The sequence below is a fragment of the Mytilus californianus genome, unplaced genomic scaffold, assembly GCF_021869535.1.
Source record: "Mytilus californianus isolate M0D057914Y unplaced genomic scaffold, xbMytCali1.0.p SCAF_16, whole genome shotgun sequence".
Taxonomy (NCBI): domain Eukaryota; kingdom Metazoa; phylum Mollusca; class Bivalvia; order Mytilida; family Mytilidae; genus Mytilus; species Mytilus californianus.
Window position 1 is genome coordinate 1826113 of NW_026262648.1, and position 70176 is coordinate 1896288.

Here is a 70176-nt window from a genome sequence, read left to right on the forward strand (position 1 = left end):
AATTTTAAATATGGATTTATGATTATGCAACTACAGCATATTGACATAGAAATCTTGTGGAAGTGTAGACAAACTATATTCATTGTAATTCCTTTAAATAATAACAGTTCTGCTTTTTTTGTAAGGACTGCAATCGAGACTCGTTGACTTTTAAGTATATAAAAGGGCTCAAAGTATAACTCTTTCAATAACGCAACAAAATAGGCGATATTTGAAGATCTAGTAGTTTTCTCTCCTCTCAGGCACTGACCTGTGTGTTATTAAAAATAATTTGTTTTTGATTAAAGTCGATGAAAATTGTTTTTCCCCGAGAGAAAAAAAAACTTGCAGCCCCTCCAAAGATGAATATTTGGTGCATAAGAAAAGATTTGAGGCGTGAAGTAGTAAAGGAAAGTATCTTATAAACTTATAACAAGATAAACATTTATTTCAGTTATTTAAAAGTAATCTCGATATTTTCAGTCCTGAATATGCATTGCGATAGGCATTATTCGGAAAACACGATTTTTCCCACAACAAATACACCAAAGAAGACATTATCAAAACGTTGGACTTTTTTATCGACAACATATTTGTTGAGTGTTATGGATTGACATTTCAGCCGACAGTCGGTATTCCAATGGGTACTGTGTGTGCACCAATACTGGACGATTTGTTGTTGTACTCATATGAAGTAGAATCCATACAGATTCTTTTCAAAGACAAAAAGAAAAGGCCTCTTCCAAAGTTCTTCAATTTCACTTTCAGATACATTGATGATGTATAATCACTCAATACCCCACCCCACATTTCAATGAATACTTACATCTCATTTATTCCTGTGAACTTTAATACTTAGGATACTACCGAAAGTAGAAGGTCTGCTTCATATCTTGATCTTTTCCTCGATATTGCCACAGTTGGACGACATCAAACTAGAATCTTTAGCAAACCTTTTGATTTCAACTTTCAAACTGTCAACTTTTTTGTCCCTATTTCTCAGCAGTAAGATATCCGTCGTATAGCGCTTTCATATATCTCAGTAAATACGTTACACTTGTGCATTTTCACAGGAGCTTGCTTCTTACACAAAAACTTCTCCAACAGATATATGAGGAAGAACGTTTGAAATTGACACTACCAAAGACCATCTGGAGTTTAACATAAAGTATTCAACAATAAACAGGTGTATTAAATACACTTTTCAATCGGAATCAGATTTCAGTATTTCATGTATTTGATTTAATTCTACTTATATTATCCTGAAAGATTTTTATCACATATTGTATGATATTCACGAGAATTGGATAGAATGTCACTGGTATATATATTTTTATGAATGGATGATTATGCCTTTCATAAAACAACAAAAATCCTTAATTTCCATTGGTTTCATTATGTTAATTCCTAATACAGATCAGCAACACATAGAACTACCTCCATTTTCATTGTTACATGTAACAAAAAAAGTTTTGCCACTTAAACGGTAAGTTTAAAGTGGTTGTAAATAGATTAGCTCTTAATTACTGTATGTTTTTTTTTTATAAAACTTCATCTGTTATATATTTTATTCAACCTATGGCAACATTTTTTTCATTCGCTATTAAACCTAAATTTCAAAAGTTTGCCATAGGTTGAATAATCCGTATCTAGAGCGAAATATATGTTTTTTTACTCAATGAAACAATGGCCAGCGAATACTAACAAGCAGCAAAGCCGATTTTATAGATGCAATATACAATTCTTGTTTAAACGATTTAGAGGATATCAATTCACTTTTGATGTGGACATTTAGATTTTTTTTAATTTATAATTTGCGAAAACTTTATTTCAATACAAAATGTATTTATCCCGTAACAATTTTCAATATTAAGCTGTCATAAAACCTTTATTTTTAAGGTTTCCAGTATGGACATATCAGAAGCAGTGTCCATGAAATGTAACTTATTTCAAAGACTTTGATTGGACTCTAAAAACTCTAAAACGCTTCTTATCGTTAGATTTATAACTCGGGGGTCTTACAATTTTTAACCGTGCACATCCAATATGTCAATTAATGTGGTAATTGTGACACCATTCAGCTAACAAGACATAATCAAGTTTGGGAAATGTAATTTTGCATAAAAACCCGTATGTTTTGCACACATATTTGAAGAAAGATTGAAATTGCTACGTTTATTTATTGAATATATAGATATGGATACATGTTTCAAGTAAAAAGAAAAAACAATACTTGAAGTCTTATCAAATATATGTCTTCATAATGTCTTTGGAACAAGAATTTTCGGAAATTGTCCTATTTATCTCATTTTGTTTTTTAATCATGTATCTTCTCTCTTCTGTTGTCATATTGAGTAATTGACATTCGTCTTGGTCTGAGTCTTACAAATATTGAACCTATTATCACCTCTGCTACTCCTTGTTCTTTAATATCAGCAACTTGTGTGTTATGTCTTTTGCACTAGCATCAGAAGTTGTTTAATTATCAAGGCCACTGTTTTCGTTATATCTTGTTCTCATTTTTGTAAAAAAAAACAACCCAGTAATTCACTGACATGCCGGTATTTTAAAGCAAGTACACTAAGATCATTTCATTAGGGAATGACCACTTAGCGAAAAATGACTAGTGTAAAACCATTCAAACGGGAAAACCAACGGTCTAATCTATATAAAGAACGAGAAACGAGAAACACTTATGAACCACATCAACAAACGACAACTACTGAACATCAGATTCCTGACTTAGGGCAGGTGCAAACAAATGCAGTGGGTTTAAAAGTTTTAATAGGTACCCAACCTTCACCCTTATCTGAAACAATAGTGTAACATCACAACATAGAAAAACACACTATAAAATATCAATTGAAATGGTATGGAAAGCCTCAGCTGTCATATATTAGAGATTTACAAAACGTTATGCTGAAGCTTAAAATGTAAAGTTAAGACAGCGTGATGTTGAATTGAGTCATCAAAATGCTAACTCTAAATTACAATATGCTAAGTTGAATCTGTGCAATGTTGACTTGCAATGACAAGTGCTTTAGTTGTGATAGTATAATGATAAGTCACGATGTTGTGATGATATGCCAAACACACGTAACGTTGGGTTTAAAGTACATGATGTGAAGTTGACGTTGCATGATGTTAGCTTGCAGATGGATACTGCTCAGTCATCAACATCGACAGCTATGATAACAAATAAAATGAAAAGCTAAAATGTATGGTGCTGACTTGTTATTAATAAATGTTGAGCTGAGAATGTACGATGTTATATCATTGTGATATAACGATTGGTCTATCATGCAATCTGTTGATTTAAACACCATGATGCACAGTTGAAAGTACATGATGTTAAGTTAAGATAACACGATGCTACACCACTATATTGAAACGAAAGGCTTACCATACAATTTGTTGACTTAAAACAACACGATGCAACGTGTTGAGCTAAGATGCTCACTTGAAACTACACGACGTACAGTTGAATTTTGTAGTGTTAAGCTACGATAGCACGATGTTATGTCATTATAATGTCACAATAGGCTTATTATACAATTTGCTCATTTAAAACTACACAACGTACAGTTGAAAGTACGTGATGTTAAGCTAAGATAGCACGTTGTTATATCATTATGACGTCACGAGAGGCTTATCATACAATGTGTTGACTTGAAACTACACGATGTAAATTTGAAGTAGTTTGGTCTTGACTTGAAACAGTAAAATGTTAAGTTATAAAAACAGAACGTAAAGTCAAAATAAAACAATGATAGGATGACATATACTTATGCAGAATTGAAGATTTTTGGTGTTGACTTCGAATATAGTACAAATATTAGATCGTTTTATGTTAAATTGAAAGACAATAACGATGCGTAAAACATTACAGAATTATGTGAATTGAAACAGCAATTCAATGGAAAAAAATGAGGGAAAAATCCCCAGGATTTTTTCTTCTTCATTTGCAAGTTGATGAATATTAATGAAATTTAACTACGGAGTCAAAATGATATACAAAGAAAGTTTAATTTCCATAAATTCATAAAGCAAAAGAAATACCCATCGCTCTATATTACACTTGAATACAGTTTTGCCGTATATTTTACATGTTTTGTTTGGATTTTTTTTTTATGATTAAAAACCAGACTTTTTTTATGAACAATATTAAGAGAAAATATTCATCTATGTTGTGTGTTAATATATACAACATAATATTGTGCTTATAAGACTTATGACTGTGAGGGTCAAATTGTACTCATATAAAATCACATCTATGTTAGAGTTATCGGAGAATTTGTATTTACCACTCCCGTTTTCCACGAAATAGAACATAAGAATCTGGAGTCTTAATCTTAAAAAACAAAGATCAACTGATATGACAAATAATACGCTTAGCGTAGGACTGAGAGGGTCAGAGCTATATCAGAATGTGACCCCCTCCCCCGGGTCTTGTTAGAGGTATCTGAAAATTTGAATTTTCTTTTCCACGAAATAAAACAAAAAGAATTAATAGGTGGAACAATCCTACTGCATGGGGCCAAAAAATCTGGACTCAATCAAAACCGATGCTATTTGGATTTCCATAGATTGTCAGAGACGGTTTGTCAACTAGTTTGTAACAAATTCGGCTAAGCAAGCAAAATATGTCTTGTACAGAGCCAAGATTTATTCATATTCATATCACACTTACATATTCTCGTCCTTATATGCATGTAATATTTGCCACTGTACACTAAATGCAAATACATTTTCATCAATTCTTTTTTATGAAAAGGAGCCTATTTTAAGCACGTTCATCGATTTGACACCCTGTAATTCATGTTTTTGGGAGTTCTTCGAAATTATAACACATTCCTTCTTTATTTGCAAAATTGCCAAGTGATGGGTGCCACATATGAAACAGGATCTGCTTACCCTTCATGAGCACCATGTTTGTGTATTTTTTTTTTCGATTATCCCTCCCTCCCCTTGAACAGTATAATAGATAGATGAATGAATGAAAACAGAAACTCTTTTCAACAAAAGGAGATCTACAAGTAACTCGACGTGACCGTAATTGTAAATTTCTTCCTCATTAGATATATTGCCCTTATGGTAGATCGGGTGTCTTTCGCCATCTTAGGGAGCTACCATTTGATTTTTATTGGGGGGCTAGGATGAAATTTGAAAAAAAGGCAGGACAGGAGTTTTGAGTAAAAAAAAGGCAGGATGAGCAACTTGGCAAATAAAAAAAGGCAGGAAACCAATTTATGTAAAAAAAGTTAGAAAAAAACTAATAAAAAAAATGCAGGACCGAATAGAGTGTAAAAATAAAAAGGCAGGACAGAGATTACAACTAACCCCCCCCCCCCCCCTTCCCCTCCCAAATACAAATCACATGGCAACTCCCTTAGATTCTCATATAGCACAACACAATCGGTCTAGATCTAAAAAAATATACACATTTTGAGAGAGGAATGTTATCCATATGTAGTACTTTTCATCTTGATGAAGAAAATTATGTGATTTATCTGATTAAAACGACTATTTGTTTTTGAATACAGAACGTTTTTTGCATATGTTTTTCAACTTTTCCATATAGGGGAGATAACTCGGATAACATTATTTTTTTGTCGTTTTTTATTTTTTTTTATTTTTTGCCATTGCATTGTCAGTTTTCGACTGATGAGTTTGAAATCCCTTTGGCATATTTCGTCTCTAATGATGGAATGTGTAGGGACTTTATCTTTTTTGTTTTGTAGACAGAAAACGAGTCTCGTGATCCCAATTTTTATTTTTATTTTCTAACATTGAGTTTTCCATGTATAGTTTATACAAAATCTGACAATACTGCATAACCTGTAGCTTGCAAAATGCTCTGTGGCCCAAACTTTTTATTATGTTTTTCAAAAAAGAATAAACTACATTTTGGAAAATGATTAAAAAAAATCTACCGATTTTAATTTAGACCACACTCATGAAAACTATAAGAGAGAGAGAGAAACTGTTGACATCAAAAAAACATATCTACAAATTAATCAAAGCAATACCAAAATAATTCATGGACTTTAACAATTTTTACAGATTTTTTATTTTTTTATTTTTCTTTGAAAACACATATAGATAGAGAGAAGCTGCAAAGAACCAAGAAAATCACTATGGACAAGAGAATAAGTGACGGAAATCATTAAATGGCTTCTTATTATAAGTTATAGGGGTCATTGTCCATTAATGACTTTACCAATTTAAAAAAATAATATATTCTCCGAATGGATATATATATAAACCTGGGCACTATCTTACTTGGTGCTGGAAAAATGGTTGACACTGCAGTAAATGATGTATTTGTTTTTTTGAAAGTTGACAATTTAGACTGGAGGCTCTAGGTCAAATTTCATTAGGTTTCATATAGACTTCATGTATGAGCGAAAAGTATACAACAGAATCTACCATACTTTATGTTTGGGTTGGCCCCATGCAGTAGGATTCTTCCACCTATCAATTCTTTTTGTTTTATTTCGTGGAAAAGAAAATTCAAATTTTCAAATACCTCTAACAAGGCCGAGAGGGGGGGGGGGGGGGGTCACATTCTGCAATAGCTCTGACCCTCTCAGTCCTACGCTTTAGCGTATTATTTGTCATATCAGTTGATCTTTGTTTTTTAAGATTCCAAATTCGTTTTATTTCGGGGAAAACGAGAGTGGTAAATACAAATTCTCCGTTAACTCTTACATAGATGTGATTTTACATGAGTAAAATTTGACCCTCACATTCATAAGTCTTATAAGCACAATATTATGTTGTATAAATTAACACACAACACAGATAAATATTTTCTTAAATATTGTTCATTAAAAAAAGTCTGGTTTTTAATCATAAAAAAAAAATCCAAACAAAACATGTAAAATATACGGCTAAACTGTATTCAAGTGTAATATAGAGCGATGGGTAATTCTTTTGCTTTATGAATTTATGGAAAACTTTCTTTGTATATCATTTTGCCTCCGAACTTGCAAATGAAGAAGAAAAAATCCTGGGAATTTGTCCCTCATTCTTTTCCATAGAATTGCTGTTTCAATTCACAAAATTCTGTAATGTTTTACGCATCGTTATTGTCTTTCAATTTAACATAAAACGATCTAATATTTGTACTATATTCGAAGTCAACACCAAAAATCTTCAATTCTGCACAAGTATATGTCATCCTATCATTGTTTTATTTTGACTTTACGTTCTGTTTTTATAACTTATTTACTCCCTCGTTTCACTCCTCCGAAAATAAAATTTTTCTGAACTAGATATCGTAGAAAAAACCAAACACAGTATAGGGTTGTGCGTTCGCTACAAGATCGCATTTAATTGAACGTGTTCAACATAAATATATACAATCAGCCATACATAATGAATCAATTTTTACTATACACAAGTGGATAAGAAACGATAAGGTTACATATAATATGCGTAAATGGGGTGGGAGGGTGAGGAATAGTATACCAAACTAACATAGTCCTTACTATCTTGTAACGAGCGTCGCATTGGTCAAACACACCTCAAATCTTCCTTATATATATATGCTGACTGCCGAAATCATCCGTGCAGAAAGGAATTCAATTGGTATTACCCTATCTCATTTAAATATAGAAAGACCGTTATATGTAAAACATAGGACCGTAAAGAAATGTATTTAACATTTTACTGTTTCAAGTCAAGACTAAACTACTTCAAATTTACATCGTGTAGTTTCAAGTCAAAACATTGTATGATAAGCCTCTCGTGACGTCATAATGATATAACATCGTGCTATCTTAGCTCAACAACACGTACTTTCAACTGTACGTCGTGTAGTTTTGAATGAGCATATTGTATGGCAAGCCTATCGTGATATTATTATGATATAACATCGTGCTATCATAGCTCAACATCACATACTTTCAACTGTACGTTGTGTAGTTCTAAATGAGCATATTGTATGGTAAGCCTATCGTGACATTCAAATGATATCACAACATGCTATCTTAGCTTAAAGACCAAACAGCCTATTGTTGATGCGCATCAACTAACGCAACTTGGTAGTGACATAAAAGCTCTATGACGTTGTTTCTAGCCATGAAAAAAAACGTCAAATTATAACGTCCTATTTCGCGTTTTTCACGGATTCCAACATGGTGTACGCTTAAAACTACGTCTTCCAAGAAAAGTGGAATTAAGCGTCGCACTGATACCTAGTGGAAATTAAACACAAATGGACACAAAAGATACTACACTATCTGTAACCTCCGTTCAAAAAAAAATAATAGTAAAAATATAAATTTTGAACTCGGCTTTTTGCATTTGCGCCGATCTGCATTTCACTTTTTTTCTTTCACTTACGCCGATTTTGTCTTTCATTTGCGCCGATTGTGTACAGGTATAATATAGGTGAAAGTTATTTTTTTATTTATCATATAAACCTCTTCCGTTAGCCAGTTGTACATATGTTATGAATTGTCAATTATAACATGTATATAACTGTTGTCCCCTGCTCACAAAGGGGAGGTGGGAGTAGAATTTCGAGCAGGATAAGTCAATTTAAAAGATATTTGTGCACTCTGTTTACATCCACTAAAATCACGGAGTAAAATTCTATTTACAGCATTTCAAAGCACCACAATAAAATCCATAAAAATGTAATACTAGTACAATGAATTATTATCTTGCCGAGAATTTATATGCCACACATCTGATATATAATTCTTTCTTGTCATTCTATCTTTTCTATACTTGTTGTACTTGCCAATAACGAAATCCATCTTTTCTTTCTCGTGTCAAAACGAAGTTCTCGAACAGTATGACCAAAATTATCTTAAACATAAGGGAACACTATTTATATCCATATATTACCATGCAATATACATTCTAGGTTTACTACATGTACATGTATTTACTCGTATAGCAAATAAAGTATCGGGGCTAGTGATAAAAAAAATAAAATAGGCGCTAATGAAAGAATCAAATCGGCGCAAATTAAAGATCGGAATTAACTTAAAACGTGATTTTCAAAACTGAGTTTTCATAAGGTTAGGCCGATAAACAGTACTTTCTAGAAGTTTCGATATACTGGCAACGTATGCATGATGAGATTAACTTATTTCTTTAAGATTCTCGTAAATTAATGGTGATCTTGCAATGAAGTTAAATTTTATCTATACTGCTTAATTGACAAAATCTTATAGTAAAAATAAAAATGATAAAGGTACATTGTATTTTGTCTTTTGTTTCATTTCAAATTGTCTCAAGAAGAAATGATAAAAATATAAGAAATTAATATACCGAGTGAATGTGAATTAAAATAAATATTTACGGTTTTTAAAACTAAACTTGTTGTAAATTTAACTTATGCCAAAAACAATTGCTTCAGGAATAAGATCCAACATAAAATTTCTCACTTTCAAAAAGCTACAATGACCGGAAAGATTGAAAATAAATTTCGATTTTCAATGCCGGCAATCCGGCTATACATACAACCTTGTCTTTGTTTTAATTTCCAAAGTGAGCTATTTAGATTCATAATATGTCATCCTGTTTTGAGAAATACTTTATAGTTTTCAACGGAAAATTATTTCTTAGATTCTAAATCAATTTTTGAATTAAAAACTTATTTGTATTTTATATTTACTGTCTCGTTTATTCAAAACACATGAGGTAGTAATAACGGGATCGTATTTTATGATAGGTTAAATGGATGTAAAACGTTTTAGAATCAAAAACTTTAATTCATATATTATACCTATAATTTTAATTTTCTGATATTTTAAATATTTGAAGAAATAATGAATCCACAAACTAGATCGAATAATTTGTATACGCTCGTCTTTGTCGGGACACATAATGGTATAAAGAAGTCCGTCCGTGCTGATGTCTGTCCGTCTGTCAATAGTAGCGAAAGTGTGCGCTAGGGCGAAGTTCTGAAATTGACGCGACAAAAAAACCCACACATCTAGTCTAATATAGTCAAATAGTCTGTAAGTAATCATCTTTCATTTCTCTTTTTATTTTCAATGATTTTGCTAATGAGATGGAGAGGACAAACACAGACTTTCCTTTCTAAAGCGTCGTAAAAGGTTATTTCGAACAATTTTTCATTCCGACGGATGGTGTTTCTGAAGGTTAATTTTGTGCGGCAACAACATCATGAGATCTGATACTGATACATACATGTGATCGCTTGTATTACCGGATAATAAAGTAGGTGAATATAGTTGTTATTCTTGATTCTTGAAAATTTAAATGTGGGTTTCAAACGTCCAATTTGCAATTTTTTTTCAAACCGTGCGACAAGGAAAACTTGTACTATGACGTCAGATTCAATGTTCTGAAGAACGACAACTCTTTTCTTCAAAACGAACGAGAAAAAAACATGAAAATTAATCATAACTTTTTTGAAAGGTCGGTGACATATACAATTTTTTGCTTAATTTTGAAGAGTACACATGGCACTTTCTTTCTTGAAATTTTTATGAAAAAATCACTGGTAGATATTTTTTAATACTTGAAACGTTTTTCATTCTTGCGTTTTATTTTTGGCGGGAATGAAATAAATCATATTTTTTAAGATCAAAACAATAAGAGTCTTAAAGTCTTGAACCTGTATTTGATAACACAAATCTAATGTTTAACATGAAACAAGAATTATGCTTGTAGGTTTGATATAAAGGTATTTTTTGAGAGTTTAAATAACAAGCAAATATCATGTTAATATTCGGGAAAACAAGAAACTGAGGTTGCTATAGTGACAAAACTAAGTCGGTGACCCCCAATTTTTTTTATCATATTTTGTTCCTCAAAACATGAAATACCTTCACACAAAATTTTAAGGAAAAATCACTGGTAGAACTGAATAGGCTTTTTGGTCTTTAACATCACCTAGTTTCAACTGAAAGTCATGTAGTTTTAAATGAGCATATCGTGTGGTAAACCTATCGTGACATTCTAATGATATAACAACGTGCTATCTTGGCTTAACATCGCGTACTTTCAGCTGTACGTGGTGTAATTCTAAATGAGCAAATTGTATAATAAGCCTATCGTGACATTATAATGATATACCATCGTGCTGTCTTAGCTGAACAACACGTACTTTCAACTGTACGTCGTGTAGTTTTAAATGAGCAAATTGTATAATAAGCCTATCGTGACATTATAATGATATAACATCGTGCTGTCTTAGCTGAACAACACGTACTTTCAACTGTACTTCGTGTAGTTTTAAATGAGCAAATTGTATAATAAGCCTATCGTGACATTATAATGATATAACATAATGCTGTCTTAGCTGAACAACACGTACTTTCAACTGTACGTCGTGTAGTTTCAAGTGAGCATCTTAGCTCAACACGTTGCATCGTGTTGTTTTAAGTTAACAAATTGTATAGTAAGCCTTTCGTTTCAATATAGTGGTGTAGCATCGTGTTATCTTAACTTAACATCATGTACTTTCAACTGTGCATCATGGTGTTTTAAATCAACAGATTGCATGATAGACCTATCGTAATATCACAATGATATAACATCGTACATTCTCAGCTCAACATTTATTAATAACAAGTCAGCACCATACATTTCAGCTTTTCATTTTATTTGTTATCATAGCTATCGAAGTGGATGACTGAGCAGTATCCATCTGCAAGCTAACATCATGCAACGTCAACTTCACATCATGTACTTTAAACCCAACGTTACGTGTGTTTGGCATATCATCACAACATCGTGACTTATCATTATACTATCACGACTAAAGCACTTGTCATTGCAAGTCAACATTGCACAGATTCAACTTAGCATATTGTAATTTAGAGTTAGCATTTTGATGACTCAATTCAACATCACGCTGTCTTAACTTTACATTTTAAGCTTCAGCATAACGATTTGTAAATCTCTAATATATGACAGCTGAGGCTTTCCATAAAATGGCTTAACTCACTCAAAAGACATATTAACACATCTATTGTTTTTCTTTTTTATTCTGAAAGATTTTTCGTAACACGCAAGCGTCAAATTATTTATTTTTTTGTTGGGCTTCAATTTTGTCAAATTTAATGTCAAATACTCTCAATCAGAAATTTGATTACTGTCTCCTTGATCAAAATACCTTTTCTTCAAATTTTCGGGAATCGGAATATATTTAAAAAAAAACATAAAAGTTAAATGATCGTCCACTTACTCGCAAGAAAAAATGTTATTACTCAGACAGGATTATCAAATGAGTAAACTATATTTGTCATGCATCTTATTTTTCAGAATGTACAAACTGTTATACCTGTTCGGAAGAGGCAGTGTTGAGACCAGCAGGAATTGAGGAAGAAGGCTTTTTTATTTTTTTCTTAACAAAGACGGAAACACTTTTTACTCGTATAACATTTTCAGATTGTAATAAATATATTTGACAGTATCTTACTTCTTTCACAGTCAATGGCAGTTTATAAAATATTTGATCTGGACTATAGTGTTTCTGCAGAATGTTGTTTTCTTAATTGTGATATAAACACACTTTCATTCTATTTTTTGCTAAGAACTTTGCATTACTTCAGTAGTTGGTGATCAGAGACTTATACACACAGTGGAAATCTTGCAACTGGATAAACTTTTCCAAAAATAAGAAATAAATTAAAATCAATTGAATGGTTTTTTTTTTTTTTTTGCTTTAAATAATGTCCTATTTTCTCAGTGGAAATATAACCTGTATGTAATGTGAGGCCCGTGATAAAGAGATTGGTGTACATGTACATGAGATAATCTGGATTGATTGTTGTTTGCTTAGTGTTCATTGACCAAAATTATTCATTCATATTCAGCACAATAATGCACAAAAAAAATAATCCTTCATTTCCTAAAAACTAAACATGTCAATGGATCTCTACAATGATTAGTCTTTCTTTACAGTGAATGCAGAATTTCATTCAAATTGATTAACTTCCAAATGAGGAAACAAAGAAATATTTTAAATTTACAAGTAAAAAACTAAAGCTCATGCATTGTTAGTTATAGACTAAAATTATTTTGTTAAATACTTGTGTTTTCTTCAGGTTAGACACACTGCATGTTACAAACGCATCCTTTAGGATACACATTTCAAAGGAGTACTCTAAGATCCGTATTTTGTGTCTTACGTCTTTTTGTTTGTTGTTTTTTGTGTGCTTTGTATCAATTTGATGAGCCAAGCCTGATTTTTATAGTTTGTTCTTATGTTCTGCTGTTACACCCCTATCAAGGGCTGGAGGGAGAGTTTAGCGTAACCCCGCAACACTATGTTGTTATCCTTAAATCACCATGGCTTGTTAGATTAAAAACATATTACATGTAAACTAGTTGTAAAGTATATTAGCTACAATAAACCGAAGCATAAGGGGTACTTCACATGGTGTATCTTGTTTTTATCGAACTGTAAAATTGTCATTGTTATTTGGGTATCCATCTGAGAAATTTACTGTCATCTTTTAATCCCAAGGGTTTTTGATAAAACTACCCGTTTTAACAAATAAAATAATTTTTATTTGTATATAAGCTACAAAAAACCGAGACATTGGGGAAATTTCCCTGACTTACCTTTTCCATCGAACTGCTAAATTTTCGTTGTCAGTAAATTTGAAGATTAATTCTATGTTCCGGTTAAATTTCAACCAAAGATGAAGAACCGCGTCAAATTTCATAAAGTGTGAAGTAACGAAATATCATATTTCGAGGACAAATCACGTTAAAAAAGTAACATACAAAGGATTACAAGAATTAATTTACCAATAATATTGGACAGACAAACTACAACACCCAACTCCTCCGAAAACACCAATAAACAACAAAAGACTAGCTTCACGTATGCACAAACCTTCCCTTCTGCCTATCTATACAAAAACAGGAGATGTGGTATGATAACGAATGAGACAACTATCCACCAGAATCCAATAGACGTGGTGGATGTAAGCAATTATATATGTCATCGTGTGGCCTTCAATAATGAATAAAACCCATACCGTATAGTTATATGTCAGTATACCATATGTCGTAAAAACGCAATAAAACATGCACATTGAAGGTACCAAACAGGAAAACCGATACCTTGAACAAGGAACTAAATGATAGCACATATTTGGAAAGCAGTGTCAAAATGTGTTCGCTACTACAGGAATCAAGCTAAGACACACAATGGTGTTGGTTGAATACTGCCGCTCAAGAAAAAACAAGACTCTTAAGTCTTAATACAGGTTTCATGGGGTCTCTTCATAAAATCTATAACTCATTACTTAATACTTCGACATACAGCTTTAAGATAAGTTCAGAGTTTCCATTGCACATTCTTATTTGATGGTTCAACTATTCTATGTGATTCATAGTGTCCATAGGTTCTTTATATTTTCTCCTAAGAATGTTTTGCAAATCATGAAAACTGTATTTTTGAAATCTTTCTTATTTCTTAGTCGTACCTTCGTATTTTACTTTTGTATCTTTACGTACGTATGGGTTAGAGAATATACATGGTAATGCTATATTGTCATGTTAACAATTACGACAAACCAAACACAATTACACGTTTACACAGCAAAGGAAGAAAAACGAAAAATGTTAATAAAAAGTAATTTTATTCTCCTGGTCTAATCACTTATGACTTTTGAATGTAGCACCCGATGGTTTCTTATTCTTTTGTTGTTGATGGTCTTATTCTCTTGTTGTTGATGGACTTATTCGTATTACCTCCACATTCTGTATATCATAAGTTAGGAGCTTGTAATACAGTGGTTGTCGTGTGTTTCTGTATATATCGTATTGGTGTTTCGTTTATTGTTTTGTACATAAACCAGGCCCTTAATTTTATCGTTTGAATTGTTTACATTTGTCATGTCGGGGCCATTTTTAGCTTGCTATGCGGTATGTGTTATGCTCATTGTTGAAGGACGTACGGTGACCTACGGTTGCTTACTTTACGTCATTTGGTATCTGTATGAAAGTTGTCTATAGGAAATCATACCAGATCCTCGTATTCATATATGGTATAATACCAAATATTTATATTGTGCATTGTGTCGGGTCATATATTGAAATTGTATATATGTAAAAACATTTATTATGCATAATAAATGTATTGCATCATCAATGAAACTACAAAAAATACTTCGTTAGTCTATCTAAGAATAACAGGAGATACGTGGTATATCTCTGATACAGCAACCTAACAACAAACAAAAAAGCACCTAGATGGCTATATACAGTTTTCAACAATACACATGACCTATAACGTCTGTCAAGTTGTATAATGTTCAGTATATACTTATTTTGAATAAATAAAACAGAAACAATCAAAGATCTGCCATCAACTCAAAGTGTTCAATTTAACAAATACATTAAGGTATGACAAGAGACAACCGCAAAGGAAGTACATGGCTTTGTGTAGGTATATTAATAGTTACACCAAGGTGCTAACGCCCTCAAGGTGTATCTAATACTTAGTGGATCTGGGTTTTAAATCTCAACTCGCACCCTCTTTAATCTCGATCAAACACTAACATTATGTACATAAAACAACATACAATAAATATCAGTACAGGAAAAACACTTAACTGTAAAACAATGTATAGGAAAAACACTAAATGATTAACTAAATAAACTCCTCACAGATACCAGGGTTACAATGTTGTACGCCAGACGCGAGTTTCGTCTACAAAAGACATATCAGTGACACTTGAATAAAAAATTCGTGTCTCGCCTGTGATTGCTGCTGTCAGTGTAACAGTATAATGTTGACTTAAAAAGTGAGTCCATTTATCAGTAAAATACAGAATTAAAAAAAAAATCAACATTTTGCTCTGGATACTGTATTTTGGTCATAAACAAGCTTCTGTCCAAATTTCATGAAATTCCATGTAGGTTTGACAAAGTTATTGATGTCTCAGGCTCGACAAAAAAGTTAAAAAATAAAGTACGAAGTAAAAGAGCATTGAAGACCTAAAGTTCCGAACGGTTTTGCCAAATGCAGCTAAGGTAATCTTTTCCTGGGGAAGAACATTCTTAGTATTTCGAAAAATTCAAGTTTTTTGTAAATAGTTGATTTATAAGAATGACCATATCAATGATAATTCACACCAACACAGAAGTGCTGACTTCTAGGCAAATTTTACCGTAATAAATAATGCTCGCAGTTACTGAAAGCAAGCTCAAATTTGAAATAAAATCCCTCCTGTCTGATAAAGCTCTTCTATTCTAAATATGAATTGTAAAGGTTAAACTCTTAAATAACAAAGCTCTAACTATTCAAAATATAACGTTTAAGGCCAGATCTACACGAAACAAAATTTAAGTTCACTCTACTGTTTGGTCAATATTATAGAATTACGGACATAATCACCAGTTTCGGAGGGAATATAATTACAAGCACATTCATATTACATGTATCAACGTTTCCTAAATACGACATTGAAAGTAATTTGGCGTTAGGATTGAATCATTGTTTTGGCGTAAAATGTCACATAATTAATTGTGAAGTTACGAAGTCGCTCTTTTTCCTTGAATTTTTCGGTGTTTCAGATATGATTCCTGTGTTTTATTGTGTATAATCCATTTTTTCCTCAGAAACGAACTTAATGACAGAAATTAAAATGTTAAACTTTTTTAATTTCTTGTTATCGCTGCACGAAATATAAAATTTCGTAAAAATCGGGAATGCACGAAGTTATTCGATTTTCGAAATATGTGCTCAAGTCACTTAACATCAGAATTTAACTTTAATACAAGCCATTATCATATATGTTTGGCTATTTTGTGGCGGACTGTTTTTATTGGTGGTGGAAGCCGGAGTGCCTGGAGAGAACTACCAACCTTCGGCAGGAAAACTGGCGATCCTAGTCAATTAAGATTGGAGTCGAACGCACCTGCCACGTGCGAGATTCGAACTCACAACCTCAGTGTTGACAGGCTATGGATACAGTGTTGAACTATTTGACCACTCGACACAGAGGCCCCTCATTCTTTTTTAATTTTTATTTTTTAAGTCTAGAGAGCAACACACTGTCTTCAACGATAAACAGGTCTGGTCAATGTGTCTATCTATCATTCGTCTAAAGTGTATAAATTCAAGGCTGTAGTATTATATCGATTTTAAGATCTCACATACCATTAAGAAGATACAAAATAAAGTAAAAAGCAGAAACTGAAGGAACCGCACGAATCCTCAAAAGATTGTGGTGAATATGTTAAATGAAACAACAAGAGATCATCTGCCGTCAACAACAAATTCTCAATAAAACTGAAAAAAAAACATTACGGACGACATGACATAAAAATTAAATATCAAGAATAATTTTATTAATATAAAATCCAATATATATGCAATTCACAACAATACAAAACGGTACAAAACATTGACATAAGAGAATAAGACATATCTTGATATACAAATCTAAATTGAAAACAACCTTCAAACCTATGATTGCGTTGGATAAAAACCGCAATTTTTATACGTGTGCATGTAAAACAAATTTCTTGGTAGAGGGGTCTAAATACAGCACAAACAACATTTTCCAAAAGACCAAAAAAGTGAAAAAGTATATTTTAACAAAACGCATTTGACTAGCAGGTCGAACAATGGATGTTCTTAAACCCTGCTGACTGCCATGGCGATTGCCAAATAAACAGATCACCAGATGTAAAAATGGATCTTAATTTATTAATAGTAAACCAAACAGAAAACAATAAACTTGCGGAAAAGATGGTATACCGCAAACATAAGGTGCAAAAATTTGTACACCATATCCGGATTTCGACAATAAATGTCTCTTCAGTGATGTTAGGAATCGAAACGGTATTTGGAAGGCCATATAATTTACCTCAATTTGGGATTGACTCTTGAATTTTGAAGAGTCAAAATAGGATGAACGGATCATATAAACCCGAAGGCAAATATAATACAAGCCCAAACAAAAAAATATAAACAAGTCTAAATATATATAGAACTCTATAAAAAGGACCAACCAGCAAATTTACTATGTACCGGATCGTCTAGAATAGACGATACTGTGCAGATAAGGAAAAAAAATATATAAGTCTAGAGATTTGCGCAACGATACTAATATAAGATGGTATTATACGAAGATGTTGTTAATAAATCGTGTTGACAAATATTTCGGCTTAACAAATAGCCTTCTTCAGTGTCAATTATTGTAACAATACTGATTATATGTATAAAAATAGCTCAATAATACAGGTAAGTTTTGGTCTATTGATTTAATCCAAAATCCTGAACATCATAATATAAAACAAAACTAAATACTCAAATATACGTGACTGTGTATATTTACATCCCAAAATGAGTGAAAAATAAAACTTAGTATTTTTTATTGATGCCGTTTGGATGATGAACATTTAGTTCCTTTATCCAAAAGCTTTCCCGAACCTGTCGCTGGGCATCACTCCAGTGAATGTTCTGTTCAATCACTAGGATCTTCATGCGGTTAAAGTCATCAAGTGTGTGACCAGACTGTCTGAAATGCTGAGAAACTGGGAGAAGTGGCTTCTTAGAGATATCACTCCTATGGCCATTGAGGCGTTTGTGGAAAGGCCACCGTTCGGTTTGTGGCCTCCAGTATGTTGGTGAGTCAAAGCAGCCTTTCCGCAAACGCCTCAATGGCCATAGGAGTGATATCTCTAAGAAGCCAATATCGATATATCGTCTTTATCGACCAAAACTTACCTGTATTATTACTGATCTATGTTTACACCTTATACATTATATATCAGTATTGTTAAAACTTTTAACACTGAGGAAGGCCATTTGTTGAGCCGAAATATTTGCAGTTATTGTATAATTTATATCATCTGTTCAGTTTTTCCATCTTTGTGCGATGATATTCAACACTTTTTAGTGTTTTGTTTTCCATCTATTTATCGGTATTGTTACACAATCTTTTAGACTCATATATATATATATATATATAAGAAGAGTAATTCTTAAACTTCAAAGTTGTAAACTTATTTAAGCTATGCAAAATTGTGTAATCATATTGATTAATGAACAAGTATCTTTAATCTGGAAACCTTCGTACAAAATGATCTTTTGTGATGTCACTATTTCGTCACAAACATGTTGAAATTTACCTTTTTTTTGTTGTTGCATAAAACGGTCATTTGACGCTTAGTTTTTGGTCAGATACATATGAGCCACGGCTCTACCTAAATTGATTCGAGAGTCTGGCGTTTAAAAATTATAAGCCTGGTTTATTTGGTGAGTTTTTTTAAAACCACTGGTCGATGTTACTGCTGTTGGAGCTATGCAAAATTGTGTAATTATATTGATTAATGAACAAGTATCTTTAATCTGGAAACCTTCGTACAAAATGATCTTTTGTGATGTCACTATTTCGTCACAAACATGTTGAAATTTACCTTTTTTTTGTTGTTGCATAAAACGGTCATTTGACGCTTAGTTTTTGGTCAAATACATATGAGCCACGGCTCTACCTAAATTTATTCGAGAGTCTGGCGTTTAAAACTTATAAGCCTGGTATATTTGGCGAGTTTTTTAAAACCACTGGTCGATATTACTGCTGTTGGAGCTATGCAAAATTGTGTAATTCTATTGATTAATGAACAAGTATCTTTAATCTGGAAACCTTCGTACAAAATGATCTTTTGTGAAGTCACTATTTCGTCACAAACATGTTGAAATTTATCTGTTTTTGTTGTTGCATAAAACGGTCATTTCACGCTTAGTTTTTGGTCAAATACATATGAGCCACGGCTCTACCTAAATTGATTCTAGAGTCTGGCGTTTAAAAATCATAAGCCTGGTATATTTGGTGAGTTTTTTGTAAAACCACTGGTCGATATTACTGCTGTTGGAGCTATGCAAAATTGTCTAATTCTATTGATTAATGAACAAGTATCTTTAATCTGGAAACCTTCGTACAAAATGATCTTCTGTGATGTCACTATTTCGTCACAAACATGTTGAAATTTACCTTTTTTTGTTGTTGCATAAAACGGTCATTTGACGCTTAGTTTTTGGTCAAATACATATAAGCAACGGCTCTACCTAAATTGATTCGAGAGTCTGGCGTTTAAAAATTATAAGCCTGGTATATTTGGTGAGTTTTTTTAAAACCACTGGTCGATGTTACTGCTGTTGGAGCAATGCAAAATTGTCTAATTCTATTGATTAATGAACAAGTATCTTTAATCTGGAAACCTTCGTACAAAATGATCTTCTGTGATGTCACTATTTCGTCACAAACATGTTGAAATTAACCTTGTTTTGTTGTTGCATTAAACGGTCATTTCACGCTTAGTTTTTGGTCAAATACATATGAGCCACGGCTCTACTTAAATTGATTCGAGAGTCTGGCGTTTAAAAATTATAAGCCTGGTATATTTGGTGAGTTTTTTTAAAACCACTGGTCGATGTTACTGCTGTTGGAGCTATGCAAAATTGTGTAATTCTATTGATTAATGAACAAGTATCTTTAATCTGGAAACCTTCGTACAAAATGATCTTCTGTGATGTCACTATTTCGTCACAAACATGTTGAAATTTACCTTTTTTTGTTGTTGCATAAAACGGTCATTTGACGCTTAGTTTTTGGTCAAATACATATAAGCAACGGCTCTACCTAAATAATTCGAGAGTCTGGCGTTTAAAAATTATAAGCCTGGTATATTTGGTGAGTTTTTTTAAAACCACTGGTCGATGTTACTGCTGTTGGAGCAATGCAAAATTGTCTAATTCTATTGATTAATGAACAAGTATCTTTAATCTGGAAACCTTCGTACAAAATGATCTTCTGTGATGTCACTATTTCGTCACAAACATGTTGAAATTAACCTTGTTTTGTTGTTGTATTAAACGGTCATTTCACGCTTAGTTTTTGGTCAAATACATATGAGCCACGGCTCTACTTAAATTGATTCGAGAGTCTGGCGTTTAAAAATTATAAGCCTGGTATATTTGGCGAGTTTTTTCAAAACCACTGGTCGATGTTACTGCTGTTGGAGCTATGCAAAATTGTGTAATTCTATTGATTATTGAACAAGTATCTTTAATCTGGAAACCTTCGTACGAAATGATCTTTTGTGATGTCACTATTTCGTCACAAACATGTTGAAATTTACCTTTTTTTGTTGTTGCATAAAACGGTCATTTCACGCTTAGTTTTTGGTCAAATACATATGAGCCACGGCTCTACCTAAATTGATTCGAGAGTCTGGCGTTTAAAAATTATAAGCCTGGTATATTTGGTGAGTTTTTTTTAAAACCACTGGTCGATGTTACTGCTGTTGAAGGTTTTCTCACCGAGGGTATCACCATCCCTGAAGTCAGCACTTCGGGGTAGACATATTTTAACTTTTTTGATTCGATCGTCACTGAAGAGTTTTTAGTAGACGAAACGCGCGTCTGGCATAAAAATTACAAGCCTGGTATCTTTGATGATTTTATTTACAACAACTGGATCAGTGCCACTGCTGGTGGAGGTTTCCTTCCTGAGGGTATCACTAGCCCAGTAGCCAGCAAAGGGACAGTCAAATGCATTAATCAACGAAAGCCATTGCAATAAAAAAACGAAAAAAGACGAAAATACAAACAACGGTCGTCAAAAGACTACATATAAAGCTAAAAACTGAGCAACATGTACCCCACAAAAAACCCTGAATGTTATCAGGAGTTTGAGTTAACAAATATACTGTTCTTAGAATCGATTTTAATTTATAAATACAATACTAAACAATATACTGAAAATTCATAAAATGGCAATTTACTATATGAGTTTGTAAATTACTAATTTTCGAAGATAGTGTTGCAACATTTCATAATTATATTTAAAGTATATTCCTTAATTTATTATGGTTCTGCTGTAACACCATCTCTCCGCGTACTCTCTTTTACTTTGATATAAAGATGGCAGTAGTTGTCTGGTTTTTTTTTGTGTAACTTTTCTTTTTAAATTTGTTATCTTCTCCATTACAGTATACTTACATGTAGCTGATATTTATTTCACGTCTCTCATGTATAATTAAAAACAAATAATTGTTATATTCATTCCACTTAATAGGCAAAACACTAGATTGTGTTTTAATAGCACTATTTGTGACGCTGCTGAATAGACTATTTTCATATTACCGACTTTTGACTCCGGATTATATAATTTGTCGACTGGTTACCTTGGACATCATGGTACCAAGTCAGGTAAGAGCTAGCTAAAGAAGTAAAACCAAGCTTTCAATCGGTACAATTTTTGGGGGAAATTACCTGGTTAATATTTTTTTTTCACTACAAAATCATCGGAAAACAATAAACTTTCACCTCAAATTACACCGATTATATGTTTGATTTTACTTATTTTGGTTGCTCTTACTTGACCAAGTACCATGATGTCCAAGGTAACCAGTCGACAAATTATCTAATCCGGAGTCAAAAGTCGGTACAATGAAGATAGTCTATTAAAATTTTGAAATCTGATCTGTCCAGATCTTCTCTTACGGAACAAGCAACATTTCATAATCAAGGCATACAGTTCATTCCTTCCGTTTCAAGAAAGTATAAACATAAGGAATTGTATAAAATTGAAATGATAAAAGTGAGTTTTCGTCATCTCGTCCAGGGGTGTCGAATTTCTTTTCACTTATTTAATTTTATTTCGTTCAGTTGGTTTTGTTTTTGCGTTTCATATTGATATACATCTTTTATTCTTTTAGTTGCTTTTAAATTTTATTTTATTTTCTGTTTGTATTTATTTTGTATTTATCTATTATTTTATAACTGTTATTGATATGATGAAATAGTAGCGGACTTTCTCTGCTATTGTCAACTATGAAAAGGGGTTTTCTTTTTTAGAAAGATTGTTTTAAAGAAGAACGTTAAAGGTATGTAGATATTTGCAGGAAATTACTATATAAGCAACAAAAATAGGATAGTAATAGATAAAAATTGCCTACCTTAAATTTAATACGCATCGACCAAGCACTGCCAGTGTTTGGGTTTTGATTGTAATTTTGTATTTTGATATCAAATATCGGAATCCACTGAGCAACATGATTGGTATGTTTTGTTCGTGTAGGCGAGGACAAATGACTTTTTATTATACATTGTAGAACCCATCATATGTCTTGTAAAAATTAGTATTAGAATCTGTCAAAATAGAATTTGAGACATTCATATTTATGAATATATCTGAAAAATGAACTTCTAAACATTCACCCTGATAAATAAATGAATTGTACTGTGATCTATTACAAAAAATGAGATCAAACACACCACAAGTTGATTAAGAAAAAATCAACCGGTCAGGAAAAAGATAATTAGGAATTAGTTGATTTGTTTGATTCAACACAAAACGGTGTTTTAAAACTATGCAACAAATTAAAGATACTTATTTAATCTATGCCCATAAACAAAATACAGGACGTTGGGTTTTTGTTAACAATTAACACTTGATTATTGGTAAAAGAATATAGAATCACTTCTCCGCAATTGAAAAAAAAATGTAATAGAGCAAATTAAGAATTACATAATAACATTTAAAAACGTTTCTTAGTATTCATGCCACAGTTATGCCAATATTTATAAAAAAATATGCTTGATTGTTTCAAGTATAAAAGTATCGTTCCAGCATCTGGTAATTGTGTCCTGGAATTATTAAACAAAAAGCGTTGACATTCAGAACGCATAAGTCGGAGGGAAACTGACAACGACCTTTTAAATATGAAAGACGTCGAAAAAACAAACAAGTCCACAAAACATCATATAGAAACTAAAGACTAAACAACACAAATAAAGGGAAAATACACTGATATTTAGGAAATAAATACAAATATATATATAGTTGTTAGGGGGTTTCGTTGTACCTGAAGAATCCTCATTAAAACGGGGTATCGCATCCTTATTTTTACAGTTGATTCGAATTAGATTCGTATACACTTATTAATCTTTTGAATAAACTTATCCGGGAAGGTTATTTTTATAACACGTAGTTAGACATGTGAACATTGTCTTTTTTTTTTTGGTACTAATATTAGAATTGTTTGTTAAAACATAACTAAATAGGTATTGCTTTACCGTTGTTTTAAATACTTATGACCCTACATTCTGTCGATACTTATATTTAGGCATTGTACAATGTCTTGCTTTTTATGATGTCTTTACATTAAATCCATTGGATGTTTATTGCGCGATATTTTAGTCTTGGAAAATGTGGTGTATTTATTAGGTTAAAATGATTTTTTTAAAGTTTGTTTTAAGTGCTTCGTACCTATCTGATGAGTTAAGCCCTCTCAGACTGATTTCTACAATTTTAAGATTTCACTTAATTGCCTCCTCATTTTTCTCTTTTAAGTTCTTACACTTAATTACATACATGTTTTATAAACCGTCTACGATATACTGTTTGACGGTACTCTAGCTCTCACGTCAGGAAACAGGATTGTTAAACTTGCCATTTTGTGCTTGTCTAAGATGCAGTGTCGTTATGGTTACCCCGTGTTGTTTAAGTATCAGATTCAAATTCCCTGTAATATTTTCGCAGAAAACCTTCCTTCTAAGGTTACAATATTTGTTCAATATTTGGCTCTCTTCACAAAGGTACCTGTAGCCTGACCAATATTTACATCCAAAGTACACTTAACCCCAGGCAATGTGCGATTGTTCTTACTTGCTTTATACTGTACAATTCCATAGATTATGAGTGGCCAAAGGATGTTTGTAAAAAAAATTATGATAGATATTCCGAATTTCCAAGGTACCTTCTTGTTAAAATTGAAATAACTGAATGGCGATAGCTTTACGGCTGTGTAATATATAGTTGAACTTTAATATGAATTCGTTATATATTGTATAAAAACTATCGATCAATGTTGAATAAAAATTTATAATTTCAGTTTTAAAATACATTATTAATCTTATGGAGGAACAGATCTTGTGCCAGATCAATACCGTTATGTTATCGATAGGGAGATTTGGTTTCATGGTTTCTGTATTTTGGTTAAGTTTGTATAAGATTGAAGCCGGAGTTCCTTTGAAATCTTTGTTGATAGATATAGGAAGATGTGGTATGAGTGCCAATGAGACAACTCTCCATCCAAGTTACAATTTATAAAAGTAAACCATTATAGGTCAAGGTACGGCCTTCAACACGGAGCAGCAAGCTATAAAAGGCCCCAAAAAATTACTAGTGTAAAACCATTCAAACGGAAAAACCAACGGTCTAATCTATATAAAAACGAGAAACGAGAAACACGTATGAACTGCATAAACAGACGACAACTAATGTAATCAGATTCCTGACTTAGGACAGGTGCAAAAATTTGCAGCGGGATTAAACGTTTTAATGGTACCAAACCTTCTCCCTTTTCTGAAACAATAGTATAACATCACAACATAGTAAAACACACTTTAAAATATCAATTGGAAGGCTTAACTCAATCAAAAAATGTAAATTTAAACATAATGAACGAATAAATTTCACCTGTGACACCTGAATGCAAATACACAGTTAATAAAAAATTACAAGGGATAAATAATTAAAGTCAAAAGTAAATAAACAGGTTTAAACAAAGTTAAAGTATGATATCAATGATGTGAAATTTCAAACAATTTATAGAAAATCATCACTTTTGAAGAAACCTGCGTCATATTATACACAGGTAAATGAAAATAATTTTGTTGTTAAGTATACTTCTTCTTCTGTGTGTATAAAATCTTCCGTTTAGGAATACCAAGAAATTTCTTTAATATCAATAAAACTAATCTAACACTTGGTACATATGGGGTGAATATCAACAATAAAAATATGCAATTAGTGCTAGATAAAACTTCCTGTACAGGTCCAAGAACAGCATTTAAGGAAAACTTAAATAATTTTGATGTTCATAGTACGAAGAAGTGAAAATTTGTAGTAATTAAATACCAAATAATCAAAGCTGGTATATAGACAAGATCCATGTTAACATTAAATAACAAAAAGGCATTACCTACAGTATCAACAGGTCAAATTAAAAAGAAAGTACGATTTGAGAGTATTCGCAATAACTGACAGCTAGTTAAAAGCCAAAACAATTAATAATAAAAAATCATGCATCAGAGACTAAAATCAACTAAAATACATCCCAGGGATTTAGTATTTTAACGTCATGAACAGTCAAAGAAGACATGACTTGTGCAATGCCAAAAATAAACGATCGACAGGTAGTAGGATAGTTAGGAGTGACTTCTTTATAGATAAAAATGAACGTGTGTGTGTCTCTTTACATCCCGTTTGAAAAAAAATACAAATTTAGTTTTGTTTTAATTTGCTAATGACAAAATCGATATTAGTGCCAATGTAAACTATATTCAGAGATCTAATTACAACATTGGTAAGATAACCCTTACTAATAAGTTTGTTTAAAGGTTCGATGAGTTTACACGGATCACATAATGATTTCCGCGCTTTAAGTACAATATTACCATAAAATTTAGGATGTGAAATACCATTTTTAATAAGTTTTCTACAGGTACAGCCAAATTTACTAATTAAATCTTTGTATCTATGAAAGAATTTAGTAAAAGTTTTAAGTAATTTATGGTAACGAAATCCCTGACTTAATAATTTACCAGTGATGCATTGATTACGTTCGTTAAAATCTATGACATCACTAAACACACGGGCATACCGAACGAGTTGGAATATATAAACACCGTATGATGGAGCCAAAGGCACATCGCCGTCTAAAAAAGGAAAATTAACAATAGGGAATGAAAAATCGTCTCTTTTGTGGAAATTTTAGTATGGAGTTTCCCTTTAGAAATTGAAATGTCTAAATCTAGAAAAGGACAACTGCTGCTGTTTATGTTAGATTTAGTTAAAGTAAGTTCTTTTGGGTAAATTTCGGTAGTATATTTAGAGAACTCTGGATTATTTAACGAAAAAATATCATCCAGATAACGGTAAATGTAACAATGATGTGTCTCTACTGAGTTTGGTCATAAACTGAGATTCATAGCAATACAGGAATAAATCTGCTATTAAAGGGGCGCTGTTAGTGCCCATAGGAATACCTACTACCTGACGATACACTTTATCGCCGAAACGTACATATATGTTATCTAGGAGAAATTTTAAATTTAAAGCTTCAATCATATCCTCACATTTCCAGTAAGTGTATCTAGCATACTTTCCTTTTTCTTCACAGAAAAAGGCTTTAAACGAGTTACAGCAAACATCGATTCAATGATTGAAACTGCCTCGTTAAAGATCAGCGTGTGTTTTTGATTTTTTGCCTTATTGCAAATGGAAAATTATCAAGTGAATCCGTATGGAGAGAGGTCATTATCGTACTTGATATTAGTGACTGACTTGTTTCCAAATTTGGTTATATCCCTTAAACAGAACTTATTTTTGACAATGTCTAATTCTTTTGCTCTTCAGAATTTAACATTTGTGTTCATTTGTTAAGACTTAAGTTGATTTAGACCTTGCACTTTAGCGTTGAAAATGGTATGGTGACGGACGTATTCATGAATGTCTTTTATGTTATAAATATCTGCGCAAGAACTTCTGTATATCATACATGTCATGATGACAAATTATATTTCTTTCTCGGTACAGAGAAATAATAATCATTCCAGTCTGGTTCTAGTCTAAAACCGCAACCAACTTGGTACCAGTAACAACGTCATTTATCGAGTAAATATGCTTAACTTGAGTCCATTTTGACTGCCAAGTGAACTTATATACATGTAAATAAGAAGATGTGGTATAAGTGCCAATGAGACAACTCTCCATCCAAGTCACAATGTATAAAAAGTTAACAATTATAGGTCAAAGTAAGCCTTCAACACGGAGCCTTGGCTCACACCGAACAGCAAGCTATAAAGGGCCCCAAAAATGACTAGTGTAAAACAATTCAAACAGGAAAACCAACGGTCTAATCTATATAAAAAACGAGAAACACTTATGAACCACACCAACAAACGACAACCACTGAACAACAGGCTCCTGACTTAGGACAGGTGCATAATAATTCAGCGGGTTTAAACGTTTAAACAGGTGCCAACCTTCACCCTAACCTGAGACAGTAGTGTAACATTACAACATAAAAAGACGCACTATAAAATATCAACTGAAATGGCTTAACTCGATCAAAAAGACATTTAAACAAAAACAAGGAAACGTTCACTGAACGAGTTAGTTTGATCTATGACACAATATAAATACAATATAAAACGTAGGTGCCTATATAACATAGACGTTACAAGTAGTTATAAAAAGATGTAGGAACAAAGTCAAAAAGACATCTCTAACCTGGGACAAAATGGCGTAAAATAAAACAACGTACATAGGTAAATTTAAATATAATAATTTTGTTGTTAGGAGTACGGAAGTAAACATTTTTTACAAAATTAATAAATTTGTTGTTCAGAGTACGAATACAGAAGTGAAAATTTATCGTCATACTAAATACTTATCAAAGGTGGTTTATATTAAAAATAGTGAGATGAGATATAACACAAAATAAGTAAAAATTGAATTACAGAAATGCATTACAAATTGTGTCAACAGGTCAATTTAATACGAAAGTACGATTTGAGAGCTCTCGCATGACACATATATTTCCATAAATTTATTGCTATACAAGCTATGTTATAATTATATACTACATTGTAGACAATTAATTATCAAATAGATTATCCAATTTTATACTATAATACAATGCATTATTTACTGTTCAAGTTAAATATTCAAAACTTAAGCTTACTTACGGAGACGCGCCTTTTTAAAGTACGAAAGAAGACGATTATAATTCGACTTTCTTAACTTTTCCTGCAAACATCGGTTCTTGACAAATTTATAAAAGTGATTGTTTATATTCTATCAAGACTTTTTCGCGCATTTCCCGAAATGTAAAGTCGGAATTTGGAAAAAATTCTTCAATGGTTGAGTTTTCGCTGATGTAATCAAAATACGGCCAATGAGTGGTATCACCAGCGTCGTAGCTGTAACACTGAATCGTTGCGCAGTAATCTTGACTTGTATTTATCAGCTTGTGTGTTTGGTACCAGTTTCGATTTATCCACGTGACATCTCCTTCGCGTGCATCAAACTCTTTCAGTGGTTTTGCATCCGGTGAAGATACGTGTTTGTTGTAATTCATGATGTGAATCGAGCCGAAAAGAACTTTAATTACAGCATTGGCGTTACCATGGTTATGAATTGGACTATAATGACCCTTAGGCCATATTTCCAGTACATACGGGATCCCCGGAGATTTTCCTAGACTGTCACCAAGAGTGACTCGAAGATAAGTCTCATTTATATCGTCCCCTCCGAATTCTCCTGTCTTATCTTTTAGCGTTTTATTTAAAAGACAACCCTCTGTTTCTATGCTGTATCGTATGGCGTCTGACAGTAGGACTCCTTCGACCTCCTCCGGATAATTTAAATGACATCCTTTAGTATTTTCATATAATTCTCTGCAAGCAGGCGGAAGACTAGCTGAGAAAATATAATCTCCTTCGTCAAGGAAGAAAAGAACTGTCCAGAACAAATGGCGAAACATTTGAAATAAGTGGATTCTTGTCAAACTCGACCATTTCCTCCGTAACAGTAATACCACCTGAAACGAAGTCAAGTATTATGTACATATATTATATAAATAAGGAGATGTGGTAGGATCACCAATGAGACAACTGTCAACCAGAGACAAAAGGACGTAGAGAGATGTAACTTTGGCCAACTTTAGGTCACTGTACGACCTTCAACGATGAGCAAAAATGTTACCTTATAATGATATATAAAAGGCTCCGGCATGACAAAATGTAAAACAGTTAAACAAGAGAATCAACGGCCTGATTTATGATAAAACAATAAACGAAAAACAAGTATGACAGATATCAACCAACGGCAACCCCTGAATTAAAGGCTACGGACACTTGGGACAGTCAAATACAGAATGTTGCGGGGTTGAACATGTTTGTTAACACTCATTCCTCCCATAGCTTGCACAACATAAGAAAAAACTGTAAAAATCCATTGGTACAAAAAACCCGCCAGATCGGCACGCAGAACATTGCAGCTACTGAAAACTAGTTTAAAAGCCTATTACAATTATTAAAATACTCTTGTTTATCAATTAGAACAGATAATATAAGTAGTTTTACTTAAAACATATGTTTCAACAGATCGCTGAAATCGGAATATCTTACTGACTTAAAAGCTAAATCTCACGCAACACTTCACTATATTAAATAAGTTCTCAGATAGCTGCATTGTAATGTTGTAATATGAATAAATAAAAGTATTTTAAATGAAATACTAACAAACTTAATTTAAAAACGTAAATGACTTCAATTTGTAAAAGAGTACAGGTATATTGCAAATATGTTTTTTGCATTAAATATTGTAGTGCTACATGATAAATGAAGTGATAAAGAATTAAATATAAATGTATTGAAGATTTAATAAATGGTTTGAAAAGATTTCGAAAGACAGTATTAACCCTCTTGATGCCACATTAAAAAAATCAACGTTTCGACGTTGCCAATGGGCAATGACAATTTGACGTCGCCAGTACCAAATTCTTTTGACGTCGTCTTTTTGGCGTTTTTTTTTTTCTCATATTGATTTATAAAGTTGTTTTTCTACGCGACCGGCATTCACAATAGCGGTGACCAGGAGATCATTTTGATAATGCTAAATTGACCGATTAAAATCTTTCCATACAAATTTGCTTCTTGATGGACCAAGGAGACTCATGAATGTAAAGTTAACTGATAAATTTTTGAAAATACTGTTGAATTTGTGCAATTTACGTGTTAATTACTTTACCCATTTCAATTTTCGACTGATATAATTCTCCAAAACGCAAGACCAATTATTAAAAGTTCTTTTTTTAATTGCAAGGGAATATTGTAAAGTATTATGCAATACGTATTTGCCACCTACAATTTTGGCTATATATTTTCATATCATAACAGTTTTTAAAAAGATATTTTAGGGTTTTATCTTCGATTGTTTTTGTTTTCTACTGATGTGAACATTGATATTAATATTTTGCAAACTAATTTGGGTAAAATATATGACAAACTTCGGGATGAAAAATTATTGTTTATATCACCAGTAAAAGATAATTGTCCAAGGATAAATATTACTTATAAACATATTAGATTTGTGATAATTTTTTTTCTATTAGTTGATTGAAATCCAATAAGAAATAACTATATAAAATTCATATTTAAAAAATGTAATATATAGCCAAAAGTTGTTCGTGAAAAATACTTCTCGGCCACTGTATAAAAAGGAGTTGTACATAATTTCTTCTAAAAGGGTAATGAAAGGTCAGTTATAATCGTTTTTCCCCATGTTCAAGAACTTTTATTTTTCTATAAGTAACATTTTGATTTAACAATTACTGATAAAAAAGAAGGCGAGTAATGTCGTGATATTTTAACCTAGCAACATTGTCCTGTGCTGTCTCTATACATAAACCATGTGAGCAGTAGTCTTTTTTTTTTATATTACATGTAAGAACATTTTTTTCTTGCATTTAATGTTTAGGGATAAATTCAAAAGACGGGCTTAAATTTATCTTAACTTGTCTCGACACGGGACTATTAGTATATGAAGTTATATAGATGTGATTGCGTATTGAATGTTTGTCAACCTCTGTTTGTCATGATTTTTTTTAATTTATTGTGTCTTTTGATGTAGGCCTAAACCACTTCTTTTTATCTTGGAGATGGGGTATTGAAGGTAACAAGATTCATTTTGTGTAAATTTCTGTAGAACAACCTCAATTTCAAAAACATACAGCAAATAAAAAACAGTATGAAAGAAAGTATTGCCCGTAACTATTATCGAAAATAATTTAAGTACCCATACTCCTTGTATTCTTCATCTGCAAAACAACTTATATCATTTCTAAATGGTATATTTTACATCATTAACCGAATCAAATGGTCAAAAATAGTTCCAGATTTTAGAGGCCGTAATAACCGCTGCTGGTTTTGTGTAAAAAAAATTGTGCCAGTAGAGGGTGTCTCCTCTTATATATCTTTTCGTGTTCTCTTCTAACGAATGCATAGACATTGGGTGTTCATTTTGTATTTTTTAATGTGAATCATAGCACAGAGAAGTACGATTATCGACAAGATCCTTTTAAGTTAAATTACAAAAATGAATTTCGAACACTCGGAGAACATATTGTTTCATCAGTTTATTCTCTTAATTTATTTATGAATATTTCATGACCAGGTCTGTGGTATCTGTTTAGTGAAATTCAAATCCCTAGCTTCTGTTAAATCCGGAAAAGTCAGACTTCAAATAAAAAATACTGGTCCCTCAGGCTTTAAAATTTCAAGCTGGATACAGATGGTGCATGCATGGCTAAAAATACCAAAATAATGTCAAAAAAATTCAGTAACTTTCATTTTTTTTTTCAATAAATGATTAAAAACTTGTGTGTTATACTTGAACATGAGTATGAATAAGCCATATAGTATTAGAGATGAGGTTTTTCACTACAGTCTAATCTATATTTAATAAGACCTTATGTAGTATTATGAATTAGGTCATTAATTTTCTCAATTGAATTATTTCACATTTTTTCATTTCGGGGCCTTCTATAGGCGACTAGTGGTATTGTTTTTCTCATCGTTGAAGGCCGTACGGTTGCCTGCAATACTGCTGACATCCACTTCTTTTCAACTTTGGTTTATTGTTGTCTCATTTGCAGTTATACCACATTCCCTTATTTTTATATTATAAGTATAAAATATTGGTCGCTGAACTAAATGACATGCAATTACTTAATCGTAAATTCAGTTTTAAAATAGCTTTACTTAAAATTTGAATTAAATATTTCTTCTATCAACTATGTGAAGCCGACTGAAATTGTCCGTCAATAATGCACCATATAATGTTTAATGACACGATTTCATTCTAAAATGTTTGTAAAATATTTTTCCTGCGGTGTTCACACAAATAAAACAGTCGAAGTTCACGAAATATATGTTTGTAAAAAATGGAATTAAACCTTTCCTCCTTCACGACAGGAACTCAGCTAGCAATAATAAAGAACACTTTGAAACATCAAAAGGAGTTAAAAATATGGTTAAATTTCAATTATCGAAAACTAATAAATACGAAATTTTGTTTATCAAATTAAAGTAAAGTATTTGTCGCTTATCAGTCAAACACCATTTGGATAAAAGGAACTCAATTTAGATAAGAAACTGTAGGCATTGGCAGTGTGTATTTTATCGACAATGTTAGGGAATTTCTGTTGAGTTCCATGTTTAAAATTAGTGTTTTTCTAAATTTTCATAACTCCAAATCTCAATATTCTTTTGATATTTAGCGAGTCTTAACTGTGCGTTCTCTTGGGCCATGATTCTGTCATGGGTGGACCGATTTCCCGTTTCGGACTGAGAAGGTAAACACATAAACATTACTATTCGAACATACGTAATGTGCGAAACTTTCTAAAGTACTTTTCAACACACAGCCTGACGAATATGACGGATATGCGGTTAATAAAGTGTTTTATATTATGTTAGTCTGGTAAGTTACAATGCCAAAAAAAGGGCGGCCCGGTCTTGTTGTTCAATTATCTTGTGTTTCCAGCTCTTATGTCGATCTTTAAATCGTCAGCATCAGTGTCATGTGCGTGCATGCAAATATAAAAACCAACGTTGTCGTTTGCCGCTGGAAGACGGGTTTTTTTTTCAAAGAAAGAAAACTCAATTTACTTGTGCCATAATTATAACGTCACAATGACGTCATGGATATTACGTCATTGCTCCAAAATACACTTAGATGACCGATGGTCAACAATGTTATAACGCATTAATTATTTAGTGTAGTATAGGTTGCAAAGTTTTGATTTATAATATATACTTATTGTAATATTGCTGAAACGACATATATATGTCGCCTTGGCATCAAACCCCCAAACGACTTATATGTCGTTTTGGCATCAACACTGAAACGACATATATGTCGCTTTGGCATTAAGAGGGTTAATGAAGAAAATGTTTTTAAAAACGCATCCTGTTCTGTTTCAAATGGTTGACTGAGTTGGACTGCTTTACTGAACATGCTGAATAAACAACATTAAAGGGAAGCTTCGAGCAAAAAATGAAAACAAAAATTTGATCTTCAGTCTGTTTAATTATGCATTATGTTCATAAATATAAACGTTTTAAAAAATCGAAAGTAATAGAGTGAAGATGAAACGGCAGTCTCATTTAAGTATGCATGTGTTTTCGGTAAAATGCAATATAATGCACATTCCTTAATCTGTCATTCAATTGATTAGTATTGTTTTGTTGTACAAGACTGTCATCAAATTAATTAATATGCATGCTGTCGTTAAGAAAGCTTTACGTGATCAAAACATTGCCCTGAAACGGGACAATTTCAGTAAAAAATCACACAAACAGTAAATTGTTATTCAATCTTGAATCACAATATGTTAACTTAAATAATTGAAGAATTACTAAGATATAAAGTCAAGATGTTTATTTTTTCAAAAAATAACGTTATTTATTTGACATTACATAACGTCATAATGGTGTTCACGTCACGTTCTTAGGAAGTTTCGCGCTTTTCAATTAGCTAACGTCAAGCACTTTGCAGTGGTTGAAAGAAAACGTTCAGTTTTTGCAAAACAGCACTATACTTTACAAAATTTCATGTCAGTTTTACATATTTTCGGTTGGTTATCTTAAATCAAATCAAATATTTTATTGGATAAAGCACACACACACATATATATATATATATATATATATATATATAAAATATGACGTTCCGTAATCCAAGTGTACAACATAGATTCCCGTTTGAATGGTTTTACACTAGTAATTTTTTACGGCCCTTTATAGCTTACTGTTCGGTGTGAGCCAAGGCTCCGTGTTAAAGACCGTACTGTGACCTATAATGGTTTACTTTTATAAATTTTGACTTGGATGGAGAGTTGTCTCATTGGCACTCATACCACATCTTCTTATATCTATGACAAAAAATGTAAACAAAACATAATGCATAATAAGAGAAAATTAATTATATGCTGTAAATATAACTACAAGTATATTTTTTGTACGGTACTTCCATTACTTATGCTAGCCTAACTGACACAAAGCATAGTTTTTAACTTCAAATTGGGTTTTTCTCATTGTTGAAGGCCGTTCGATTGCTTGTAATTGTTTACATCCACTTGGATAGTTGTCTCATTGGCAATCATACCACACCTCCTTTTTTATATTCAAAGGCTTATCTCATATTTTTACAAATTCGGTTGGCATCAGTCAACTTATTTTGATTAATTAAATATAATTTAAATTTGGATGAAACGCGTCTCCTGAGTGGCTGCCAATGTTTGTCTATCAGCTCATAGACATAATTTTGTCATGTGACCGTGATGACCGTGATGTCATCAACGTGATTTACTCCGGCTTAAAATGGAAATTAGAATTAAATTATAAGTTATGACTAATATTTTTTCTGTCTATTCGAAATAACATGAAAAATGTGGTGCACACTTTAAAATAACCCGCTACGCTGGTTATTCGGTGTGTTCCACATTTTTGATGTTATTTCTTCATAGACAGAAAACATATTACAGTCATTCCTTAAATGTTACTGATTTCATAACATCATCTTTAACCAATTTTTGAAAACTTAAATTCTCCCGAAGGTTTTTATATAGGGGACATTATAAAAGGAAGTGCACACCATATTCTGCTTTATCTCCGCAAAATTTGCAGAAACTTTAAGTTGCTAAAGTTATTGGTAAACTGTATCACCCCGTTTCAATAGCAAGTGATTGTGCACTTATTCTTATTTTTGTGAGAAGTGATCGCTCATATTTTGGAATATCAAAGCATAGTAAAGCTTTTAAGTCAAACGATGAGCAAGTTTTACAATACAATCTGAATTTAACAGTGTTGTGTTATTAGATTTAATGTGCTCAAATTGATATAATATTTAATAATTTATAAAAGTTTTTAAATGACTCTCCAAACGCAGTATATAACTAGGGAGCTACCATTTGTGATTTTTGTGGTGGTGGTAGTGGTGGTGATGATGGGGGTGGGGTTTGGTGCTATTATGAAAAATCTTGTCCTGAATTTTTTAAGTTGTAATCTCTGTTCTGCCTTTTTTATTTTTTCACTCTATTTGGTCCTGCCTTTTTTGTATTAGTTTATCCTGACTTTTTTTTACATAAATTGTCATCCTACCTTCCTTTTTTTTACCAAGTTGCTCATCCTGCCTTTTTTTAACTCAAAACTCCTGTCCTGCTTTTTTTTCAAATTTCACCCCCCCCCCCCCCCAGCCAATAAATATCAAAGGGTAGCTCCCTTATAACCTATACAATACACGTTTCTTTTGTTTTAATTGTGTTTTCTATGTACATGCACCTGTATATGTATTTCCATAGCACGCTTATATTAAAATCTGAACTGTCAAAATAAGATTTTTTACATTATTGGTTTAGGGGCCAGCTGCGTTGGAGACCCATTGGTTGCCTTGTGGTGTTTTCTGCCACACCTCAAAAGGCCAACATTTTATTGGCTTAACTATGATGCAATTAATTTTAAGCCTTGATTTCTTAACAAAGACCCATATAAGATTAATGGTGTTTACACATGCACACAAGCACAAGCATGCAAAATTTATATCCTTTACTTTAATAGAAATGTTTAAAGATGCCAAAAATATGTCAATGCTGTGAAATGTTTTGCTATATATACTGTAAAATGTATCTGTCTCCGGAAATATCCTCCCCCAGTGAAACATTGCAGAGGCGGATTAAGGGGTTGATTATATAAGAAATCACTGAAGCATGACTGGAGCGGGGCCCCTTCTTAGGCAGTCAGTGGGCCCCACTTATGAAAATTTCTGGATCCGCCACTGCATTGTAATCATCTTGTTCCCTTTTCTTTGTAGACGATGGTTGCACCGACGCTAGTGTCATCACATGAAATATTTCTTGTGTTTATTATGGTTATTATTTTCTATGTTATACATGTATTCATATCATATTTTTATATGCCATATTTATTATCATATCACATTGACGCTTGACGAATGACAAATCCAAATCGAGCACACCTTTTTACCTGCATGATTTCTAGTTACCGCCAAAAATGTGGATGGGTTGCGCTACTAGCTATATATTTACATGTTTGTTTATTTTTCTGTTTCTTTGTTTTTAGGTTCGGTTCTAATATTTTCGTTAATAACTGCTTAATTTCTTTGATTAACACTGTTCGGTGGTATATTTATACTATTTGTAACTATCATTATACATATATATATTTACAGAACAAATAATAAGAGGGCCCTTCCGAATTTATATAGCTATATCAGTTGGAAAGCAAGTCCTTGGAAACGTCCGTTGTTGTCAAGCTCTATCAGCAACAATAGCAGGGGGAATTAATTAGGTGGCGCTACAGTCGTCCGTGACGTCAAAAAGTCCGCCAAATCAATCGGCTAAAAGATTGACGTTTAAAGTATTTATTTCAACTTGTCATGCTTTTATTATAATTGAATTTTAAAATTTGAAGGTTTTGCGACCAATATAGATTAAATAAGTCATACAAACATTATCAAAAATAGCTTGTTATTGCTATTATTTTATCCTGTCCGTTCTAAAAAATTTCAGCCATCTTTTTTGTTCGCCAAAAACATCGATTTTTCATAACTTGACGTTTGCGTATCCAAATACGGAAGAGAACGGTAATAATCTTAAATGAATCCGGGGAAACTATTTCAAATTTCTACACAATTTTGAAGCCATCATTTTTTACTATTATACATCAATTTTGGTGACCACCAGTCATGTCAATTTGTACCTGGTTCTGGCTGCGTTTCTACTTCAAAACAGTAAAGTTCAACTTCTTTTCATTGTACCTGTTTCCAAAGTACTCTAAAATACTGATTTTATTATAGATATGAATGAAATTGTGATTAAAAATTGTTGTTTTTCACAATTCCGTACGATACCTCCATTTTAAAGTAATTAAAACCCTTTTTGATCCCCTACACAAATTGACGGTGACATTGTTTTCTTTTTCAACATACGTCATATAACGTTTACAAAATATGTGTCAGGGTCATGTGCATAGTGAAAATTTACACATTGGACAAGTGAAACAACAAACAAAGTTCTTCTTTATGGCGTTTGAAACTATAGTATAGGTCTATGAAAATTTCATTTATACTGGATGCAAATATGACAAATTAATGATGGCCTACTGTATATATAAACAAAAGCACAAAAATAGCAATAGAAAATGCATTGCAAAGAAAATTTCTGAAGGAAAAAACATATGAAAAAAGGAAATGAAGGTCAGTTAATTATATTTATATTTTATAAGTTAAAAACCTTGCTTATTAATTATCTCTTTGCTAAGTAAGCTACATTAATAAGAGCAAACACTAGCTTTTCAAGTCAAACAAGAAATTATTCATAGAGATGAATTCTCTTACAAAATTGAATTTATTCAAATGGCAAGTTCTTGTCAAATTTAATCATCATTGATCATTATTAAAGTAAAATGCACAAGATTTGTCATACCAACTTTCATTTCTGAGATTAATATCCAATTATTCAGATAAAATATACAATACTTTGTTAATAAATATGTAAAGCAGCAGATACAGCAACCTGAAGAGATTGAGAAGAAGCCCCATTTTTTTTCAAATAGTTTACTTTCATAATCTATAAAACACCCTGAGAAATTGAACAAAGGCTACTGTGCTAGCTAATCTAATAGTTGAATTTTACAATAATAATGATTTTAAAATTCAAAATTATGTCACTTTCACTTATAATTTTAAGCATTTTTTTTTTACAGAATTTTTGTCATTTTTTTGGTAAACTTTTCCTTTTTCTGTAGGATATTTTCTAGGCTGTACTGTACTGTTCAACTGAGAAACATAGGCTTGAGTTAAAAGACTTTTTTACTTTGAAGAAACTAAATTTTGACTCTTGGTCCAACTTTATTAAAATATAAAATATATAAAATGGTCAGTACTATTTTTTTTCAGAAAGATTATTTAAATTGTATACAGTATGTTTTATTGCATTAAACATTGTTAGAAGTAGTTAAAAAAATCCATTAGGAGTGATCCCATATCCCATTATAAAAATTGCAAACTGAAAGTAAATGTCATCAGCCAGAGCTAATTTATATCAGTTCAGCTAGGTTTCTAGATCTAATTTTTACCATTTTTTTGTCTTTTAATTTTTACCTGTAATCCTTCTCTGAAAAGTAGGGAAGTATCTCTTCTAAATATTATAATAACATAGTTGTTAATCGACTTTCTTTTATTTTCTTCTTGATTTTTGTAAAATAAACTCCTTTTATTCATTTTGGTGTTTTTTTATTTTTGACTGGTGGTATCAAGGGGAGATAACCACTTGCACAAATCGGCAAAAAACCACCGCTTCGTGTTGAACATAACTTGCGTATCCAAAACTGTATTGCCTAGATATTCATATCGAGTGTTTGTCTTAATGAGATGCTTTATTAAATTTAAATTCAGCCCATCATTTTTAGTTTCCTCGAAAATATTTAGATTTTTCGATCAGCTCAGCATGGACAATTTTCACACAAACTTCAAGTTTGAAGATAAAATAAAGAATAAAGGACTTTGATTTGATGTGTAAGTTTTGACGAGTTAAAACTATGTATATTCAAGATTATTTTTATCAATAAGTTTTTACCATGACAGTGGTATTTTAGTGAGTAAAAGTGAGGTTTGTCTCATCTGTAGTTTTACTGAATTTTCACGGTCACGTGACTCTATTGTTGCTGATAGACTTGGGGTCAAACCGTGACCTGCTTTCCAACTGATATGGGGAAATATAACTCACGAAACATCCTTTTAGATCTTTGTCCACCGAACAGTACAAGTGCGAGGGGAAAATCGTGATGAACGATGTAATGTCTCCAATGATAAACAAAAAAAACCCCACATTTTGCACCTAAAAATCTTCTAATAATCAAATTTGTTATATTCTGGGGCGGACAAGAAGCAAGAAAACGACCGGTGTTTACGTTTGATACCGGAAGCATACCTATGACGTCAACTAGTTTATGTGCCAAAGAAGATGACATCATTTCGAGGAATTTTCTTAAAATGAATATTTTACAACAAAAAGATGAATAAAATTGAATAATTTATTTATTTTGCATTAGAATTGAGATAACTGTGTTGTATTTGAAGCTTTGCAAACGTCCATCGGTAGTTTTATTGTCGCAAATATCCGTTTACCTGTCTCCGCGTACAATACAGTTATCTCTTAAATATCCGATTCTTAAAGAACAAATTTGATACAATAAATCATTTAACAACTATTAAGGAAAAGTTGAATAAACAAATGGGAACACATTGAAAATAAAAAAAAAATCATGGTTCTATCAATTCACTTATTTGTCACGTGATCCATGTGCTCTGTATTGATTGCGTATCAATGTCACGATTCTGTAAACTTCTGAAACAAACTCAAAAGGTTGTTAGCTTGCGATGTAGTATATATGCACTGGTTCAATAATTTCGATAACATTAGAATTATAAGAAACTTGTTTCATATGACTTTATTTAGAGACCACAGTTGCAGTTAGTAGAGCTCATATTTTTGGCAGTTTAAACTTACTAAATAAGCGTAATGTAAATTTTTAAAATAAAGAGAAGTAACAAACTTAGTATAGTGTCCGGCTGGTACCGTGTTTGTACGAGCAAATTGCTCTGGTTTTGCGAGTGTTACCGGTTTTTTTCGTGTGAATATGACGCGAAAGCGAAGCTTAAAATAAATATAAGAGGTAGTTTAGTATAATGGATAAATGTATATTACCACACATTATTTGTAGTTTTGTAAGTATTATATATCCTTAGAATGTTTTTATTTCCAAAATGTGATATAAAGCCATTTTAATACACAAACGAAAGTAAAAATATCAAAGAAAATGCGGCCATCTATATATACTTACATTAATAGACATTTTATAGAAATACTTGTATTTGGATAAATAAGGTCATTCTGAGATTAAATATGTTTGCGTGAATTTTTCGAGTACTAGTATATGAATGCTTCTATTGACCTTTTCCCGAAATAATACAGTGTATAATACACTTTCAGAGATTCAAAGAATCGTAATTTTACAACTTCGATTTTAAGGTCAAATGTCCAACACAAAGGACACTTACTTGAAAGTCAAAACAAAAGAATTTGCAAATATAAAATATCAAACTGAAATTAAGAATAGCACAATGTCTTTTCAAGTATCGTTATTCTGAGATTTTATTTATCATTTATATGTCAAAAGTATGCAGAGTGTTGTAGAGGTTTCTTTTTATGATGCCAGTTAACGCGTTCTGGAAGAATTCCAAAGAATTTAAGACAAATACAAATAAGAACTTTGACGAGAGGTGCCCGGTTAGTCCATATTTTAAAAAAGTCGTTACATTTTTTTCATCTATTTTCTCTTTACAAGAGGTTAATATTATAGGCAAAACATGTTTTATTACCGTTCTTTTTCTAACTTTGACATCACGATTGCATGATGCTTCAGGGATTTTTCTGCAAAATCTTAAAAATCATCATTGCTGTTTTTTTCTACTGACAATTAAATGGCAATAAATTGAAAGCCTGTCCCGCGAATATATTTTTGTCAACGCAGCACCATACATCTCAAATATAAAGTTGAGGTACGAGTACTGTTGTGAGTCACACAAGGGATGACATTCAGAACAATGAAAATCTACGAAACCTTCAATACTGTAATTAAATTTTGAAGCATTTTTGTTATATTCTTGTCTATTAAATTCCAAAAGAAACTAATAGTTCCACAAAACTTCCACAAAAAATGTATTAATCTATTATGATTCTTGTACATTTATCAATCTAAAAATGACATTAAAGTGAAAATATTTTAAAAATATAAAATCTCAAAAATGTGCCAAATACAGCCCTTACAATTCCTAGTCCATTGCTTTTCTACTAACCCTTTGATTTATTGGGTATTAATTCATACTTTCTGATGTACTTCTTTTCCTCTGCATTGAAGTGGGGATACAAATCTTTCCTTATTTCTTCCTTTTCTTCCTCTGAAACTGCATTTATAAGAAAGTCGTGAGTTAAAATTGTTGTTTCCTCCATTCGGTACCCCTTTCCATACTTGAGAACGAGATTGTCTCGGTCATAACTGTACCAATATGAAATCTTGCCTTGTTCTATGCCACATCCATTTGTATGGATCTCAGAAAGTTGCTCGTTTTCTTCTCCTTTGCTCTTAATGAACACGACGTGGTCTCTTTCAATTTGAACGGAAAGCCTATAAACTCCCTCTTCATTTTCCACTGAGATTAAGAAAGGGATATTGGTGTCTTTGTTGAAAACTAAGATCCCTTGTCCGTTCACTGGAAACTGTTTTTCCCAGGTTGGCGTGTCATACTCTCTCCGGGCTTGTTTCACTACAATGTTAGTAGAATACTATTTATTTGAACATTCCAGTTTGTTTTAGACATTAACCCATCTTTTAATTTTTATTTTTTTTCAAACTTCATGACTATTAGTCTATTTTTAACAAATTTAGTATAATTCTGTCATTTGCATTCATTTTTAATATAGACAACTCTGTAAAGTCAAAGTTTGTTTTTTTTATTATAGTCAGAATACAATTATTGTTTTTTTCTTCAGACTATTTGAACACTGGATTGGATTTTTACTGTCATTTTAACGGCATAAAAATTTGATGATGGTTGTCATTTTAATTTCGATAAAATGTCATATTTAAGATCTACAGTTTCTGCTTCCTTATTGTTATTTCAGTAGATGTAGAGATATTTTTAATATGAGCTACTTAGCTTAACTGCACTAGTTTCGTCAAGAAAAGCAGTTTTGAGCAAATATTTCTCGACACGTACAAGTGGTTATTACATTATAACATTATGACCCCCAGTCTATTGCTTGAGTTATATCTCAAAGAATATATCTCCCTTATGCAAAGATCTGATTCCTTGCCGGGCTTTGGCCTCACTTTTTTTGTCTTGTTTGGTTTATACTTTTCATCATTTTTATAAGCTTTAGATTTTCAAACATTTTGGCCTCCGGCATCACGAAAGAGACATTGATTGTCGAAATTCGTATCTGGTGCAGAAAAATTGGTACCGTTTAATCTATTATAGCTTAAAAACAGATAAGCCACCCCATACTATTTTATTTTTGTTGTTGTTTGCAAACGCTTCGCAATCATTTCTATGCACACATACAAACCTACCTGGTTTGGGATTTTCATTAGCTGGTCGTTGTCGCTTAGCTGACATTTCCAAATAACTTCAACACTATAAAGCTGCAATATATAGGGAAATGTAAATGTCACATGAATGATTAAAAAGATATATATGCCATTGGACGTTATGCGACATCTCTTTCTTTGTCTCTCTCTCTCTCTCTCTCTCTCTCTCTCTCTCTCTCTCTCTCTCTCTCTCTCAAACACACATATTTGTTCAAATAATTGTTTTTGTTTCATTAACCTGATTAACGTATTGCTCAAAGCAGTCAATATCAAACCATTTTGTATGTTACACTGAGACATTTACCAATGTGATGGCTGACAAAACAACTATCAGCACAAAGACAGTTCTACCAACCTACACAGTAAATTTGTAATAACTCAAAAAGAAAATGTTGAAAACATCAATAAAGGTAAGCGCAACTGCCACAGCTCACTAAATGTTGTCAATATGATATAATTCTATGCGACTGTCATACAAGTGAGAGGTTTAGCTAGCTAAATAACCAGGTTCATTTCACCATTTTCTACATAAGGAAATGCCTACACCAAGTCAGGAATATCACAGTTGTTTTCTATTTGTTTGTGTTTGAGCTTTTCATTTTTTGATAAGGGACTTTCCATTTTGAATTTTCCTTAGAGTTCGGCATTTTTGTTATTTTACTTTATGCCTATCATTCTTTTTGTTGCCCCGTTTCTATTTATTTGGCAATTTACATACTAAAAGTTTAATTGGATAATAATTTCATAATATGTATTGTCTATACTGGTTTCATTTCATTAACTTTATATTATTTAGTGTGATTTCATTTGGCATCCATCGTCATTGAGTCAATAAGCTAATAGTAGCTGTGGTCTGCATCGCTGAATCCCCAGCAGAATTGTTCTCGCTAAATTTTGGTCCCGCGAGGTGAATGCGGAGGTTTTAATGCAACTTAGCTAATTCATGACTTTTAAAATTATAAAAAAAAATAAAAAAAATGGGAATCATTAGAGGTGTACGAAGACGAGTGATGACTATTTGTATGGTTCGGGTAAAAGTAAAGAAAATGGGCGACTCACGAATGATTTATCTTATAGATAGGAAGACAATGCAGATAATGCAGATAATAGGTGTAGCGATGAGGACTTTAGGGTCACGGACAATCCAATAAAAAGTATGCGTACATCGAAACCTTGTATTTTTATTAATGAAGTAAATGACAAAAAAGATACAATATAACAAAATCAAATCCAATATATTACATAGCCGCAAGTTAGTTTCCGGAGTTTAGATTCAGATTCAGAAACAGAATTTGAGAGGAAGCTTTTCCGTGAAAAACAAACAAAAAATGAAAATACGGAAAACGTACATAAACAAAATTATATGTATAGAGTTGAATCAGATGCTCCTCTGTTCAGTCCTGTAAGGCATTCCGATTATGACTATAAGATACAAGGGCATCATGAAAACGTAAAACACATGCAAAAACAAAATAACAATGAGTTTATAATGTCGAAAAGATATGAATGGAGAAAGCCGGTTGGTAATGAGCGTAAATTACCTACACTGTAAAACAATGAGCATTACGCAACCAAATGAAAATGTATCTTTTATACAAAAAGCATGAATTGAATGAGTTCAATATTTTGAAACGATATGATTTAAGAAGATCGACTTGTTACAAACGCGAATTACCGATATTGTCAAACATTGAGCATTACACACCGAAACATTACAAACCAGATTATACAGTACAATGCATGACAATATACCTGGGGCAAGATACACCGAACAAAATTGAAACAATACTTTATACATTTCATGCGTATGAAACGATTTTCTGGATTTAACTTCACCATGAACGCTAAAAGAAAGCCTAATATTTAAAAGCCAAGAGTGAATAAGAACGAAACAATTGAAGGACCAACGCAGGAGATACCTGTTTGTAGTCAGAACAAAAGATATCCAATGTCTCAATGTACACAAGGAAACCCATATAATTGTACACCATTCGGTCGTGACCCTCAAAAGTGTAAAACTTTTATGTTTTCAAATACTAGTACCCTATGTTTACAAACACTCCAATGATTAGTACTAGACAGGGAAATTATAATCCTTATATAGATACAAATGTTTATTTTGCACCTGGACGGAAACAAGACAGAATGGGTCGATGACATAGTTCACTTTCAACAAGTTTCCACATGGAATAAATAATGAGAAAGCACAGCAGATATCCATCCGAGTTCAATTGCATCACCCTCAAACATCAATTAATGCTATTGTTTTTGCTAGTGAATTTGTTAGGTCCTTCTAGTTAAACATTAAAATCTAATGAGAAAGAAAACAAACTGAGCACTTTCGCTTTACAAACTTTAAGTTTAAAAGAAGAGAATAGTAAGCCTGAAAATTTGATTATGAATGATATTTCAAAATAATAAAATGTAAAGCTTGAAAAATTACTCAAGAAGGAAAATAGGGTAGCTGAAATCAGCCCCTAAAATGGTTGAGATAAATGTTCCAAATCAGGGTATATATGATATACAGACGCATTATGGTTAAACTAGAAGAATAAGATGCTATCACTATAATGAAAAAGGGCATGTACGGAACTGGTGTAAATATTTACAGCCACAATTTAATGACCATTGGAGCATTCAGGCACATATAAGGTCAGTTTGCAATTTAAACTAGGAAGCGAGTTCAAGGTCGGGAAGTCGGTCCAAACTGAAAAATGACCAGAGAAAATGACAACAGGTTAATTAACTGAAAAAGAAAAATGGGAACATCTTATTTACTGAAGTTAAAGCTGGTGTAGAGAGGTTAAATGCTATTGAAAATAACAGTGTTTCTGGACAAATTAAACTAGAAAAAGATGAAAATGAAAAGAAGAATTAAGTTTATTCAAATAGAATATTTGGCTCAAGCTTTTATGTAGAAGCTGAAATTAAATGCGCAGAAGTGCAAGCTGTTAGTAGATGCAGGTTCTGTTTGTATTCTGTCAGCATACTTGTTTGCCAAAGTTAAAGAGAAATTTTCACTTTCAAAGACTTGCACTTCAGTTCATACAGTGGTCGGTACTGCCCCAAAAAATTACAAGAAAAATTGACCTGAAACTGAAAATTTGTAAACTCTGTTAGACCAATAGCTAATAGTTGCTCAAATTGATAACCTTTCATGTATCTATTGTATGAGAACTTTCTTGCCCAGCATGATGTAGAAATACATATAAAAAAGATGTACTAGTTAAGGTGAACAGATACATTTTAAGAAGGAAGATAGTAAGGTTTGCGCCAAGGTTAGGCTAACATGTAAGTTTTCTATACCACAACTATAAACAAATTATGCAACTAAAGCAAATGGACAAAGAAAAAATAGAGAAGTGTAGACAAAGTATGTATCACAGTAATGTGAGCAACATGACGTTAACCAAACAATAATTAATCAGACAGTAATGTGTGAGATTAATTGATTGTTGGTTACTTTATGTATAGTTTACATATTTGATCCACAGTTATCACATAATTGATTGGTAACATGACAACCTTACAGGGTAGGTTGAGTAAACAAACGGATACTTTTATTTTGTCACAGTCAATCAAGAGCCTATTAGGTAGGGGCAAATAATTTTCTTCACGAGCCCCCTTCCGTCTTTAATTGAATGATAGTGTGTTGGTGTTTATCAATGCTTAACCCATTTCTCTGACGTCATTCTATTGTTCTTACAGTGGATTATTTTTCAAGAATCCACTGACTACTTCGTTAACTTATTTTATAACTGTAAACTTTTAACTTACGATTTTTTATCCTCTCAAAAACGAGTGGCATATGAAGGGTTCGAACTCGCGCGTATTTTCTTCATAATCAGTAGAGTCTTCAGTTTATGCATGATACCACTTTACCACGAGTGCTCACATAAATCATTATTTAAATAACACTCTTAAAGCGCACAACTGTCAATACATGTCAATAAACTGTATTACTATCTCATAGATAATTCGCTTTTGTTATCTAACAAAATATATATACTATGTCTGGATTTGTTCATGTTCTTTTCAAATTTATTTATATCACGTCAACATTGAACAGACTCTAATTTGAGTAAAGTGTGATATATAAGCTACGACCGTAAAACTACTTCTTTGACTGTAAAACCAGAAACAAAATCTTCGCCTTTACATGAAAATGAAGTATATAATACCTCTAAGATTAAAACTATTTTTATCGATAAAAAAATTACAATGAAAAAATTTAATTCCGGATACAAGGTTCGAACTTTGCACTGTTAATATCACCGTTATGACATTCGTTACCAACGACTAGACGATCACAGCTATGAACAGCTTGATGGTAAGTTTATGAAATCAAGATAATTATTCATTGTACATCCGTAGCAAGAGCAATTATGATGGGGATTCAGAATGCGTACCTCAGATAAAACTAGTTTATTTACCGGTGAACGATATATGCCAAATGAAATTATAACGTTAAAATAATCGTAACTTAATGAAACGGAAACAGTTTACACAGATTTGAATATAATTGTTCAATTTAAATCGTAAGCACAATCGTAATTTTAACACTTTAGGAAAGCAACATGAATTTGAGCATTATGAAATGGCAGATTTATGGCATCTACCTTATCAATATTTTTTTGACTAAGAACGGCTTAACGGTGTTTAGTCTTCAATTAACCAAAACATGTTGCTAAATATTATATATATAAATTTTGAAGGTTCTAAATTTTGGTAATTAAATTTTTTAACTTTTCAAAACAAGATAAATAAATTCTGTATATTAATATATGTCTTTTTGAATAAATTAAATATACCAAAATCTATTCAATATAAATAATTTGTAATGATTAAACATTAAATGAAATATGTATATACAAAACTAAAATCTGGTGTTAAAAAGGGGAGCTAACACCCCATTTAAGTTATCTTAAACTTATGTTAACTTGTCAAATGTCTAATTATAGATGCGAACCGTGTGGATATAATCATTTCCAGCTATTATAGAATAAAAAAGACAAAATACTAAACTATTTTTATGAAATATCGTTGATTCATTGTCAAAACGTAAAACAGACAGTCGTTTTACTAGAAATGGGTTAAGCTAGAGAATTGATAATAAGCAGTGGATTCGGAAACGATAATCAACTTGCGACTAAAGTCGCTCGTTGATTATCGTTTACGAATCCACTACTTCTTATCAATTCTCTACTACTTACAGCACTATTGGACAGTTTTTATAAGTGAAGACAGCAAAAAATCCGAGAAAGAACCACCGTCATTCGGCTGGAAAACTGGCAATTCTAATCAATTAAGATTAGAGTCGAACGCACCAGCCACTTGTAGGATTCGAACTCACAACCTAATTGTTGGCAGGCTAGTGATACATTATATGAACTACTTCGACCACTCAGCCACCTGAACCCTTTTCTCGTCTTTGAACAAGGTCATTTGGTGTAACTTCCCATTAAGATAAGATAATGTATACACCCAACACATTCAAACAGGCATCCCCTTTCGGCATGGATCACAGCTACTTAAATTAAATTGAAATGATTATTTTTTTGTAAATGATTTTTATTCATTTAACAACATCTATCCAAGCATAATCAACACTAAAAGTCTGTATCCTGAAAAGTTTTCCAGTTTTCGTCAGTGGGACATATATAGACAATTGCTGTCAATGTCACTCTTCTGTTTTGTTTTGTCATTTTATCAATTATTTCATTTTTTTGTTGTTTTTTTTTTGTATTTTCTTTATGTTTTTTGTTTTTGTTTTTGTTTTTGTTTTGTTTGGGTTTGTTTTTTTGAGAAGGGGCATTATCAGAAGATTCAGACGATTAAATGTTTTAGAAGGCATCTGTCTTTCTATATTCTTCTAGTGTACTTTAGATTTAATTTGATGTTTTGTTCAAATGCATTATCAATTCATTTTTATAGACGTTCTTCATGAATATTTTTTTAAACATTTGTTGGTTATTTGTTTTACACGACTCATTCAAAATATGCTTCGGTCAAGGTTTTTACACCCCATTAAAACAAAAAAAAAGACGCATGCAATTCTTACTTTTATTTTGATAACCAGATCGTTATTTAAGTCGATGACATTTTTTTCAGGAGAGAACATTTTTTTTTTAGGCATAACAAAGTTCTACAAATCAAGTCATAAAGGAAAGTATCTATTAATCTATTCATCACATTTATTCTAGTAATTTAAACGCAATCACGATGTTTTCCGTCCTGAAAAGGCATTCCGATAGACATTATTCGGAAAATACGATATGTTTCCAACAACAAATACACCGAAGAAGATATTATCAAAATGTTGGACTGTTTAAAATCCGTGCAGTGTCATATAACTACAATTCATAATATATTTAGGAGTTTCATTCGGGTAAGTATACATATGAAATAATAATCCCCAAAAGGATAAAAGATAACAAATTACTACTAAAACAAATGTAAATTTTGGTTAGTAATAGCTCAGATCTTTTAAGTGCAAATCCAGAAAACGTAATGGTGGGCGTTTAAAAAAAATATGTTACTAGTAATTAAATTTAGTCATGAACAAAGATAAAGTGATGCACGTTAATTAAAAACAAAAATACTGAACTCCAAGGCAAATTCAAAAAAGGGGAGCCCATAAAAAACTGACAAAATCAAACGCTATAAACCAACGAAACAAGTGAAAAACAGCTGCCATATTCCTACTTGGTACAGGCATTTTTCGAAGAAAATAGTGTGCTAAACCTGGTCTAATAGCTAAATAAACCTCCAACTTGAATGACAATTGTTTATAGTTCCGTTATATTGACATCATGATTTGGTGAGCAACCCAAACAGACATAATGGGTTAATGTGATAATAATTGGGATCCAGCAGCTTAAACTGTGTAAACATACATCAGACATACAACACAACTGACTCACAAATTTAAACAAAAATACAAATAAATCTTAAAACACGCCATCAAAAAAGGTGAAGATAGTAAAGGTTTCCAAAAAGTGCAGCTAATTGGCATTTGTTATGATACAAATAAGAGGCTTGTAAACAATAAAACTGACTTAAACTGCCACTTTTCTGCAAGAAATCCAACAAAGAATGAAGTCAATTTTTCGTTTTATCAATTTCCTGATTCGAAAAAGGTTTAGTTTTTGTAATTTTGGACTTTCAAAGAGGTAGGGTAATTTGTTTTTGTATTTCGTTCACTCATATGTTAACAAATTAGAAACTTGCTAAACCACACTGGAGTTCGAATATTAATGAGCCTAAACATTATTTACAAAAATTATCAACAATTTTACATATTTCCATACGATACGATAGCTATTCAGCTCTACATTATGATCCTTAATAGTATTGATTTCGAAGACAATAATGCCAAATTTTACATACTTTTTGTAAAAGTTGTCTACAATAAATCGTTTAGGTAGGTTCAGCACAGTCGGTCGACTAAGATAAAAATCGCAGCAGGCCAAATACGAACCCTTCAAAGAGTTGTTGCAATGGATCTTTATAGTTCAGAGAGTGTGATACTTTCCCTACATGAGGCCTTTTACGTCAGGACCCAATACTGACCTGTCGTGGTTACGTATGTGAACACCCTGCACAGTCATAAGAAAGCCTCTTACGGGTTATTGAGATTTGAAATGATTTATGTATACTTATTTGATATAAATTCTCTGAAATAATCCCAAGGAAAAACCTCAAGATGTTTTCTAGCTTGTTAAGTTAAGTTACATCCTTTAGAGTGAATTTTTATATTTACATTAAAAAGTTTGCAGTTGTAGCAGTTGGAATTATACGCCAAAGACCTGTCTATTACATGTAGTGAAATACATCGTCATATAATGTTTTTTTTTGGTAAGATCATGTTCAAATTATACTCGAATTATTTCACTACAATTTACATACCTTTTGAATTAGCTAGAAAATAAGTTCACCTGTGTTAAATAATCATATTAATAATGTATCCTGTTTTTCTACAGTTTTATACAAACGTTCCTGTTCGATGACTGGGTCCGTCTATTACGTAACAAATGTATACAGTGTAACTGGTATTAACTGAACTTTGTGGACATAAACATGGAATACAGGGATTTTAATTAAAGAATCAAGTTTAAGCCAAAGCATAACAAACAAATAATTTATGTGGAAATTAGCGGCCACAGTTCACTTCGAATGATGAGATCTGACATGATAGCAGAATGCCGACGTAATAGATTTAATGGACAAGTCTGTGCACCATTGGTGACAATGGATGCTCAAGTTCCTCCAGGTTAAATACTAAAGAGAACGAGGGCCATGATCCCTAGATACGTCGGGTCATATTCGCATCACCTCCTGGTTTCAGGGGAGTGAAGATTAACAATTTCTAGATCATAAAACAGTTAAGCTCGAACTGGTACCAATTCAGAACCGGCCACTCGTGGTATGTACATGAGATGGTCTTAACAGAACTTCCTGCGGTACCGCAGGAAAGTGAAAACCTAATATGATCCGACGTACAATACAGGAAAGGATCATAACCCCTTAATCTTGCCAGATCCCGACATACGTTTTTGACTGTGACAAAACATGTTATTACAATATAATGAACAAATTAAAATCAAGTAATCAAGATAAATGCTGATCTTTAACAAAGGAAAATTTAAAGTTTAATGCAGTTCTGGCGGACAAACTAATAACGCATATTGATAGTTCCATTTCCACTCTGCTGGTATCTGAATATCTCGGTAACAGTTAAAACCACTCACTAAAATTAACATTAACATATATAGTTCTCGAAAGTATGATTCAAGAACCAAATCCATCGGCTTTGTTTGTCCTCTCTATCTAGTCCAATAACATTATAGATCCGGCTTTTTCTGGTCATCCTGAAAAATTAATAAAACAGCAGCAGACAAAAGAAATTGTTATTAGATGGTAGATTGCAAGGGGAGGTGGGTGGGCTTTTGAACTTTCAAATATCTACAAGAGTGGCTAGTTCAATGTAAGGCTGAAGAGTCACGTGACGTTGATTAGCGGGAAACAAGATACGGATCCGAATGATGCATTAATCAATTCTCTTTCATTAAATTGGTCTATCTTATAAATGAGAAAAACCGTATTAAAGTGGGCAAAAAAGAGTCTCCTGCTATATCGAATACATTTTGGATTTCAAATTATTGTTCAAATTTCTAGCCAGGGGAAATAGCTGTTGTTAAAAACAGTTCCTAAATTGATGAAATGCAATAGATAGATACAAAAAAATAGGTCTAGGTTAGTTACGACTTAGTCGAGTATGGTTCAGACTAGGTCGAGTATGGTTCATACTAGGTTGAGCATGGTTCAGACTTGGTCGGGAATGGTTAAGACTACGGCGAGTATAGTTCAGACGCGTATAAAATGGTTAAGTACTGGTCGAGTTAAGGTCGAGTACAAGTTCAGACTGTTAAGTGTGGTTCAGACTACAGTCGAGTAATATCAAGTAAATGTAAATTTCGGACCAATTCAGACTGGTCAAATACAAATAATTACAGTCGAGTACAAATGTAGGTCATTTCAGACTTTTACTGGTTTGTAGTGGTGTCCGTGTAACACCCATTATTGAACTGTTTTTCTATATTTCTGCTGGGGGGCAAAGTCGTACAATATATTGTTTCGGTAAAAAAGTCCCTGGATCTATTGATAGGTGTAAATCTTTTCATAGCATTGTCAATTAATGTTATTTAATCTTTCATATAATTATATATTTACTTTTGAATATGATTAGAGATTAATTTGTCCTTTCATTGTCATGTTTAAAATTGCCCATGTTGAACATTCATATCAGCTGGATGTCTGCATGCGAAACACCAACAGATGTGTTGCGTAGCAAAATTTGACGTAAGCTTTTGAAAAGATAGAAATCTATACCTATTTGAATTCTTACTTCTTTGTTCGTATTGCAAAGGGCCCACGTGGTTTAGGCATTTAAACATTTTTTTTATATTACATATATATTAGTTTCTATTTTTCTCCTGAAGGGTTAGAATGGTTGCACTGTATAAGCAAACAACAGTTAATATGTGCATGATTATGCTATATCACTTATATCTAAACGGCTTAAGTCAAACTGAAAACATATTATTTTTGTGAATACGGGTTTTAAAAATCTCTTTCGGACACTTTCAAGGGTAAATATTAGGAAAATATAAAAACTATAAAGCATTAGGATACATTATCCTCAACAAAATAGAACGTATATGCAAGTCATTATTGAGATCACTTTCTCCGTCACCTCTCTACACGTTTAACAAAAATGATTACAGGGAGTTAATGGATGTGCACATTGTCCATTTCAATCAGTTTTACGTTTCTATTCAGAATGCCTTTACCAATAATGTATTTAGTTTGGATGTATTTTGTTACACATATAGCTCAGTTGAATAACACTACTCATAACTTGTTCATACCTAGTTTTATAGGGTTGTTCAATGCTGCTTTAAATAGATGTCTATTCAATAGAGTACGTCAAGTTCTAAGAAATTAAATCAAAACCGAAGAGACTTCTGACGCGCAAATACTTTTGTTGCGGACTCAAACCATTTCATTTAGATTGAAACCCTCTCCATTTGTAGCATGTATATTGTAAAACCTTTGCACTTCAAAGGCTAGTACATGTATTAGATAAGACTAACAATAGCAAAGTGAAAAAAAAAAAATGGAAAAAAAATACTGACTTGGTTTTGGAGATATCATTTTTCTATTTCGAGTTAATCATATCATTTAAATTCATAAACACAATTTGATTTTTATAGCTCACCGTATTTCTTTTGACATAAAATTTTGCATCTTATATGTTACATTTCTGCAAGCAATTAATGTGTATATATAATATCAATCTTTGTTTTCAATTTTGTTTAGTTATTCCAGGGCCACAAGAAAAATGTTCTACGCTAATTTTGTTATCAAAATTACATTTTTCTCGTAGAAATTCATACATTTGAATAGCGACTCTTAAGAACGAAAGTAATGATCCAATGTATTTCATCTCTGATCGTAAACGGAAAATATGATGTTATTTAGTTAGTGAAATATTACAAAAAAAGGATTATTAATTCATCCCCATTTCGTAAGTGCTAGATTGACAAGCTGTATATAAATGGAGAAACTAATTCCGGTCGATCGTCCGGTGCATCGCCATTTTCAACGTTATAAGATAATTGCAGGTTTCGACAATGTTTATGTATTGATAAAGTTTCCCAACCTGACTCAGCTTGACATAATTATGAATAGATAAACATTAGTAAACTTGTCACTATTCTCGATGCTTCCATTTGTAGTTTTTTAAGCTGTCTGAATAGAAAATACCACATATGATTTCACAAGTGTATTAAAATTTCAATTGAAATTGAAATTTTATTCGTACTCCTTAATGTTTGTTAGCATTGTTTTTAAATATTAGCAATTTGGTTGTATTTTATTACCTCTGGTTTTTTTTCTGGATTAAACGACATTAACTTTTTTTAAGACCATTTATTTAGATCGCATAAGCCCTGATATATTACTGTTTTGATAATTGATATTTAAGTCAGTATAATTTTCATTATGACGAGACAAAGAAACCCTTAAAAATAATATATAATAAAAACTATATAATTATGTGGGTTGAACATTTGTGTAATACCTTGCTAGATTGATGCATACAGGTGTAACAAAACAAAAGTAAGTCAGTCTAACTACATTTAGGATTCATTTTCAGATCATTATTCCCATTATACACTCATTATAGTATCATAAGGATGTATTTAGGAGGGAATAAAAAGTTCTAATAAAAAGTAGTTTCTCAAACCATTTTGAAAATACGGAGAACTTTTTTTCGTTGATTATTTAAATATACTCGATTGCTGTAACTGGTGAATTATATCAAATTTCTAATAAAATGAACATTTATAAGTAAAGGCATTCTGAATAGAAACGTAATACTGATTGGAATGTACAATGTGTACATCCGTTAACTCCCTGTTATCATTTTTGTTAAACGTGTAGAGAGGTGACGGAGAAAGTGATCTCAATAATGACATGCATTAACCCTGTATACCAACATTCCCCATGTGAAATTATAAAATTGTTTTGAATAAACATTGAATGACAAAATTTCTTCTTATGTGACGTTTACATTTTCTGACGTCAGACACGCGAAGCAATGAATGTGGTTTTTAATTTGATAGATGCTTTTGTTCTTTTTTGTAAATAATTGTTTGTTTTGATATTGTAACACAGTGATGACTGCTGTACCCATATTTTGACTATTTTATTTATAATGTCTGTTTTGTTCACGCATCGTTGTAAATATAACGGAATTGATATAATTCTATGCGACTGTCGTACAAGTGAGAGCTAGGTTTAGCGCTATAAAACCAGGTTCAATCCACTATTTTCTACATTTGAAAATGCCTGTACCAAGTCAGGAATATGACAGTTGTTGTCCATTCGTTTGATGTGTTTTGTCATTTGATTTTGCCATGTGATTAGGGACTTTCCGATTGAATTTTCCTCGGAGTTCAGTATTTTTGTGATTTTACTTTTTGCATATACGTTCTGTTTTGTTGACGATAATGTATCCTAATGCTTTATAGTTTTTGTATTTTCCTAATATTTACCCTTGAAAGTGTCAGAAAGAGGTTTTTAAAACTCATATTCACAAAAATAATGTGTTTTCATTTTGACTTAAGCCGTTTAAGATATAAGTTTTATAGCATAATCATGTATATATTAACTGTTGTTTGCTTTTAACATGTATAAAGTGCAGCCATTCTAACCCTTTAGGAGAAGAATAAAGACCAATATATATGTAATTCAAAAAAATATTTAAATGCCAAAGACACGTGGGCCCTTTGCAATACGAACAAAGATGTAAGAATTCAAATAGGTATATATTTCTTTCTTTTCAAAAGCTTACGTCAAAGGAGTAGAGGCAATAATGGCCTAAAATTGCCCCAGATTAACAAAATAATAAAAATCTAAACCAAGCAGATTTTTCTCCATTAATTATTAGAATATGAGTCAATGATTTAAAAAACATTGTTTTTATCTACCAAAAAATGTTTAATGACGTCACAATGGTAGGTGTAAATGACGTCATAGTCGGGAAAATAAGCAAAAGTACAGAAATTGCGGCGATGGTTTTCCTACATCTTGACCACCGCACCATGCTTGCACAAATTTGAAATTTTAACATTTTGACAAGTTTATACATATCAAACTTCAGATAGAAAATATTTTGTTGTGCAAGGTTGGTGCGATAGTTTATTTGTTTTTATTATTTTACATAGCCAATCAGCAATAAAACGCTGAAATTTGCCTTTAAAATGCGACCTCTTCTTCTGACAAATTTTTAATTTGTACATTCTTATGACTATATGAATTTTACTTTTTCGCTTAATAATCGGTAACATGTATTTCTATTATTATTTTCTCAAGTATACCCATTTTAGCTTTTAAAAAAAGCAATTGCAATGAACTAAGGAATCAACGATAATTTTGAGGAAATTTTTTTTTTTTGTTGAAAAATATATTATATTTAAGTCTGATCATTTCTTATGTTTCTGCTTATCTCAATTCAAAATTTGGTATTTGAGATGGGACAATCTTCTCTGGTATTAGGGTCAGATCCAGGATTTATGAAAGGGGGTGAGTGTAGTTCCAGAAAATAAAATACACTGAAAAAAGATTCAAAAGAACTTATGCCTAAATTTACATAATTGATGAGAAACATGAGATTTATTTTGTTGGCGATCAAAACAGGGAGGGCATATGCCTTTACACTCGCCCCTTTGGTTGGTCACTTGGTATCATCATTTTCAGCATTTTTGGTTAATGATGTGAGATTTGAATTTGCTATAGTACTTAAAGATGAGACTAAAACACAAAAACTGGCTTTAAACCAGATGTGTAAATTTTCAAATTATATATATATGTAATATACGGAGACATAGAGAATGGTGCAGTTTTTTTTTGTGACAATCTATATTAGCAAAGTTAGTAGGTCAAACTTATCTTATAATATCATGAATGCTTTCGTCATCCAGAAGTTTAAATTTCTGTTAGATAACGACTTTTTGAGGTATAAACAATATAAATATCATCATGTTACATGAATGTTCAACGGATTCGACAGATAAAAAAAATAGAGAAAAAACAGTATCCAACACAAATAAACTGTTGACACAGAAATATGTCTCGCCTTTTTGTATTTTTTTTTTTAGTAAAATGCAAATATTGAATCCAAATGGCAATATTTAAACATATAAACTATGCAAAACATTCAAAGTAAATGAACCATGACTTAAGAAGCAGGACCAAATAACCTCTATGGAAATGAGAATTGCCAATGCATCTAAAACTGAATACCAAATACCATTGACTTATCATAGGTGTTCCCTTAACACTAACCTAACACAAATTTTAACTTGTAAACAATGTAAAAGTTTAAAAGTTTTCAAAGCCATGACGGATGGGGCGGAGCCAAGTATTCTCCATGGAAATGAGATGTACAAATGCTAATACAACTGACCTACCACTATTGATTCCCCATAAACTGATCAATCACAAACTAATACATTTTTGCGCTGCCGATGCCGTCGGAAATAACTAATCTCGCTTTTTGACTCCGTCAAGGCAAGACAAAAACTGTTTCTCGTACCCAAATTTCCATAAAGATTCAGTAAGATAGTGGTTAGCATAAACATGTTGATAAAAAAAATAGGTTAAAAAAGAAGTTATGCCAGAACAGTTAAAATACAAGAGTATACACCTCAAATATAAATAATAAAAGAAGAATGTGTCCATTGGACACAGATGCTCCCGATTGTAAATATGCATGTGTCAATGTACTGACTCAAACCTATTGACGTTTTGTTTTCTTTTAAACTTTATGACATTTATTTCTTTATGTTGTCATAAGAGATTACTCGGGGGTTGGAGTACCCTCATTGTCCAATAACAAACAGTAATGGGGGTAACGGTGAAAATGATGCCACCCTAATTCGAACGTGATCTGTGTTTGGTGGTAATAAGTGTTATGTATAAGTTTCATAACTTTAGGTTAAGGCAAAGTAAAGTTAGAGTGCGAAAACGGCAATTTCGCCATTTTTTCATTTATAAAAGGCCATAACCCAAGAACTGTAAAAGTGACGTCACCAAAATTAAAATTTGATCTGTGTTTGGTGGTATTGAGCATTGAGTACAAGTTTCATTACATTTGGTTGTGGCAAAGTAAAGTTAGAGAACGGAAAAGTAAATTCGCTTATTTTTCAATTTATAAAGGGACATTACTCTAGAAACTGATAGTGACGCCACCCGAATTCTAACTTGATCTGTTAAAAATCTTAAGAGTAAAAATACTCCTAAGTCATACACATTTCAGTATAACTTACTATAATTTTTTTGTGAAAAGAGTCACAGACCATTTGGTTGTGGCAAAGTAAAGTTAGGGAACGAAAACCAATTTCGGGATGTACGGATGGACAAGGATGAACCGTAATGCCCCCTCCGCCACGGCAGGGACATATAAAACTTTAAAGGACTCCACCCGGTACTGGAGACAAAATCTATTGATATTATCAATACCCGGTATAATTTTCAGAATATATTAGGTGTACACGTATTAATTCATGAAAAAATGTAATCAACAGCAGTTTCACCATAAGGGCAATGGTACATATTTTAACTCCACAGATGTGCATTTCGTTGCCACATTCTCTTGAAAAATTACAGTTGTATGTCTGTAGTTTTGTTTGTTGATATTTCAGCATTGATTTTTATCATTGACATTTTCCTTGGAGTTTGTAACTTTTTACAATGTGCATCTTGAATTATCTTTTTGTTGCAACATATTAAAAGTTGAATCTTGCAAAATAAAAAACAAATTGCCGTTGCTATGTCAAAAGTTGTGTTGCTAGGAAGAAATTACAATGATTTTGCCAAGAAATGTGCATTTCATTGTGTTACATTTAAACAGTGTATAAATGTATAATTTACTGCATGTTAAACAGGTTGGATTTCAAATATAAATAGATTAAGCTGTATATTTAGCATATTTAATGAGTTTATCTCCACCATTACACTGGTTGCTAGGCAATATAATATACAAGATAGACCCAAAATGCCACCATTTGTAGAAGGTCTGTGGTATAGAGTTACAACATGACAAATTAAATGAAAGTTGGGTTGGTTTTTACCGGAGCACCTGAGATCACCCCCAGTTTTTGGTGTGGTTCGTGTTGCTTAGTCTTTAGTTTTCTATGTTGTGTCATCTGTACTATTATTTGTCTGTTTGTCTTTTTATTTTTGGCCATGGCGTTGTCAGTTTGTTTACGATCTATGAGTTTGACTGTCCCTCTGGTATCTTTCGTCCCTCTTTTACAAGTGTGTAATTATTCTCATGGGCTTGATCTATATTTATCATTTTCAAATTACGTTTGCAACTCTTAAACTGTATAGTTAAATGACAGAATATCGTGCACGGGTACTGGAAGCCATAATTTGGATAGAAAAATTCAAAGAACCAATGAATAAACAGTATAATGGAATCTTTATACACCCAGAAGGAACATTCTCTTAAAGATCTCACATCAATCTGTCAAGTTCAATCTTTAATATTACAGACCATTTGTGGTTAAGTGGACTCTCAATTTCCCTCTAATTACTCAATTCTTTGAATGTTACATAGTTATCAACAAGGTCTCGTTCCTCTGTAAAAATTATATTACGATTTTGGCATAAGAATGAGTTGTACACTAACTGTAACATCATGGAAATATCCTGTTCATGATGCATGAGACACTCTTAAAAGAATCTGCTGTTCATGATGTTCCTATGTTTCCTTGATTGAACACTTGTTCATGAACTGTTTTCTAACCAATCACATAAGGTTCTTCACGATGCCATTTCTATATCATGTATCTGAAGACCTAACCAAACTATTTTTTGTTCTGCTAGACATATGTTTGCCCAGTTCTACTGTTCCGAATTGCAAAAGCAAAAAACGATTGATCTCAAGTGATAATTGATACATGTCTCGGAAAAAAATAACACATTGCTGGATTGTATTCCTGGAATTTAGAATCGTTGTGACAGATTTGATCTCTTCCTGAAACATTGGTCAATACGGACTGATATATAAGGCGGAACCATTTTTCTTGGCTATACATGCCGTGGAATGCTGTTCAGACATATTTTTCATTATTATCTGTTACAAGCCATCTGTGTTATCATTTTGTGAATTTATTTATACCATGTAAGGATAGAGTTGCCCAACTGACTAATTATACAAGGTTAGCATACATTAATTTCTGGTTAGACAATTGACAGAGTGCATGCTCATAAAACGGTAATTATTAGATGTAAGTATGAAACGCATGGTTATATTTGGTTAATAGTAACGATGTATCTTATTCTTTAGTAATATATTCTAAGTTATAGCAATAGTACGAACAGTTGTGCTGGCGCATAATGTATTGGTTAAAGTGCCCGAAATTATAAGGGAAATGCATATATTTCAAAGCACAATGTTATGACGAATTTGCCAAGTTATACTAAGAAAATGCTGAAATATTGGAAGTGTCGTACTATGTTACGATTCTCATAGTTGAACTCTTGTTGCTGTCAGTATTGTGCACGGCTGCTGTTATAAAACCACCAGGATTTGAGGGAGGAACCACATATTCAATGTTGAATGTTTCATAGATGGAATCTTATAGTACTGTCGATAAATGGATAATTGGATCATTCATAAACGACAAACGTAAACTAGTCATTTAGTACCCCCTCTCTTAGTCTTAGCACCCAGAAGAAGGACAATACACATTAAGAGATTGTTTAAGTTCAGTTGAATGTAATATAAAAGAAGAATAGAGAAAATAAACAGAAGTTATTTTGAAATGGATAGGGTCGTATTTGCCCTAATGGAATAACTCGACTGCAACTGATTATTTGGCCAAACGATCATCAACTTTTGAACTACCTGCATGTGTAGCTTTTTCAAATATCTTTGTCATACAAACAGGTTGTTGCGGTTGCTTGTTAAATTGCAACAGCAAAATAATCATAAAACAGAAGAAGCAAGCACCTGCCTTGTTAAAACAATGGCCTTGCAAGCCTGAGATTACTAAAAATATTTAGATCATTACTATGCCCTCTTTCAGTTGATCATAACGAAAACAGTTCAAATCGAGAAGTGTACATTCTAATTAAGTCTAGCTGAAATATTGGAATAACGCTAGTATCTATACGTAATCCCTCGTTGTACATGTTGTAGACTACTGTTCTGCAAGAATGGTACCGTAGTTACGATTTTGAAACTTTCCTCACAAATCTTTTGATGTTTGGCATTTAGTATATAAATGTGGCATACACTTGGTATTATAGGGCACTTAGTTTCACTAAAGGTACGTCAAAACAAAACACTTTTTAACCTTTTGTAAGGGATATTTGTTAATTTTGATAACTTAAGGCGGCCATCTTGGAAAAAATTGCCATATTGAAATTTCAATTTGGGTCCATAGCTAATATTGTTCGAAGCACCCAGCACTACTAACATGATAAATCTGAACTAATATAAGGGATACTTGTTGATTTTGATATTTTGTGGCGGCCATCTTGGAAATAGCAACCATATTAGAATTAAAAGGTGTCTTCATAGCTAATATATTTTGAAACACCCAGCACTACTACCATCGCAAATTTTAACTTAAATGTTACCTAATATAAGTGATATATATTGAATTTGATATTTTATGGCGGCCATCTCGGAAATAGCCACCATTTTGAAATTTAAAGGAGGGTCCATAGCTTATATTGTTTGAAACACCCAGAACTACTACCATGCCAAATTTGGTGCTTTTATCATCAAACCCTAAGTTTTTTCACCGATCTGTCGGACTATATAGCCTAATCATGCATATAATACACTGGTGTTTGCTATATAAAGTGTAGCCATTTTAATCGTCAGAAGAAGAATAGTAACCAAATAAATATAATATATAATACAATGTAAAATAACAAAATATAAATGCCGAGGACACGTGTGTTGTGAATAAATATTTCGTTCAAACCTTTGCAATACGAACAAAGAAGTATGAATTTAAATGGCTATATTTTTCTTTCTTTTCAAAAGTTACATCAAATTTTGCTAAGTAATACATCTGTTGTTGTTTGGCATACATAAATTAAGCTGACATGAATGTTCAACATGCACAATTGTAAAAATGACAATGAAAAGACAAATTAATCCTTAATCAGATTTAGAAGTAAGTACAGAATTATATGAAAGATTAAATAACATCGACAAAGCTATGAAAAGATTTGCACCTTTCAATAGATTCAAGGACTTTAAAACACAAAACAAACGTGCCAAACTTAGTGTCAAACGGTGCTTGTTTTTCGTAGTTTAAGTTTACTTGCATAACATTTACATTCACATGAAAGTCGATTCCTTTCGACTCGTTTTGTGTCCAATAAAGAGACTTAAATTAACACAATATACTTACTTATACCTTTTCAAGGCGTTTATTTTTATCTCGACTTTGTTCTTGTCCACGATAGAGACTTCATTGAAACAACTTAAGTCTGGTCTTAACTGTTTGTCTACGGATTTGACTCTCTTTGACTCCTCCTGTATTCAGGGCTGTTATTGCTCACTAAAATCTTTGGGTTTTTTTTACAGTTTAATGATGTTTGCTTTTTAAATATAACAAGATTATGGAAAAGATTAGGCGTCTCCTATTTTGAAAAAAATGTATAATACTCCTCTGAATATCAGTCATATGTTTGTTTGCCGTTTAGTTGCTTTTAAATGAATGTTTTTTCCATTTTCTATTTATTCATTCTTGTCAGTGACTTCTAGCGGTATTTCAATTATTTTTAGGACAGAAAAGTTATTCGCTGTTACGTTCATTATCTTATTCTGTATAAAATGGTCATCATTGAAAAAAAAAAAAATTCTGTTCTTGGGTAGTTATTCGAACGGAAGAAGTATTTATCAGTATAAAACCCACTGCCGTAGCACATGGTACGGTTCCGACCGTACCAATTTTAACTGCAGGTACGGGAAACCGTACCAAAAAAAAAAATATAAAAAAAAATATGTAAGAATATTATACAAACTTCCATACAATAAACGTTTTACATTTACCTCTGCCTGTTTTCATTAAAGAAAAAAACGTCTCTCAACGTTAAAAGTACAGAGCAACGTAAACGTACGTAACAGCAGTTCCGTAATCGGTTTATTGATTAGCAATTAATTATTAATTAATCGGAATCGTGCTATTGTTATGGATGCTGTTGCGAATAATGTTTGGTGTTGTCAAGTTATAGCAATAGTACGAACAGTTGTGCTGGCGCATAATGTATTGGTTAAAGTGCCCGAAATTATAAGGGAAATGCATATATTTCAAAGCACAATGTTATGACGAATTTGCCAAGTTATACTAAGAAAATGCTGAAATATTGGAAGTGTCGTACTATGTTACGATTCTCATAGTTGAACTCTTGTTGTTGTCAGTATTGTGCACGGCTGCTGTTATAAAACCACCAGGATTTGAGGGAGGAACCACATATTCAATGTTGAATGTTTCATAGATGGAATCTTATAGTACTGTCGATAAATGGATAATTGGATCATTCATAAACGACAAACGTAAACTAGTCATTTAGTACCCCCTCTCTTAGTCTTAGCACCCAGAAGAAGGACAATACACATTAAGAGATTGTTTAAGTTCAGTTGAATGTAATATAAAAGAAGAATAGAGAAAATAAACAGAAGTTATTTTGAAATGGATAGGGTCGTATTTGCCCTAATGGAATAACTCGACTGCAACTGATTATTTGGCCAAACGATCATCAACTTTTGAACTACCTGCATGTGTAGCTTTTTCAAATATCTTTGTCATACAAACAGGTTGTTGCGGTTGCTTGTTAAATTGCAACAGCAAAATAATCATAAAACAGAAGAAGCAAGCACCTGCCTTGTTAAAACAATGGCCTTGCAAGCCTGAGATTACTAAAAATATTTAGATCATTACTATGCCCTCTTTCAGTTGATCATAACGAAAACAGTTCAAATCGAGAAGTGTACATTCTAATTAAGTCTAGCTGAAATATTGGAATAACGCTAGTATCTATACGTAATCCCTCGTTGTACATGTTGTAGACTACTGTTCTGCAAGAATGGTACCGTAGTTACGATTTTGAAACTTTCCTCACAAATCTTTTGATGTTTGGCATTTAGTATATAAATGTGGCATACACTTGGTATTATAGGGCACTTAGTTTCACTAAAGGTACGTCAAAACAAAACACTTTTTAACCTTTTGTAAGGGATATTTGTTAATTTTGATAACTTAAGGCGGCCATCTTGGAAAAAATTGCCATATTGAAATTTCAATTTGGGTCCATAGCTAATATTGTTCGAAGCACCCAGCACTACTAACATGATAAATCTGAACTAATATAAGGGATACTTGTTGATTTTGATATTTTGTGGCGGCCATCTTGGAAATAGCAACCATATTAGAATTAAAAGGTGTCTTCATAGCTAATATATTTTGAAACACCCAGCACTACTACCATCGCAAATTTTAACTTAAATGTTACCTAATATAAGTGATATATATTGAATTTGATATTTTATGGCGGCCATCTCGGAAATAGCCACCATTTTGAAATTTAAAGGAGGGTCCATAGCTTATATTGTTTGAAACACCCAGAACTACTACCATGCCAAATTTGGTGCTTTTATCATCAAACCCTAAGTTTTTTCACCGATCTGTCGGACTATATAGCCTAATCATGCATATAATACACTGGTGTTTGCTATATAAAGTGTAGCCATTTTAATCGTCAGAAGAAGAATAGTAACCAAATAAATATAATATATAATACAATGTAAAATAACAAAATATAAATGCCGAGGACACGTGTGTTGTGAATAAATATTTCGTTCAAACCTTTGCAATACGAACAAAGAAGTATGAATTTAAATGGCTATATTTTTCTTTCTTTTCAAAAGTTACATCAAATTTTGCTAAGTAATACATCTGTTGTTGTTTGGCATACATAAATTAAGCTGACATGAATGTTCAACATGCACAATTGTAAAAATGACAATGAAAAGACAAATTAATCCTTAATCAGATTTAGAAGTAAGTACAGAATTATATGAAAGATTAAATAACATCGACAAAGCTATGAAAAGATTTGCACCTTTCAATAGATTCAAGGACTTTAAAACACAAAACAAACGTGCCAAACTTAGTGTCAAACGGTGCTTGTTTTTCGTAGTTTAAGTTTACTTGCATAACATTTACATTCACATGAAAGTCGATTCCTTTCGACTCGTTTTGTGTCCAATAAAGAGACTTAAATTAACACAATATACTTACTTATACCTTTTCAAGGCGTTTATTTTTATCTCGACTTTGTTCTTGTCCACGATAGAGACTTCATTGAAACAACTTAAGTCTGGTCTTAACTGTTTGTCTACGGATTTGACTCTCTTTGACTCCTCCTGTATTCAGGGCTGTTATTGCTCACTAAAATCTTTGGGTTTTTTTTACAGTTTAATGATGTTTGCTTTTTAAATATAACAAGATTATGGAAAAGATTAGGCGTCTCCTATTTTGAAAAAAATGTATAATACTCCTCTGAATATCAGTCATATGTTTGTTTGCCGTTTAGTTGCTTTTAAATGAATGTTTTTTCCATTTTCTATTTATTCATTCTTGTCAGTGACTTCTAGCGGTATTTCAATTATTTTTAGGACAGAAAAGTTATTCGCTGTTACGTTCATTATCTTATTCTGTATAAAATGGTCATCATTGAAAAAAAAAAAAATTCTGTTCTTGGGTAGTTATTCGAACGGAAGAAGTATTTATCAGTATAAAACCCACTGCCGTAGCACACGGTACGGTTCCGACCGTACCAATTTTAACTGCAGGTACGGAAAACCGTACCAAAAAAAAAAATATAAAAAAAAATATGTAAGAATATTATACAAACTTCCATACAATAAACGTTTTACATTTACCTCTGCCTGTTTTCATTAAAGAAAAAAACGTCTCTCAACGTTAAAAGTACAGAGCAACGTAAACGTACGTAACAGCAGTTCCGTAATCGGTTTATTGATTAGCAATTAATTATTAATTAATCGGAATCGTGCTATTGTTATGGATGCTGTTGCGAATAATGTTTGGTGTTGTCATTGGTTCATGCTCTAATCTGACACAGACTGAATAAACTGAAATGCCATGATGTATAATCTGAAGAATAAAATAGCCAACAATCGCCAGTTAATTGGGCAAATCTCCACAAATGTTGCTAGTTCTTTAAGTTTAACGCTTCAGCTTGGAAACATTTTCACGGTCGAAGAAGCCAGCAGTTTTTCTTTTGATGAATTCGGGATTGGTTTCGTTCGGGATTTCGGCATTTTATGTTTTTTAATTCGGGATTTGGGGATAAGACCCCTTCCTACCCCTTTCTGCACTGTGCCCTTCCGTAACATATGCATAAACCCCGAGCATAAATCATCATTATTTCACATGTTGAAAAAAATCTATACTTCACCGGGAGGCAGTTTTCGCGAGACCGTCGATTAACTCTTTCCATTGATCATTACAATAATTTAGAAAAACTGTAGGAATGGTGTAGAATTTCTGTAGAAAGTGCATGTATTTATGATTATCACTATTCTGGTCATTTAAATATTGATTTTAATAAAGCGATTGTCGCGCGAAAAATCGCGATACCATCGCTGGTGAAGTATAGATGCGCCTTTAAAAGCAAGCTACATGTATCTTGATAGTATACATATGGCAAAATCAAAGGTACTTTATTTAAATCATTTGCACCACGTGACTTTGTCCCTTTTGATCAAATTACTTCCCTTAGCTTAAGATTGAAAAAATAATTTATTATAGATTTGCGGATAATCCAGTCCTTTTCCGTCATGTATCTAAAACTAATGTATCTTTAAAAACTTCCTTTGGCGGATATTTACAAAAAATGCTGTGTAATTCTAAGGGAAAATGCTTAAAATTTGACTTTTTACGAAATGGGAAGGTTGAGATCATCATGTTTTTTTAAAGAATTTGGCCGAAAACTTAAGAAAGCAGGTAAGTTAAAAGTTATTTAACTTTAAAATTCAACCTACAAGGTATTTCCCTATATGCGAACAAATCATGAACAATATCTTCTTGCATGTGTATTTCTATTTTGAATCTTGCTATTTTACGATTTTACGTCATTTTATTTGATCTTATATAGCGATTACACAATGGTTACGCTTCCGATTTTTCAACTAAAAAGGCCGAAAGATTTTAGAGTAGACAATGTCCATTTGTACACGGACAGAGTCCTAAAAACATGTACAATTCACCTATATGCGAACAAATTGTTAATTCGACATAGGTATTTGCATATTGGCATTTTTATTAAAAGGGCTTATATAATCCTATTGTAATGGCTGCCGTCATGATAAGGCAAAATGGCCGCTATGCAAATTAGCAAATTACCCCAAATTTTGCAATATGAATATTTCCCAGAAGTCACAACATGATAATTGTACTGGTTAGGGGTTCATCATTTTTTACCAACAAAGGTGGAAAAGAGGAGGGGGAGGCTTCCCATTTCTTGGGGGTATCAAGGTTTGTTTTGGATAGGGAAAAAATGTAAACTTATAATAAAAATAGACAAGAGGAATAACATTCCTTATTATTCTAACATGAAGAAAAGTTTTCCTTTTTGCAAGGGTGATTTTGGCATTTTTCATCGAAGTAAAATCAGAGATGGGGAGCTCCCCCAACCACTTCCGGTAAAAATGATTAGTCCTTTGAAATCTGAAATCTGATTTCTTATGTAATAAAGTTTTCAATCAGGAAAATAAAAAGCACCAAACTGTTAAAAAGGTGCAATGGAGTAAAAAGAAGAGTCGACAACCGAAGCGCTATCCAAAAAAGAATCGCGATCAATGGACAAAAGACAAACCAGGGAACAAATAAGACACACAAAGACAAACAATACCATTCAACATTAAGAACCAAAAAGAAATAAGAAACACGGACCCCGAAAAAAATTGGGCGACCTCAGGTGCTCCGGAAGGGTAAAAGACACCTGCTGTCCAAAAAATCACGGTAATTGCGACAAGCTCTCGAGTAAATGTGCATTTGACAAAATCGTACACAATACATATAGACAAGATACAAATTCAAGAAACACAGTGCTTTATTTTAGTTCTTCATCTTGACAGTCGCTGCATGATTTTCAAAAATCATATCCTACAAGGTCAAGACGACCCCCCTAGTGTCGACTTAAGTGGTTGTCTTGAAAATTCACATTAAAACATGTTAACCCTGCCGCAATTTTGCGCCTGTCCAAATTTAGGAACTTCTGGCCTTTGTTTTTCTTGTATTGTTTTCAATTTTAGTTCTTTTGTGCGTTATGGAGTCTAGAATGGAGTGCATTCCTCTGAACCAACTTACATCGTTGTTTCTGGGTCAGCTGCAGCCTACCCCCGTGTGTGAGGATTCCCGTATTGTTTTGACACATTCCCCATTTCCATTCACTTTTCTATTCACTATAGCTGAGTAAGCTCAATAGTTGTTTGCCGCACTATTGTTTTAATTTACTAATTTTAAAATACTAAGATTCTATAACAAATAAACTGACAGAAATCTCTTATAAAGCATGAACTTTGCGCAATGATTTGTGGTGAAGTGGCGAGGTATAGTATGACAGTGTTGTTCTCATTCACCGATCTTGTTATGTAAATTACACAAAAAGGGAAACCAAACTACAAAACCCGCAAGTGATTGGAACACAGACATTCAAATTTGATTTTGTTCAAGTTGTCGAGTAAAAAATGCTGCTTTTCAAAAATAATTTATAGTGCCAGGAAACACCTAGAATGCAGGATTTTAACGCTATTAACCCCAGAGCTTTTGGGGGCCTTGAGCGGCCCCCATACCCCCTGCCGTAATGCAGCCTCGCTATGCGAGGCTGGAGGGAAACTTCGTGTCCCTTTTGTCTAATTTGCCGAAACCGTACCATTTTTTTTGGGCATGCTACGCCTATGAAACCGCGTTTTTAGTAAATAAAAAACATGCAGTAGTCCATCGAGCGTAGCAACTTATTCACTGGATTTGTCAATGATCAAAGGTAAAAATCGTTGCGTCTTATGTAAACAACAAATATTTTGGTAGCAGCACTGATCTATAAATATGTTACAGTAGATATTTGTATTAAGTTGGACCCAGAATCTAGAACCCTTCTAGTACAAATCGAAATTCCAATGTCTACTAGTAGAAATCATAATTCTGATTTATACTAATTAGTATCCAGTACAGATCGGAATTCCAATATCTACTGGTAGAAATTGGAATATCCTGATTTGTACTAGGAGTAATCTGGATTGTACTAAATATTAACTAGAAAAGACACAATAAAAGAAATATTTTTATTTCTTTATAGTGAAATAAAATAATATATATTTATTAAAGTTCACAGTATCATTAGTTTATATGAGGTTTTAACTATGGTTAAACACTACAATTGTTGCAAATTTTGAGAAGTTATTAGGACAATAAAAACCAAAACCAAATTTCTTAAATAGTTTCTATTAGATAAGAATTAATTCATTTATGTTAATGATGTCTTATGATACATTTTTAACAAAAAACATGTAAAATTTTTAATTTCGTAAAACTTTATATTCAGAAAATCTTGTTAATTTTAAGCAAAATCTGTTTCCCTGAATTAGTTCTGGTATATTGTTTACGCATGTATCTCAATTGAATTACTCTTTTTATTGGTTGTTAATGGCCAGTTATGCTTAAAACAGTGTCTATACAATAGAGTACGTCAAGCTGTAATCCGTTCCAACATAAAACCACCGACGAGGTTCTTGACAGGCAAAT

At 32.3% G+C, this 70176-nt stretch overlaps 1 pseudogene; it reads right to left on the minus strand.

Moving 5' to 3' along the window:
* Positions 1-28279: 28279 nt before the first annotated feature.
* On the minus strand, positions 28280-51280 carry LOC127726113 (uncharacterized; annotated as a pseudogene).
* Positions 51281-70176: the final 18896 nt, after the last annotated feature.